This window comes from Capricornis sumatraensis, chromosome 1, assembly GCF_032405125.1.
Source record: "Capricornis sumatraensis isolate serow.1 chromosome 1, serow.2, whole genome shotgun sequence".
Classification (NCBI taxonomy): Eukaryota; Metazoa; Chordata; class Mammalia; order Artiodactyla; family Bovidae; genus Capricornis; species Capricornis sumatraensis.
This window is the reverse complement of record NC_091069.1, coordinates 47,531,746-47,603,834: the sequence shown is the minus strand read 5'-3', so window position 1 is coordinate 47,603,834 and position 72,089 is coordinate 47,531,746.

The following is a 72,089-nucleotide window of genomic DNA, read 5'->3' as shown; positions in this document are numbered from 1 at the left end:
CAACAGTTAGAACTGAACATGGAAAAACAGACTGGTTCCAAATCAGGAAAGGAGTACTTCAAGGGTATATATTGTCACCCTGCTTATTTAACTTATATGCAGAGTACATCACGCGAAATGCTGGACTGGATGAAGCACAAGCTGAAATCAAGATTGCTGCAATAAATATCAATAACCTCAGATATGCAGATGACACCACCCTTACGGCAGAAAGCAAAAAACTAAAGAACCTCTTGATTAAAGTGAAAGAGGAGAGTGAAAAACTTGGCTTTAAACTCAACATTCAGAACACTAAGATCATGGCATCCAGTCCCATTACTTCATAGCAAATAGATGGGAAACAATGGAAACAATGAGAGAGTTTATTTTGGGGGGCTCCACAATCACTGCAGATGGTGACCATAGCCATGAAATTAAAAGACACTAGCTCCTTGGAAGAAAACATATGACCAGCCTGCTACTGCTACTGCTAAGTCACTTCAGTCGTGTCCAGCTCTGTGCGACCCCATAGACAGCAGCCCACCAGGCTCCCCAGTCTGTGGGATTCTCCAGGCAAGAACATTGGAATGGGTTGCCATTTCCTTCTCCAATGCATGAAAGTGAAAAGTGAAAGTGAAGTCGCTCAGTCGTATCCGACTCTTTGCGACCCCATGGACTGCAGCCTACCAGGTTCCTCCATCCATGGGATTTTCCAGGCAAGAGTACTGGAGTGGGGTGCCATTGCCTTCTCCTAGCCTAGAGAGTACTAAACAGCAGAGACATTACTTTGCAGCAAAGGTCCATCTAGTCAAAGCTATGGCTTTTCCAGTAGTCATGTATGGATGTGAGAGTTGGACTATAAAGAAAGCTGAGTGTCGATGAATTGATGTTTTTGAACTGTAGTGTTGGAGAAGACTCTTGAGAGTCCCTTAGACTGCAAGGAGAGCAAACCAGTCAATCCTAAAATAAATCAGTCCTGAATATCCATTGGAAGGACTGATGCTGAAGCTGAAACTGCAATATTTTGGCCACCTGATGCAAAGAACTGACTCATTGGAAAAGACCCTGATGCTGGGAAAGATTGAAGGCAGGAGGAGAAGGAAAGACAGACGATGAGATGGTTGGATGGGATTACTGACTCAATGGAGATGAGTTTGAGCAAGCTCCAGGAGTTGGTGATGGACAGGGAAGTCTGGTGTGCTGCAGTCCATGGGGTTGCAAACAGCTGGACATAACTGAGTGACTGAACTGAAATGATCAGTAACTTTCTCCTTCATAACAGATTTATGAGATGTTTGTGAAATCCAATGAAGTTTAATCAAAATGTTCAGTTATAATGAGTAAATATAGCATTTAGTTTCTAAAGCAAGTTCTGCCACAACCCATTTTATTATGTATGTGTGGTACTGTCATGGACCATATTGATGTCTAATGCACATGTTGCAGGGAGTTTGTAATCCTAGAAGACCCTTATTACTAGGATGGAAAACTCCTCACTGATGACTGTGTACCCTGACTACAATGAGGACAGAAGCAAGCAGGCATGTGCCACTGAACATAATGAATGACCCTCAGAGAAGGAATGCTCTGTCTCTGAAAAGGGACACATGGGTCAGCCTAGTGCAGAGAAAGATCTGATGTCCTTCAACACTAATTAAAACTATGGTTATTGATGTAAACCCTGCACATGGGCCAGTGTTTTCCAGGAAACTAGTTCTGCATGAGATGGGGGACTGCCGCAGATCCAGGCTTTTCAAAATGTGGATAGAATATTTTTAACCAGTCTATTTTTATTCAGATATTTATTTCACTTATAATTTTTAGCCAGCATAATTTCAAAATTTCTTTCTGTAGTACTTTTCAAATAAATGTGATTGATGCATCTGAAAGTTTTGAATGTCCTTAAGGATCACACTCCCTTTCTGAAGAACTAAATTTGCCATTTCCTATTATTGTCTTGTCTTAAATGGGAATAATCTCTCTTTACATTCTAATCTGGGCTCAGAGGCAGTAAATAAAGAACTTATGCCCATTTAATTTACTTTATGATTAATTGCATTATGAAAAAGATGTTCGCATCAGTTTTCTTCACCTAAAATCCCTTAGTATTTGACATGTTATTAGAGCTCTGTTATAGTAAGATTCCATATACTTTTTCTTTAGAAATGATATTTTCAAGAGTACAAAAACAATAGATAAGAGTGTAATAACTAACACTGTAAAAACAAAAAATATTGAAAATAAAAGGGAAAAAAATCACTATACTTATGAGTTACCAAAAAATTGATATAGTTAGGTCTATAAAAATTGAAGTATTAAAGCCAAATGTTTGGTGTCCCTTAGTAGGAGAACAAATTCCGTATTTAGCACAAATACATGTAACATATTTTTAATGACAAGTATCTCCTAAACCTTGCACTTCTTGTGGTCAACAAAAAGCTAATAAAACATATTTTTCTAATGAAAAAAAGTGCATGAAAATATTGGACAAAGTAATCAGTTATCTAAAAACAATTGCCTTAAACTGGATACTTCAAACTGTAAGCTACCTGATAGCACACATTTTGCATATTTTTAACATAAACAAGTCATGACAATATCAGATCTAATTTCCTTATAAATTTAAATCATTCAATTTTGAACTGCTAGCTTGAAAAACATGTGCTAATTTTTATCTTTACTATCTCTTGATCCTAGATACATATGAAGTTTTACTCAAAATGAAAGTGAAAGGCATTCTCAGTCATGTCCAACTCTTCACAACCCCATGGATTGTCCATGAAATTCTCCAGGCCAGAATACTGGAGTGGGTAGTCTCCCAACCCAGGGATCAAACCCAGGTCTCTTGCATTGCAGGCAGATTCTTTACCAGCTGAGCCACAAGGGAAGCCCAAGAATACTGGTGAGGGTAGCCTATCCCTTCTCCAGCGGATCTTCCAGACCCAGGACTCAAACCTGGGTCTCCTACATTGCACGTGGATTCTTTACCAGCTGAGCTATCAAGGAAGCAAACTCAAAATAGATATGGTACATTTTATATTTATATTTAAGATAATTTTGCCAAGTGCTTTTAAATCTTTGCTGATTTCAATTTTAGCTACCACAAGAGTATATAGCATTGATTTTTGGACATGGCAGGTATAACTCATTTTTTAAATCTCTTCTTACTGTTTAAAACACTAAGTGTTTTAAATTCTTCAAATATACATGAAAATTGGTAAACAAAACAAAGTGAAACTAGATGCTTTTAATCTCACCTAACTGTGGTAACCCATGCCTCAAGTATCAGGATGACATTTATGACACAATGGCAGTATTTTGAGGAGGAAATTATCATTGTGCTAATATATTTCATGGTACCCACAGTACCAGGGTGCATATATATCTGTGAAGGGAAGTAGCTTGTGTCACTTGTCACAAACTGCAAATTATTGTTGTTGTTCAGTCACTAGGTCCTATTCAACTCTTTGTGACACCATGGATGGCAGCATGCCAGGCTTCCCTGTCCTTCGCTGACTCCCGGGGTTTGCCCAAATTCATGTCCATTGAGTCAGTGATGCTATATAACTATTTCATCTTCAATCGCTCCCTTCTCCTCCTGTCCTTAATTTTTCCCAGCATCAGAGTCTTTTCCAATGAGTTGGCTATTCCCATCAGGTGTCCAAAGGATTAGAGATTCAGCTTCAGCACCAGTCCTTCCAGTGAATATTCAGGGTTGATTTCCTTTCAGATTGGTTTGATCTCCTTGCTGTCCAAAGGACTCTCAAGAGTTTTCTCTAGCACCACAACTTGAAAGCATTAATTCTTTGGTGCTCAGCCTTCTTTATGATTCAGCTCTCACATCCACACATAACAACTGGAAAACCATAGCTTTGACTAGACGGACCTTTGTTGGCAATGTAATGTCTCTGCTTTTTAACACATTGTCTAGGTTTGTCATACCTTTTCTTCCAAGGAACAAGTGTCTTTTAATTTCATGGCTGCAGCCACCATCATCAATGATTTTAAAGCCCAAGAAAATAAAATCTGTCACTGTTTCCACTTTTTTCCCATCTATTTGTGATGAAGTTATGGGACTGGATGCCACAATCTTAGTTTTTGGAAGGTTGAGTTTTAAGTCAGCTTTTTCATTCTCCTCTTTCACTTTCATCAAGAGGCTCTTTAGTTCCATTTCCCTTTCTGTCACTACAGGGTATCATCCGTGTATCTGAGGTTGTTGATATTTCTCCCACAATATAAATCAGTATGCCTTAACTTCATGACAGAACTGAAGTCTCTGATGCCAAAACCAAGAAAGCATTGTCTCCTTAACCTACTTGTTGATAAAGTATCAATGGTAACATCCTCAATTTTCCCTCAGTAAATGTTAATTCACCTTGACATAGAACCAACTATTAAAGTAGTCCATTTATCTTTTCTTGATTTGATTGGACAAGGTTTTGTCTTATATTGCTTTGGCTAGTGTGAATCATGATCTGTGGGCATTCCCAGAAGATTTAAGCATAGGCCCTAAGCCATTAAATAATTTTTTCCAGGAAAAACAAAAGAGAAAATGAGTTAACTGAGAAAAATAATGAAGAAAGAGATGCATAAGCTGGGTTCTGTGTGCTTTCTTCAGTCGTGTCTGACTTTTTGTGACCCCATGGACTGTGACCCACTAAGCTTCTCTGTCCATGGGATTCACCAGGCAAGAATATTGGAGTGGGTTGCCATGCCATCCTCCAAGGGATCTTCCTGACCCAGGGATTGAACTTGCATCTCTTACGTCTCCTGCATTGGCAGGCAGGTCCTTTACCACTAGTAATGACCACTATGATTCCCCTGGGAAACCTACAAGCTGGGTCATGTCACACTAAAAGTTCTTGATGTTTATCTCAGTTACTACTGAGCTGGCTGGTCTCTGTCTTAGATATTTGAAAAGCTGCCAACACTAGCTTAGCTCCATTCCTAAACAAATAAAACCCAATAGAGACATATTTTATACTCAAAATGCTTATTTTAGCCATTGAATATGTTCAATAACTTGAAGTACATTCTCTATGGAGCTGCAAGATTCACTCAGGGCAAAGGAACATCAGTTAGTAGAGTATCAGTAGTAGACATATTTTATACTCAAAATGCTTATTTTAGCCATTGGCTATGTTCAGTAACTTGAAGTACATTCTCTATGGAGCTGCAAGATTCACTCCTGCCAAAGGAACATCAGTTAATGTTTATACTCATATGCATTTTATCTCTCTTCCTCCTTCTCCAACTCCTCTTTCTTCTTCCAATTTCTCTTCACTCTTCCTTCTCTTTTTCTTAAAATTCATCTTCTGAATCCTCAGGGATGTTTCCTCCTAAGTGTTTATGTCAATATATTCACAGAAAATTTATTGAGAAGCGAGAGTGTTTTTGGAAACATAACTCTAAAATCCTCCCCCAGGTTCTCAACATTGACATCCCCTGGAGAATGTACAGCCCAGATTAGGCTGAGAAGTTTACACCCAGCCTTTCTCCACCATCCCATGCAGTATACCATCTTCTAAAATAAATTAAGCTCGGCTAGTGCACAATATATTATGAACTACAACTTTGGTTCAGTTAAATCACAAACCCATTTAGAATATATCATTGAATAAAAGACAAGCTAACTCCATCAGTTCACTTTTACATATTTAACATGGCAGATAATCATGGCTAATGAGTCAGCAGTGGAAATACTGGTGCTAAAAGAGCTGGGATTTCCAGAGTCGATGTTTCATTCCTGGCTTGACACTCACAAGGGAAGTGATCATGTTTAGCTTAACTTCTCTGAATTTTAATTCCTTTGTCAGTAAAATGGGAATAACACTAATAAATTAGTGTTACAATAACTTCTGGGGTAATAAGTTACCCCATAGGTTGTTATGATGATTGCATGTGTGCTTGCATGCTAAATCGCTTCAGTCATGTCCAACTCTTTGCAATTCTATGGACTATAGCCACCAGGCTCCTCTGTCCATGGGGATTCACCAAGCAAGAATACCAGAATGGGTTGCCATGCCCTGCTCCAGGGGATCTTCCTGACCCAGGGATCAAGCCGACGTCTCTTATGTCTCCTGCATCAGTAGGTGGGTGCTTTACCACTAGGACCCCTTGGAAAGCCCTGTCATGATGATTAAATATCTATAAAACATTTACATGCAGCTTTGTTTAGCATGCATTTATTATCAGACTTAGTCCCTTTGTGTAATACGTAATGAAATAAAATGATAAAAGATAAACTAAACACAAATATTATATATTATAGTATACTGTGTAACATCCAAAATAATAACTATTATTATTTTACTCTAGAAATCTCTTTAATGCTTTTCACATTTTACAAATGATGACCAAAAAAAAGTCAAATAAATAACTCTCCTTCTGTCATAGCCTTAAGCCATCCAAATAATGACTGGAAGACTAATGACTTTTCACCAGCCTTGAGGAAAGGATATTGACCTTTGGAAAACCTGAAAAATTGAATGATGTCCACTTGTTAATAAAGTTGGATTTATACCAAGTGAATAATACATTCAATTATACTTATGTTTTGGTGAAATTCAATGTCTTTCCCTCTAACTAATTTCCCTAGTAATAAATCCATTACAAAGTACTGATACACATTAAAAACAGCTCTGACAAATAACTCATGTTCTTGGCCCTAAGCCACACTTCAAAATTCTGTGTTCTTTTCTACAGTCCTTGGATAGTAAGCATGGATTAACTTTAATATATCATGAACTGAAAGCTGTATTAAGCAATATTTTAGGTCATAGAAAAAAGTTACTCAAGTGAAAAAAATGTTTATATTCGTTGATGATTTTATGAATCTCTTTGTTTCTCTTACTTACACCACACACACATATATATTTGCACACTCCTGAATATGAATAAACAAAGGTCCCCCCTTCTTACCTTTTATAATAATCTGGTTATTTGCAATATTCCTAAAGTTATACATTTTATCATAGAAAGTCATGTTGAAGAACAATGAGGTAGGCATATATGATGAAGCCAGAGGGTGATTTAAAGAAAATATAATTGTGAACACACCATGTGGATCCAAAACATGAAATGAGTGGGAAAGGCTTCTCCACTTATTCCTAGAACAAATGCAAATTGAAGACTTCTGGATCAAAGCATCTGAGCCTTGTTGCTTACTTTTTCATTCTCATTTGTTAACTAGAGGCAACTATCTTAATTAAATTAGAAAATATTGTGCATTTTTCTCACACATCCAAAATGTGATACTTAAAAATAACTCATAGGGATAGAATGATAAAATAAAGCATATTATAAAGATTCTGGTAGCTACTTTTTCTGAAGGCAAGGTGATTAGTAGATTCAAAAGATATATAGAAAGTGAAAGAAAAAGATGAAAGTGAAAGTCACTAAGTGTCCAGCTCGTTGCGACCCCCTGGACTATACAGTCCATGGAATTCTCCAGGCCAGCATACTGGAGTGGGCAGTCTTTCCCTTCTCCAATGGATCTTCCTAACCCAAGGACGGAACCCAGGTCTCCTGCATTGCAGGCAGATTCTTTACCAGCTGAGCCACAAGGGAAGCCCAAGAATATTTGAGTGGGTAGCCTATCACTTCTCCAGTAGATCTTCCCAACCTAGGAGTTGAACTGGGGTCTCCTGCATTGCAGATGGATTCTTTACCAACTGAGCTATCTAAATCCTAATAAGAACCACCAATATGTGATATTAGACCTGTTTGGGAGGAAGAATACATGATAGGCATATCTCTGTGACTACTTAGTGTCATTGTTATTTTAAGTGTTACCTTAACTTCACTTTCACTTTTCACTTTCATGCATTGGAGAAGGAAATGGCAACCCACTCCAGTGTTCTTGCCTGGAGAATCCCAGGGATGGCGGAGCCTGGTGGGCTGCTGTCTATGGGGTCGCACAGAGTCAGACACGACTGAAACAACTTAGCAGCAGCAGCAACTTAACATTTCAGGATGTTTGGAATCATTGATGACCATTCTGGATTGCTAATAGCTGCTTTCTTTAAGCAAGCTTTGTCTCAAAGGAGAACCAATTCAGCTTCATTTAACAGTAAACAGCAACAATTCTTGAAAGGCCTTATGGTCATACGGTGCAGATAGTCATTTACTTGAAATATGCAATGCTCCATGGAGCTGTCAGCCAAGTTTACCGAGAGATTTCCTGGAAGCTTTGTGTATCTAGGGTTATGCTATCTGTGTAAGACAGTTTATCTTTTCTTTTACTTAAGATCATATCTGGCAAGGTTTGATTCTCATCACAAAGGAATAACTGTAGCTCTTCACTGAGGCATGTCAGTGAAGCCAGAAACTCAAGTTCATCTAAGCAGGTTTTGAGTCAGACACCTTTTATCCAAAACAGTAAAAGTTCAAGAGATCCAGCTTGAAATACAAAGAAAAGCTTGGTTAAATAAAAGCAACAGAGGGCTTATGTCTGCACACTGAGTACATTTGTGCTTGCACTTCATATAGTTCTGCACTGTCCCAGACCTAACTAATCAGTTTCCTCTTCCTTGCAGGAGTACCTACCTGTGCATTACTAGCATTTGTTTGTAGAGAGGATATGGAAGGTTTTTCCTTCCGTTACCCTTACCCATAAGAGTGCTTAGTATCAGCATTTAGTGAAAATCTTGTTTATTCATTTTGTGAGACCACTGTATGATCAGAGATCAGTCAGTCTTAGAGGTTATGGAGGGGAGTGATCTGCTCATTTTTCTCACTACTTGCATGCCTAGATTAAAGTAATGCTCTCAGGCTATGGCTAGGTGGCTAGATCTCTGAAAATATGCCTTGGGAATAATAAGCCCAGGAAAACAGAAGAGATACAGAGATAGAAATATGCTTTCTTTGATTGGAAACATTTATGTGCAAGGACAAAGTGGAAAATCAACATGGCACAAAAATATGAAAAATATCTTTTTCAATGCCATTTTAAAGTAACAATTTAGGCATGATTTTCCTTTCTATTTTGGAGTAAGGAACGGCAACCCACTCTAGTGTCCTTGCCTGGAAAATTCCATGGACAGAGGAGCCTGGCAGGCAATAGTCCATGGGGTTGCAAAGAATCAGACATGACTGAGCATCTGAGCAGCAGCAACATAACTTCCCCCAGAGCAAAGAATTAGAGAGAAGGAAAGGCAGAGAGAGAGAGAGAAGATGATCAAAAGGGAAGCTTCAGTCATTGATAATATTACCTGAAACATGACCTAACACTGTTTTTATATTCTATCAGTTACAGAAACCAATTTTGGTATAATGTGGAAGGGAGCAACACACTAGGTGAATATCAAAAGTTGAGTACACTTTGAACTATCTTGGAGATTAGCTGCAATATATTGCATTATTTTATTGATTCATATGATTAATGCAGCTTAAATTTAAGTAATTTTGATTAATTTACTCAATAAAGACTTTCTAACAGCAAATGATGAGCCACAAGGAACTCATAAGACAGTATTTGCAGAAGAGTAAAAGGAAATGAGAAAAGTTGCATTGAGTTCAGGATTCTTTGAGATTACTAGAGCTTGGGTGGCTAGGAAAGACATTGAGTAAGTGGCATCTAAACTGTGGAGGAGAGGTGTCAAATAAAAATATTGGTGAGGAAATAAAATCATGGCATATCATTCAAGTTTTCAGAATATTTAGAGGATAAAAGATTGAAGGTAAAAATGGGGAAAAGATGGATTTTTACATTAAATAAATATAGAAATCTTCAGACCACAATAGCAGAATGAAAAATAAACTCTAAGTAAGACCTCTTGGAATTGCAATCCAGTTCCTTAATTGCAAGGAATCCTTGTAATGTTGGCTTTCCATGTTATAAATTCCAGGTGCACTCAGAAAAAGAAACAAATAATGGGTAAATATCCTTGAACTCAAAAGACTGCAACTCTCTCCTGGAAAGAGCCAATGATGCAAATATCTTTCAAGGATTAAATGTCTGATTTTCTGTTTATCATCTTGATACCCTTCACTGAAGTTGTTCTTTCATTTTAGATGTTACTAAATCAACACCAGTAGGACCCCATTCAGTTCAGTTCAGTTCAGTTGCTCAGTCGTGTCTAACTCTTTGCGACCCCATGAATCGCAGCACACCAGGCCTCCCTGTCCATCACCAAATCCCGGAGTTCACTCAGACTCACGTCCACCCAGTCGGTGATGCCATCAAGCCATCTCATCCTCTGTCATCCCCTTCTCCTCCAGCCCCCAATCCCTCCCAGCAACAGAGTCTTTTTCAATGAGTCAGCTCATCACATGAGGTGGCCAAAGTACTGGAATTTCAGCTTTAGCATCATTCCTTCCAAAGAACAGCCAGGACTGATTTCCTTAGGATGGATTGGTTGGATCTCCTTGCAGTCCAAGGGACTCTCAAGAGTCTTCTCCAACACCACAGTTCAAAAGCATCAATTCTTAAGCACTCAGCTTTCTACACAGTTCAACTCTCACATCCATATATGACTACTGGAAAAAGCGTAGCCTTGATTAGATGGACCTTTGTTGCCAAAGGACCCCATTAATAGCTCTTAATCTTTCTAGGAATGACCTAACAGGACCCTTATGTCATCTCACATTTCTCTCTACATGCTACATTTTATTTGTCAGATGAGAGAAACCCATATAGAGCAAGCTTAAAGAACTGATTTTCATGAAGGGAATCTATCTTTCTTACCTCTCTTACAATGGAATCATCGTTTTATTTACATTTATTTACATTACATTACATCTTTTCTATTCTTTGCACAAGAAGAAATATACCATAGCAAGGAGGAGATGCACTAAGTGATACAGAAATCTAGAACAATAATCAGATCACTTCCATCTCCCAAATTTTTTCTCTGCTTTTTCTTCATTGTATGCCTTATAATTCCAATATGAAATATCTATACTTATTCCCTTATTAATTTGTAATTGTTAATGATTCTTAAAATATTTTGTGTGTCCAATGTCTAGTTTATCCCTGAGCAGTATTTATTAATGTATTTCTTTTTGGATTATGCCACTTTGAACTAAACAGCAACATAAGCAAGTTAGTTTTTCAACATGAGTATAAAGAATTCCATAAAAATAGTTTACTTGCTTATATAGAGAAAATAACAGTTATTTCAGTTCCCAGTTGAAGAATATTTTTACTCAACATGTACACACATATGTATACATGTACATGGCCTAGAACTTATATGTTTATATATGATCCATATATTTGTGTATATATGAATATATTTATACACACTTCTATATGTATACATGCACATATGTATGTATGTGTGTGCAATCACTACTTGTTTAGGTTACTGGATTCAAAGCTCTGTTACTAGCTTCAGATGAAATTTCTACTAGGCATAATGATATTTCAAACATATAATCTAGAAGTGACAATCTCATATTTTTCAGTGTAGAGGTTTAAAATGTCCATATCTTCATCTTTCTTAACTCTCACACACACACACACACAACATATGAGAATGCATATGCTTCCATTTTATTGATTATGTAGACATAAATATCATTAAATGTCACAAAAGGAGCATTAAGGGAATTATTAAAACTGTGGTAAACTTATTAGTGCAGAACAGTCCTGATATACTTCTATTGCTTACATGTAATTATTAATAACTTCAACCCAAATGATAGAGAAGGTTTGACATGAGTGGGGCTTTTAAAACAGAAAATAATACAAGATGAGAAGTGAATCCTGGTCTACCAAATGTGCACACGTTTCCTGTAAGAGGGGTTTGAAAGTCAGCTCTGGTGGGAATTATGTACACATGCTCCCTTGTCTCTGATGCAAGAATTAGTGGGCTATCTTTTTCATCTCCATATCATATCATATAAAATTATAGAAGGAGTGTTCATAGAATCTTTAAATCACCTTAGGACCAAAGAATACCATTTCACAGATGTCATCCAAAATATGACTTTCTATTCTGAGGCTCCAGAATTATAATACACTGAGTCAGAACTGCAGTTAATTATGTACACTTGTGGCCAAATTTTTTTTAAAGAAATCCTGCCAAGGGCTATTTATGATGGCATTGACAAAAATTTTGGATCCTTTTCAATCAGATTCCCTCATCAATCTGAAGAGTCATTTACTGTTATGGATTTTGAGGATCTCTAATTAGGAAGATAAGAAAAGACCAGCTGACACACTCTTGTTGCTCATTCAAGACATGTCCTGCACAACCAGGCCCAGAATGCCTCACAAGCTACCAGTTTCTGCTTGCTGATTCCTATTCCTTTCAGACACATCTGCAAGACATGCAGATAGAAATGTTTTTAAAGAATCAGCACAATGTTATGTATTGACCTGAAGAAGATGGATGTTAATGAGTTACATTGTGGTCAAAAAACAGTACAGTCAGCAGTATATCTTGCTGCCATGTTCCATTGTCTGGGAAACATGATATGTGAATCTGTGCTGATGGCTAGAGGAGTATAAAACTGAATCAAAATTATTAGCTTTCCCTCCAGGGAACTAGAAACAGAGAGTGACTCCAGTGTTGCTGATATAATCAAAGGTCGACAAAAAGGTATACAGGTAGCACAGATTATCTGGTGAGATCTGTGACTTAGATAAGAGCTCTCCATTCTATCTTACTGAAAGGTTTCTTCTGAAACATAAATTGACACATTGATAATCAGTTTTTGTTTTAAAGCTCTGAACTAGTTAATCCTACTCTATGCCCAAATTTATGACCATTTTTTTCCTTAAAGTAAGGGAATTTAAAACAGTACTTTCTATGTCTTTAGTGTTGCAGCATAGACAGAATCATGTCATTCTGATTCTACTTGAGGTTGTCCTGAAAATCCTTAACTTGGCTGCTGTTCCTGTTGCTTTATACAGACCCCAGGCCCTTTCCACATCCTGTCATTTTGCCCCTTTCTTCTTCCTTGTCCTCATGTTTCTTTATCTTTCACTCCCAGGTTTTCTAGATAAAGGATTCTGATTGTAACTTCCCCCTCTCTCTATGGTTAAACTACTGCCTATGAGCTCTAATGCTGTGGATTGATATTCTTTGATGTCAGACATTCCCGAGGCAGTGTCTATACAATCAATTAAGTCACTGCTTTACTTGCCATTGGACTTCCCTAGTGGCTCAGATGGTAAAGTGTCTGTCTACAATGTGGGAGGCCTGAGTTCGATCCCTGGGTCAGGAAGATCCCCTGGAGAAGGAAATGGCAATCCACTCCAGTACTATTGCCTGGAAAATCCCATGGACAGAGGAGCCTGGTAGGCTACAGTCCATGGGACTGCAAAGAGTCGGACATGACTGAGCGACTTCACTTTCACTCACTTTACTTGCCATTAGGCATTCCCTATCCTTGGCCTCTAATACTCTTTACTAGGTCCCTAGTGAACACCTTTCCTCACCTAACAAATTTCTATTAACACAGCTCCCTTCTTTCTAGTCTTACACCCTGCAGTGCCACATAAGGTGAGATATTCTCTCATTCCCTGCCCGAAGCCAGAACTCTAGGAAGATGCACTTAGAAACTTCAGTTCAGTAGCTCAATCATGTCCGACTCTTTGCAACCACTTGGACTTCAGCATACCAGCTTCCCTGTCCATCACCAACTCCCAGAGCTTGCTCAAACTCATGTCCATTGAGTCAGTGATGCCATCCAACCATCTCATCCTCTGTCATCCCTTTCTCTTCCTGCCCTCAATTTTTCCCAGCATCAGAGTCTTTTCCAGTGAGTCAATTCTTCACATCAGGTGGCCAAAATATTGGAGTTTCATCTTCAGCATCAGTCCTTCCAATGAATATTCAGGACTGATTTCCTTTAGGATGGACTGGTTTGATCTCCTTGCAGTTCAAGTGACTCTCCAGAGTCTTCTCCAACACCACAAATCAAAAGCATCAGTTCTTTAGCACTCAAGGCAGAGAGTGTAACAGGCGAAGTCTCATGTTAGTGTTTTAATTGGAATACTGCTGTGGCCATGGTGAAAATCACTTTTGGTGCCACTCAACATGCATCAGCATAGCAAATAACTCCTGATGTGAAAATAATATTAGAAGCCTTATTTTGTATAAATAAGGAAAAGATTTTTCATTGTTTCATTGAAGGTAAAAGAATAAAATGGGATGGAATCAGGAGTGTCTAAAATAAATTTAAACCTTCTCATCTAAGTTTTACTCCAAAAATGTGTTTTACTTCATCTCTATATTAAAAATGATACTTGAGATCAAGGATTAGATATTGGATTCATGAACTTATGCCATTAAGGATACTTTCTGCCTATGTGTGTTCCTTGTAAAGGCTCATTCCCACACAAAATGCACAGAAACTAATGAATATGGAAGCAGAACTGCAGCATTGCTATTTAAGGTTTCTGTGTGATTCAGCTGGAGTTTCTTTCTCTTTTTATTTACCTTAGGCTGCAAGTCAGAAAACAGAAAAAAAAAAAAAAGGTATTTAAGTAAATGGAGTTCATCAGGAAAGTTAATTTACTTTACTGTAAGAATATGAAAAATATGCCAAGATATCAAATTAAAAGACTAAATTATATTTCTCCCTCCATCCTATCTTCCTTCCTTCCTCTCTCTCTCTTACTTTCCAGGTGGAATTGGGGTTGTATATAAGGAGGAAAATTTTTCCTTTGTTTACTTTTAAAGCAAACACCTCAACTTACACATTTGCTTCCTAGGCTGATTCTCACTCCGTAAATTAATTCAGATATTCAGTGTTAAAAATAAGAAAATATTTTTTCACATTTTTAAATTGATTATAATTCAGTTTGATGTTCTTAACACATTGAGACATGCCAGTGATTTTTATTACAGGATCTTATCATTTTTCAGACTCTTAGAGTGGACATAGATAAATTAAACATGTTTTACATAAATAAAAGCTTTGAGGCAAATTGAGGGACTACTGAATTACTTGGAGTGATAAAAATCACACAAATACTATTTTCAAAATTAATTACTTTTCACTCATTCTGGGTTTTCTGAATTTTGCCTCTCCTTAATATTACTGTCATTTATTACTTGAGAGAAGCTTTTCACTTGGTTGATTTTCTATCATTTATTCAGTTAAGTCTGTGAGCAGACTCCCATTGGGAAAAGTACTTGCATGGATGATGGATGATAGAGTTTCCAAATGGACTATTAACATTCAATTGTCCAATATCAGACTTTCTGAGCTACCCATATGCAAATTTCAAGAATGGTGTATGCTTGTCCAAAATATATGCTTTCAGATATCTATAGAGAGAATGTATCTTGCATCATGAAAACATCCCATGAAGGAAGATACTTAAAAAGGAACTGACCACAAAGAAAATCATGAAAGTTTACCACACACTGTTATACTACAAAAACATTTTTAATGTACTTGCCATGGCACTAAGGTTTGTGATGTGGTTATTCTGTAGTATCTGATGAAGTAGTTCCCACTGAACTCAGCCATTTTAGTCATGGAATGCCTGTGCAAGTTCTTAAAAAATTTTCTATTGATTTGCAATAATGTATAAATTACAAAAATTTACAATCAAGTTTTAGTTGATTTCCAATATCGTGTTAGTTTCAGGTGTACTATAAAGTGAATCAGTTATATGTATATATATCCATTACTTTTTACATTATTTTCCCATATAGGTGATTACAGAGTACTGAGTAGAGTCCCCTATGTTCTATAATAGGTCATTATGGGTTACCTGTTTTACATATGATAGTCTGTACATGTCAACTCCAATCTTATATGTGGAACTAAAATCCCATAAGTCATGCAATGTGACCCCCCAGAAAAATTGAGATACAGATATAAAAAACAAACTTATGGTTACTATGGGGAAAGAGGGAAGGGAGGGATAAATTCTGCAAGTTCTTTTTATGAAACAGTGAATATCTCTAGCTTTTAATGTGAACCTTGTTAAATAAATATTTTTATATTTAGTTGTTTATAAAAATAAATATACTATGTGGTATATATATAAATATTTATATGCACAACATTTATAAATATTGTGCCTATCTCTACATTTCAAAACAAAGCAGCAATGTCAACTTACTAAGCAATTACTGATAATTATATTGCAAATATTTTACAAAATTGCACAATTATTAATAAATCAATCTTTGCAATATTTCAAATTTAAATAGGTTTATGCTATTTAAATTTAAAATAGATTTATGATAAATTCTTACATTTGAGAATTTCACATTGTAATGGGAACCCACCATAGGGTAGCTTACATCATTGCTGCCTTTTCGTCTTCCTGTGAAAGACAGTAATCTGAAATATCATCTCAATTATAGCAAATGATAGAAAAGTAATTAGCTAATATCAACTACCCATGGAAGCTGGAATAAAATCATCCTTTAAATTAAAGGAGAAATCTATATAATCATTATGAATCCATAAATGTACAGTAAAACTTTGGCTGTTTTCCTATGGAAATTTGTTTCCACAAGAACATTCTATCATCTTCTAAATTATTGTATATTTTTAAAATTTCCATGGCATGAAAATCTTATTTATTATTGAATAACTCTTGCTCATCTTGTAAAATCAAACTTTTCAGAATTTCCCAAAGCAAGCATCTTGGCTTTCAAATTTTTGCAGTGTGTGTTTTTTTAAATGTTAAGCATCAAAAGAAATATATATTTTCTTAACACTTTGTTTTTGCTTTAAATTGAGGGGGCACAACACCACACCATTTATTCCCTGAGAGAGATAATTTATTGTGCTATGTTCTTAATTAAGTGCAGTTCAGTTCCACTTTTAAAAATGTTTGTATTGATATTAATATGAAGAGCTAATGATAAGAATCATTACATAGAGCTTAGTTTTTAAAATTCAAACAGTTACTCTTATGTCAAAATTTAGGGTGATACAGCTGTTGGAAACATGAAATGAAATGAGTTGGTAATTTGCCTTTTCATATCATCTTTGCCCCCATTTCCAAAAAAAATAAAATAGTCTTTCACCTAGATATGAGGTTTGACATTAAAACTGTCCCTTGTGGTATTTATCTCTCGTCATTATCTTCCAAACAGTACACCTACACACATTAACCCGCACATAGACACATACAGCTCCTATGTTTGCTTTTCAAGGTTTGCTTCAAAATCATTCTGAACACTTGAGGTTCTGCACTGTAGAACTGTAGACTGCTGTTGAAAGCCACATTAAATTATTTTCTCAGACTGTCAGAGGATAAGATGTGTTGATGGAAAGAAAAATTTTTCCTCCATTGACACAAATACCATGCATCAGTGAAGTGAAAGCAATGTTTGGCTCTATCACAGATGCCGAAGACATTCTTTGAATGTACAGATTTTGTTTTTGGAACAAGATAAATATTGACCTCTACACGAAATATATATATCAATTTTCTGGCACTGTCAAGTCAATTATCAATGAACTTGTGTCTAAGAAAGTAAGTTTATGAAAGAGAGATGATTCAATCTGGTGCTGAAAATGAAACATCGGAAGCACAAAATTATATCATTGACCCAGAAAATTAGTGAAGTATTTGAAAAGCTTATGTATCTCAATTTTTTTATTTCTTTAAAAACTATTCATTTTGATATTCTATTTCATAATTTTGAATTAATATTGAGGGATAGCTCTGCTTTTAAGTAGTTTTGATAACTTTCTTTCTGAAACTTCTTCACTCTTTGATAAAGCACACCTTAGAAATTCTCACCACTATTCTTCATCTCAGTTCCTGCTTAAATCCTAAGCTTAATTTAACTATAATGCCATTTCTGTTAACTTGCTCTCCATGTGATAATACAGCCATGTAGATGATGCATTTTGCTGATGGTTGAATATTTATATTTCCTCACACATATTTCAGCTCTCTTGCAACTACCCAGGACCAACAGGTTATGAAATACCTTGAATCTCTGAGTCAAATTTAGAGGTATGCCCAACGAGTAACTAAAGTTCCATGAGTAAAGAGTAGGCATTTATTTGTTAAGTCATTGAGATTTGGGGGATTATACATAAATGTAGATCGCCCTTACTTATGTGAGTCTTAGACCCTAGATAACCTAGATAACTTATAGAAGATATTCTATTCTATTCTATTCAAGTAGAATATCTTCATACTTCAGTTCCAGTCTTGATCTGAAGAGTAGGAAAGAAGCATGGAAAAGAGGAGTAACTTACCCAGAGCAGTGATATTTAAAATTCTAAGAGCTCTCAAGTCAAGCTTCATTCAGAAATTCTGCTAGAAAAGCAGATTTCTATCATTGGTTGCCTCTTTATACACACTCGTATATATAAAACATTTGACCAATAGGATCTGCTGCATAGCAAAGGGAACCAAACTCAATATTTTGCAATAACCTAAATGGGAAAAGAATCTGAAAAGATCCTGATTTATTTTCTATACACCTAAAACTAGCACAACGTTGTAAATCAACTATATTCAATAAAAAATAACATAGAACAGAAAAGTAATTAAAAATTTTAAAATTTTCCTAAACATTGTTGTCCCTTGAGTGTATTTAAAAAGTAGGCTCCAAGGGGGCAAGGACTATCTCCTCTTTGCTCTATCTACAGTATCTACTCCAATACTTGGAATAAAGGATGCAAAGTAAACATTGCTTACACAAATTATTAATTTACTTGATAGCTCTGCCTATGAGTAAAGTTCCTAGGACAATGGTTGGGTTGAGTTTTGCTCTTAGTTGCTCTTGGCTCAAAATATTTAAAAAAAGAGATTTGCTCTTCAAACAGGTAAATAGATAAAATTTAAAATTATACTAATCTTTGTTAACTAAAGAAGGCTGAGCACTGAAGAATTGATGCTTTTGAACTGTGGTGTTGGAGAAGACTCCTGAGAGTCCTTTCGACTGCAAAGAGATCAAACCAGTCAATCCTAAAGGAAACCAATCCTGAGTATTCACTGAAAGGACTGATGGTGAAGCTCCAATGCTTTGGTCACCTGATGCAAAAAGACGATTCATTGGAAAAGACCCTAATTCCAGGAAAGACTGAAAGCAGGAGGAGAAGGGGACGCCAGAGGATGAGATGGTTGGATGGCATCAGTGACTCATTGGACTTGAATTTGAGAAAACTCTAGGAGATGGTGAAGGACAGGGAAGTCTGGCGTGCTGCATTCCATGGGGCTGCAAAGAGTCAGACATGACTGAACGATTGAAAAACAGCAATTTTTTTTTTTTGCATTAATTGAACTTTTACTGAGTGTCAAACACTGAGCTAAGGGTACATTACATAGAATAATCATGTACCCATTTTGCTCAGAAAATCTTACATTATGCATCTTACTCCACAGTGCTTATTAGTATGCCCCTTCTTCAAAACTTATGAGAGAGAAATGAGAACAAAAATTTATATGGTGTACCTAGGCTTACAGATTTTCTCATTTGATTTTCAAAGCATTTCTATACCATTATTATCTCCATTTGAGAGGTGAGAAAACCAAGATCTAAAGAAAAAAAAAAAGTAACATTTCTAACACTCATATAATGATAAGTCAGGAAGCATAGCTCCCTCATACATGCTTTTAACCAGTTAGCCTTACCACCTTTCACTTTTCAGGACTATGTCTATTGTGTTCAGTGATGAACATCCACTGTGATTGATTCAGTTTTGTTAGATTAAAAAACTATACTTTTGTCAAAAGCTGAAGAGTCTCAGAAATAAATGTGTGTAATGATGTCTCAGCAATGTTGCATGCTCTATCCATCACTGAAAGATTTTGATCCTTAATAATGAGAAAGCAGGACTGAAAGAAATTATGTGTCTCTGCCAACTCATAAACAACTGCAAATCATAAAAATGGAGTTAGTCAGTGACTTACCAGCTGCACTGATATTATTAATGTCTATATGATTTTCCTTCAAGAAGAAAGTAGATACTCTCCATGGTTTGAGGCTATAGTTTTTTCAGTATATTTCATCAATATTAGTGCTTAATGTTCCTAGACCAAACTATAATTTAATAATGTTTGCAAATAAGGCTAACACTTTATTTTCCAAGGATAGTTTATCAGATTTTTTTCTAACCAAAGTGACATAAAATGGACCTTCCTCCCAGTAACAGCGTTTCTACAAAACCTTCCCAATTTCTAGTAATGACAGCCCAAGATAGAAGGTCTGGCCTTATATATATAAACGAGGTCAGTGTGATGAGGAACATTTCCTGAAGACAGCAAATTTACCTCCTAGTTGCGATCTCTACATTATTGAATTTAGAACATAGGAAGTAGTAATTTAGTTGTGAAAAATTCTACATTTTAGCAATAATAAATGCTCCGGGTACAATGCAGAAATTTTGAACCTCATAGTGCTAGAGTTTTGCAGATGGAAATTATCTTCCATAGTGCTAGAATCACATCTATCTGAACAGTGTGCAGTCAGACCAAATTAACTTTTGAATTCTAAGGCAGAAATAAGCTCTAGAGCCTAGAACATATCTGGACTCCATAATTGTTTTAGAATGTTTGAATAAATTAAACCTCTTATAAGATTTTTTTCATTTTTATTTTTTAACACCAAAACAATTTTGTATTGGGATATAACCCATTAATAATGTTGAGGTAATTTCAGATGAACAGTGAAGGGACTCAGCCATACATATACACGTATCCATTCTCCCCTAAACTCCCCTCTTATCCAGCCTGGCACATAACATTGAACAGAGTTCCATGTGCTATGCAATAGGTCTTTTTTGGTTATCGGTTTTAAATGTAGTAGTGTATACATGACTTTCCCAAAGTCCTTAACTATTCCTTCCCCTCAGCAACTGTAATTTCAGTTCCTAAGTCTGTGGGTCTCATTCTGCTAAGCAGGTAAGTTCATTTGTATCATTTCTTTTTTGATTCCACATATAAGGAATGTTACATGATATTCCTGCTTCTTTGTCTGATTTACTTCACTCACTATGACAATCTCTAGTTCCATCCATGTTGCTGCTGATGGCATTATTTCATTCTTTTTAATGGCTGAGTAAGCTGGGAGAGATTGGGGGCAGGAGGAGAAGGGGATGACCCAGGATGAGATGGCTGGATGGTATCACGGACTCGATGGACATGAGTCTGAGTGAACTCTGGGAGATGGTGATGGACAGGGAGGCCTGGCATGTTTCGATTCATGGGGTTGCAAAGAGTCAGACAAGACTGAGTAACTGAACTGAACTGAGCTGAATATTCCAGTGTGTGTGTGTGTGTGTGTGTGTGTGTGTGTGTGTGTGTGTACTACATTCTCTTTATCCATTCCTCTGTTGATGGACATTTAGGTTGCTTCCATATCTTGGATACTGTAAACAATGCTCTAATGAATGTTTTGGTGCATGCATCTTTGGGGGCCATGTTTTTCTCTGGCTATATGCTCAGGAGTGGATTTCAGGTTCGTATGCTAGCTCTACTTTTAGGTTTTTAAGAAATCTCCATACTCTTCTCCATAATGGCTGTACCAATTTACATTCCCACCAATGGGGCAGAAGGGTTCCCTTCGCTCCACACCCTCTCCAGCATTTGTTTTCTGTGGATTTTTTGATGATAGCAATTCTGACCAGTGTGAAGTAATATCTCATTGTGGCTTTGATTTGCATTTCTCAAAGCAATGCCAAAGAATGCTCAAACTACCACACAATTGCACTCATCTCACATGCTAGTAAAGTAATGCTCAAAATTCTCCAAGCCAGGCTTCAGCAATATGTGAACCGTGAACTCCCTGATGTTCAACCTGGTTTTAGAAAAGGCAGAGGAACCAGAGATCAAATTGCCAACATCCGCTGGATCATGGAAAAAGCAAGAGATTTCCAGAAAAACATCTATTTCTGCTTTATTGATTATGCCAAAGCCTTTGACTGTGTGGATCACAATAAACTGTGGAAAATTCTGAAAGAGATGGGAATACCAGACCACCTGACCTGTCTTGAGAAATCGGTATGCATGTCAGGAAGCAAAAGTTAGAACTGGACATGCAAAAACAGACTGGTTCCAAATAGGAAAAGGAGTACGTCAAGGCTGTATATTGTCAGCCTGCTTATTTAACTTCTATGCAGAGTACATCATGAGAAACGCTGGACTGGAAGAAACACAAGCTGGAATCAAGATTGCCGGGAGAAATATCAATAACCTCAGATATGCAGATGACACCACCCTTATGAAAGAAAGTGAAGAGGAACTAAAAAGCCTCTTGATGAAAGTGAAAGAAGAGAGTGAAAAAGTTGTCTTAAAGCTCAACATTCAGAAAACAAAGATCATCATATCCAGTCCCATCACTTCATGGGAAATAGATGGGGAAACAGGGGAAACCGTGTCACACTTTATTTTTGGGGGGTCCAAAATCACTGCAGATGGTGACTGCAGCCATGAAATTAAAAGACGCTTACTCCTTGGAAGAAAAGTTATGACCAACCTAGATAGCATATGCAAAAGCAGAGACATTACTTTGCCGACTAAGGTCCGTCTAGTCAAGGCTATGGTTTTTCCTGTGGTCATGTATGGATGTGAGATTTGGACTGTGAAGCAGAGCACCGAAGAATTGATGCTTTTGAACTGTGGTGTTGGAGAAAACTCTTGAGAGTCCCTTGGACTGCAAGGAGATCCAACCAGTCCATTCTGAAGGAGATCAGCCCTGGGATTTCTTTGGAAGGAATGATGCTACAGCTGAAACTCCAGTACTTTGGCCACCTCACGCAAAAAGTTGACTCATTGGAAAAGACTTTGATGTTGGGTGGGATTGGGGGCAGGAGGAGAAGGGGACGACAGAGGATGAGATGGCAGGATGGCATCACTGACTCGATGGACGTGAATCTGAGTGAACTCTGGGAGTTGGTGATGGACAGGGAGGCCTGGTGTGCTGCAGTTCATGGGGTCACAAAGAGTCGGACATGACTGAGCGACTGAACTGAACTGATGTTCAACATCTTTTCATATGTCTATTGGCCAGTGCTATTTCCTCTTTGGAGAAATGTCTATTCAGATCTTCTGCCCATTTTTGAGAGAGTTTTTTGTTTTGATGCTCTTAAGCATTATAAACTGTGTGTAAATTTTAGATACTTATCCCTTATCAGTCACATCATTTCCAAATATTTTCTCCCAATCTGTGGATTGTCTTTTCATTTTGTTTATGGTTTCCTTTGTGAAAAAGCTTTTGAGTTTAAGTAGGTCATATTTCTTTATTTTTGCTTTTATTTTCATTATTCTGGGAGACAGATTGAAAATGATGTTGTTGTGATATATGTTAAAGAGTGTTTTGTGCACGGTTTCCTCTAAGAGTTTCATAGTGTCTGGTCTTCACATTTAGATCTTTAAATCATTTTTAATTTTTTTTTTTTTTTACATGTGGCTATATAGTTTTCTCAGAAACTTTTGTTGAAGAGACTGTCTTTTCAACATTGTATAGTCTTGCCTCCTTTGTCATAGATGAATTGGCCATAGATGCCTGGGCTTGTTTCTGGGTTTTCCAAACTGTTCCATTGATCTATACTTTTATTTTTGCGCTAGCACTGTACTGTTTTGATGACTATAGTTTTGTAGTATAGTCTGAATTCAAGAAGACTGATTCCTTAGTTCCTGACTTTCTTTTCCAGTATTGCTTTGGCTATTCATAGTCTTTCATGTCTCCATAAAAATTTTGAGATTTTTTGTTCTAGTTCTGTGAAAAATGCCATTGGTAATTTGACAGGGATTACATTGAATCTGTATAGTCATTTTAACAATATAGATCCTTCCAAAACATAAATATGGCATGTCTTTCCACCTTTTAATGTCTTCTTTGATATCTTTCATCAACTTCCTATAGCTTTTGGAGTACAGGATTTTTTCTCCTTAGGTAGGTTTATTCTTAAGTATTTTATTCTTTTTTTGTTTGTTTGTTTGTTAAGCTTTTCTTTGTTATGTTTTAATTTTTTTAATATTTATTCATTTTTATTGATTGATGATAGATTTACAATATCAGTTTGATTTCTGTCATACATCAACATGAATTAACCATCGGTGTATATATGTCCCCTCCCTCTTGAATCTCCCTCCAACCTCCCTATTTTATTCTTCTTGATAATGGTAAATGGTATTGCTTGTTGAATTTCCCTTTCTGATCTTTCATTGTTAGTGTATAGAAATGCAACAAATTTCTGTGTATTAAGTTTGTAACCTATAACTTTACCAAATTGATTCGAGTTCTAACAGTTTTCTGGTAGCATGTTTAGGATCTTCTAAGTGTAGTAGCATGTCATCTGAAAACAATTTAACTTCTCTTCCAATCTGAGTTCCCATTATCCTTATTCTTCTCTGATTCCTGTATTGTAGCTAGGACTTCCAAAATTACATTGAATAAAAATGATGATAGTGGACATCCTTGTCTTGTTCCCTGTCTTAGAGGGAATGCTTTCAACTTTTCTCTCTTTATGTTTGTTAGTAATTGCCTTACATATTGATGTGTTCCCATATTGGGTGCATATACATTACTTAGCCAACAAAGGTCCATCTAGTCAAGGCTATGATTTTTCCAGTGGTCATGTATGGATGCTAGAATTGGACTGTGAAAAAAGCTGAGCACAAATGAATTGATGCTTTTGAACTGTGGTGTTGGAGAAGACTCTTGAGTCCCTTTTACTGTAAGAAGATCCTAAAGAAGATCAGTCCTGGGTATTCATTGGAAGGACTGATGCTGAAGCTGAGACTCCAATACTTTGGCCACCCGATGTGAAGAGCTGACCCATTGGAAAAGACCCTGATGCTAGGAAAGATTGAAGGCAGGAGGAGAAGGGGACGACAGAGGATGAGATGGCTGGATGGCATCATCAACTCAATGGACATGAGTTTAAGCAAACTCCAGGATTTGGTGATGGAAAAGGAGGCCTGTCATGCTGCAGTCCATGGGGTTGCAAAGAGTCAGACACAACTGAGCAACTGAACTGAACTGATATTTATAATTGTTATTTATTCTAGGATTGAACTATTGATCATTATGTAGTGTCCTTCTTTGTCTCTTATAACAGTCTTTGTTTCAAAGTCTATTTTTTTCTGATGTGAGTGTTGCTACTCCGGCTTTCTTATTATTTCCATCTGTGTAAAATACCTTGTCCCATCCCCTTACTTTCAGGTCTGAGGTGGGTCTCTTGTAGACAACATATATATGGGTCTTGTTTTTGCATCCACCCAGTCTATGTCTTTTGGTTGGTGCATTTAACCCATTTAGATTTAAGGTGATTATTGACATGTATAATCCTACTACTGTTTTGTTCATTGTTTGTGGTTTATTTTTTTAGATCTTTTCCTTCTTTTGTCCTTCTTGGCTAGAGAAGTTCCTTTGTATGTGTTGTAAAACTGGTTTGCCTGTGTGCATGATGAGTCACTTCAGTTCTGTGATTTAGTGGTGCTGAATTCTCTTAATTCTGCTTGTCTGTAAAGATTTTTATTTCTCCATCAGATCTGATTGAGTATCTTGCTTGGTAAGGTATTCTTGGTTTTAAGTTCTTCTTTTTCATTACTTGGAATATGCTTTCTATTATTTTTCTGTTGCCCATCATAACAAAATGGTTTTAAGTGAGTATTAGTTACATAATCACAATAGTAAATTATGTTTATCAGTTTTCACAATCAATAGCCAGATTAAAAATAAAAGATAATTACAACTGTAAGCCATAATGGGAACACAATTATCTAACAATATAAAATAATTACTTACAATTTTGGGGGTCAAGCAGAGTGATGTGGTAAGTGGAAGTGCCTACATGCACAATAGGTCTATGTCTTTTGCTTGGTACATTTGATCCTATTAATGATTTCTTAATTGTTTTGGGTTTATTTTCTGTTGGTCTTTCCCTTCTCTAGTGTTTCCTGCATAGAGAAGTTACTTTAGTATTTGTTGTAAAACTTGTTTGGTGGTGCTAATTTCTCTTAACTTTTGCCTGTCAAGAAATCTTTTAATTTCTCCATCAAATCTGAATGAGTCTTGCTGGGTACATTTTTCTTGGTAGTAGGTTCTTCTTTTCCATCACTTTAAATATATCATACCACTCTTTCCTGGCTTGTAGAGTTTCTCTCGAGAAATAAGCTGTTAGCCTAATGGGAGTTCCCTTGTATGTTGTCACTTACCCCTTGTTTTTAGTATTTTATCTTTGTCTTTAATTTTTTCAGTTTGATTACTATGTATCTCCATGTGTTCCTCCTTGGGTTTATCCTGCCTGGGACTCTTTGTGCTTCCTGGACTTGGTTGACAATTTCCTTTCCCATATAGGAAAGTTTTTAGCTGTTATCCCTTCAGATATTTTTTCAGGTCCTTTCTCTCTCTTCTCCTTCTGGGATCCCTATAATGCAAATGTCGGTGCATTTAACTTTGTTTCAGAGTGGTCTTAGGCTATCTCATTCTTTTTTTCTATACTCTCTTCTATGACGATTTCATTTCCACCATTTTCTCCTCCAGGTCATTTATCCATTCTCTCTCAGTTATTCTGCTGTTGATTCCTTCTAATGTATTATTCATCTCTGTTTGTTACTTAGTTCTTTTATATCTTTGGTAGATATTTTTTGCATCTTCTCCAGTGTTTTCCTGAGATCCTGGATCATCTTCATTATCATTATTCTGAATTTTTTCTCTGGTAATTTGCCTATCTCCACTTCATTTAGTTGACTTTCTGGGATTTTATCTGGTCCCTTCATTTAATTTTTTTTTCTGGGATTATATCTGGAACATAGTTCAGTTCAGTTCAGTTCAGTCACTCAGGTGTGTCCAACTATTTGCGACCCCAGGGACGGCAGCACACCAGGCCTCCCTGTCCATCACCAACTCCCAGACCCTACCGAAACTCATGTCCATTGAGTCGGTGATGCCATCTAACTATCTCATCCTGTCATGCCCTTCTCTTTCTGACTTCAATCTTTCCCAATATCAGGGTCTTTTCAAGTGAGTCAGTTCTTCCAATCAGATGGCCAATGTATTGGAGTTTCAGCTTCAGCATCAGTCCTTCCAAAGAATATTCAGGACTGATTTCCTTTAGGATGGATGGGTTAGATCTCCTTGCAGTCCAAAGGACTCTCTAGAGTCTTCTTCAACACCACAGTTCAAAAGCATCAATTCTTTGGTGCTCAGCTTTCTTTATAGCCCAACTTTCACATCCATACATGATACTGGAAAAACCATAGCTTTGAATAGATGGGCCTTTGTTGGCAATGTCTCTGCTTTTTAATATGCTGTCTAGGTTGGTCATAACTTTTCTTCAAAGGAGCAAGAGTCTTTTAATTTTATGGCTGCAGTCACCATCTGCAGCAATTTTGAAACCCCAAAAAATAAAGTCAACCACTGTTTCCACATCAATTTGCCATGAAGTGATGAAAACAGATTCCATGATCTTAGTTTTCCAAATGTTGAGTTTTACGCCAACTTTTTCACTCTCCTCTTTCACTTTCATCAAGAGGTTCTTTAGTTCTTCCTTGCTTCCTGCCTTAGGGTGGTGTCATCTATCTATCTGAGGTTATTGATATTTCTCCCAGAAATCTTGATTCCAGTTTGTTCTTCATCCAGCCCAGCATTTCTCATGATGTACTCTTCATATGAGTTAAATAATTAGGGTGACAATATACAGCCTTGACGTACTCCTTTTCCAATCTGGAACCAGTCTGTTCTAACTGTTGCTTCCTGACCTACAGATATCTCAAGAAACAGGTCAGGTGGTCTGGTATTCCCATTTCTTTCAGAATTTTCCACAGTTTATTGTGACCCACACAGTCAATAGCTTTGGCATAGTGAATAAAGCAGAAGTAGATGTTCTTCTGGAACTCTCTTGCTTTCTCGATGATCCAACGGATGTTGGCAATTTGATCTCTGATTCCTCTGCCTTTTCTAAATCCAGCTTGAACATCTGGAAGTTTTCAGTTCATGGATTATTGAAGACTATCTTGGAGAATTTTGAGCATTACTTTGCTAGCATGTGAGATGAGTGCAATTGTGCAGTAGTTTGAGCATTCTTTGGCATTGCCTTTTTTTGGAATTGGAATGAAAACTGACCTTTTCCAATCCTGTGGCCATTGCTGAGTTTTACAAATTTGCTGGAATATTGAGTGCAGCACTGTCACAGCAGCATCTTTTAGGATTTGAAATACCTCAACTGGAATTCCATCACCTCCACTAGCTTTGTTCACAGTGATGCTTCCTAAGGCCCACTTGACTACTTGTCTGGCTCTTGGTGAGTAATCACAATATCATGATTATCTGGGTCATGAAGTCTTTTTTGTATAGTTCTTCTGTGTATTCCTGCCACCTCTTCTTAATATCTTCTGCTTCTGTTAGGTCCATTATGTCCTTTATTGTATCCATCTTTGCATGAAATGTTCCCTTGGTATCTCTAATTTTCTTGAAGTGATCTCTAGTCTTTTCCATTCTATTGTCTTCCTCTATTTCTTTGTATAGATCACTGAGGAAGGCTTTCTTATCTCTCCTTGCTAATGTCTGGAACATAACTTTCTACTTTTTCACCCTGATTAACTTTCTGTAATGTGGCTTTTGTTTTAGCCACTGTGAGACTGTAGTTTTTCTTTCTTCTTCTGTCTGTTTCTAATGGAGGAGGCTAAGAGGCTTATGTAAACTTCCAAATGAGGATTGAAAGTGAAAGTGAAGTCGCTCAGTCATGTCCGACTCTTTGAGACCCCATGGACTGTAGCCTACCAGGCTCCTCTGTCCATGAGATTCTCCAGGCAAGAATACTGGAGTGGGTTGCTATTTCCTTCTCCAGGGATTCTTCCTGACTCAAGGATCGAACCCGGGTCTCCGGCATTGGAGTCAGATGCTTTAACCTCTAAATGAGGATTGGTTGTGGAAAAATATGGCTCTCTTCTGGTGGGCAGGGCCTTGCTCAGTAAAGCTTTAATTCAGTTGTGTGCTGATGGGTGTGGTTGTGCTCTCTCATTTGCAGTTGTCTGGCCTGAGATAACTCAGGCCTGGGGTCTACAGGCTCTGAAAAGTGAAAGTGAAGTCCCTCAGTTGTGCCTGACTCTTTGTGACCCCATGGACTGTAGCTCACCAGGCTTCTCTTCCATGGGATTTTCCAGGCAAGATTTTCCAGGCAAGAATACTGAAGTGGGTTGCCATTTCCTCCTCTGGGGGATATTCCCGACCCACAGATCCAACCCAGGTCTCCTGCATTGCAGGCAGACATTTTATCCTCTGAGCCACCAGGGAAGACTTGTAGGGTTAATGGTGAACTCCAAGATGGCTTATGCTAAAGGGGATCTTTCCAGATTGTTTTTGTCAGTGTCCCTGCCCCTATGGTGAGCCCCTGCCCCTGTGGTGAGTCTCAACTGCCCCACACCTCCACAGGAGACCCTCCAACACTAACAGGTAGTTTTGCTTCAGTTTCCTATGGGGTCACTGCTCCTTTCCTCTGGGTCTTGGTGCACACAAAATTTTGTTTGTGCTCTTCAAGACTGGAGTCTCTGTTTCCCTCAGTCCTATGGAAGTCATGCAATCAAATCCTGCTGGCCTTCAAAGTCAGATTCTCTGGAAATTCCTTCTTCTGCTGGACTCCAAGACTGAGAAGACTGATGTGGGGCTCAGATCCTTCACGAGTGGGAACACTTCTTTTATATTATTGTTCTCCAATTTGTGGTTCACCCACCTGGTGGGAATGAGATTTGAGTTTGGCATGATTGTGCTCCTCTACCACCTTGCTGAAGCTTCTTTATCTTTTGATGTGGTTCCTTTATTTTATTTATTTATTTATTTATTTTTTTTGAGTTTCAGCATCCTCCTGTGGATGGTTGTTCAATAGCTAGTTGCAATTGTGATGCTGTTTGCAGGGGGAGATGTGTGTACATCATACATACCCTGTCTGTTTAAACACAGTAGTGATTTCTGACCATTGTACTTTAAAATCAGTACAATATTTTGTGTAACACTGCAAAGCTGCAGATTTACCAATTGGAAAAGTTATATAAAAGGGAAAATCTCTTTTATTTGCCACTATGACTTTTCAATATAATGTCTATGCCTAGATTTATATTCATATATGGACTAATTTTAAGGAAAAATTATAAGATATCACATATTTTTGGTACTTTGGAATCCATTTATAATCTCAATTGAAACTGGTAGCCTAATTTCTTTCTTGGTCATGCAATAAAAAATTATTGCAAGTTCTATTTGCAAGGAAAACTTAAATAAATAGAAAGAAACAGTAGCAATCATCAAATATAGCATTTACTAAAAGTCAGTATCTATATGCTTACATTGAAGACCTCTGGATAAGTTATTATATCTTGAGGTTAGTTAAAATATACACAGTTCCCTTATAAACAGCCTTCGATTTCCCTGATTATCCTATTCTTCTCCGTTTTTCTCCTCCTGCCTCACACATTGTTATACTTAATCATGCGAGAGTAAAGGTCATAGTCCATTGCAGAAAAACTCTCTTAACACTTCCTTCACTCACAAGCTAATAAAAACAGTTAGTTCATGGTCTTAGATGCCGTCTTCAAGTTCTGTGTGTTCACAGTTTCAAAAACTGAGGCTATATTTATACCCAAAGATAACACTTATTTTTGATAATATTTCTTCTGAGTATAAAAGCAAATGGTAATTGTAGAATTAATTTTAAGATACAGTCAGGCACAAAAATGCAATTTGAAATTCCACTGACAAAAATAATTTTTAATATTTTGAAAGATATGCCTCTAGTAATATTTCAATAAAATTTTATAAAGTAGTATAGACTTCATTTGAAAATAATATAACTTTGATACATATTCAGGCCTTTAGACAGATGTCTCTATATAAAAACATGATTAAAAATGGTATAACATTTTAATATTTTCCAAGTTCCTTTTATTGAATGTCAAAAATATTTCTGATTTTAATATTAGGAAAATAAAAACTTATTATAGGCAAACATTTGCACATATCCATGACAAAATTATTGGGATAAAACTAATAAATAAAAAATTTCTGGTGCAAATGATGTAAACCTTAAACATTTTTTTAATATATAATAGCAATTTATGTTTGTATCAGTTTAAAGCTCCATCCTTATTGGATTCAATGTTATTCTCCATAGGCAATGCAGGAGGTATTAATAGTTCAGCAAAACTAGGTTGGTAAATTTGGATTTGACTGAAGATTCTATTTTTATTTGATTTGGTTATTTTATTGGTTTTAACATGATAGTTTAGCAGAGTATAAATTCTAAGTTGCCACTATTTTTTCCTAGTATTTTAAGAGTTGATACAGTTGTGGTTTCTTTATAAGTGCTTAGATGTTTCCCACTGATCAATTTTACCCATTGTTTTGGTGCTCAGGAGATTTACTCCAGTTTGATTAGATGTGGAGTTTGCTTTCTTTATGTCATCTCTTTTGTGTGTGTATCTGATGCCTGCATCTAATTATTCCTATCTTTATTCAGTTATGAAAATGTGAAGTCATATCACTTTGCATTTATCTCTCCCTCATGTTCTCTGTCCTCTGTTTCTTGAACAATTAGACTTATTCTATTTTAATCTCTTTAGTGACTTCTGCTGCACTGTGGATAATTTCTTAACATCCATATTACTGTTTATTGATCCTATCTTCAGTTCTTTAAAACATACATTTTGCTTTATATTTTAGTTATTTTTAAACTCAAAAAGTTGAAATTTTTCAGATTTCCCTGACTTCCTGTGAGCTCACCTGTTTTGAGTCACCTTTGCTCTCTTTAACGGTTTTACACGTTTGTTTACATCCTCTTATGTGATGTTCTGCTTATCTGAAAGGAAAATGGCCATTTGAATCCTTCACTCACCTCCTAATTGGACTGGGTTTAACTCATCTATCTCATTCTCAGCTGCCATCGTCAAACTGGCTTCACCATGCTTTCCAGTGAGGACTTCTTGCGCTCTTTTCAGTTTTGTTTGATACGGTACTTCCTTCTGTGTAAATGCTGATAAATCTGGTTCTTAAGCTCTTAGCAGTTTTTCACCACCTGATTATATTTTGAGGTTTGTAGGAATATGTTAACATTTAGCTTTGTTTTACATATTGTGTGTGGGTTTGAGGTTTTGCTATCCTTGCCCACATGTTTTAAGGGAGTACTCATGAAATTAAAATCTACCACACCACTGCCTTCAAATTCCTACAGTTTATTTTTCCAGAAGGAACTAATTAAGGATTTTGGTAGGACAGTGGTAGATCTGATTTACATTATTAAAAGATCATTCTGACTGTCATGTGGAGAAAGTATTGAAGGACAGAAGTGGAAGCAGGAATGATTGCAAGAAGGCTTTCATATCAGTTCAAATGAGTGAAGATATTGACCTGGACCAGGGAGGCAGGGGTGATTTGGGTGATACAAATAATTTTGTGTTGATATTGTTAAATTTGAGATCCTTATTAGATATTCAAGTGAAATTGTCAAATAAGCAGTAAATCCTTGAGTCTGGAATTCCAGTGACAGTTAATACACAGAGGTCTATCTAATTATCTTCACTCTTTGTCTTACTTATCTTTATTTTTACCTAAATTTCAGAATTGCTCTAATTAATTAATAATTGAGTTTCCTGCAATTTGCAATCTGCTATTTACTGTCTCCACTGTATTTTTAAATTGAGTAACATTTCCACTTGAATCAGTTTCCCTCACCAAGTGTATCATCTTGTCCTAACCGCCTATTCTGTTACATATTATGCTCTTATGAATTATGTTGAAGGACAATTACAGATACCAAAAAGTTTAAATCTTTCACACTGTAAGTTCATTTCTAAGTGGATATTAATATAGAACTCAAAGACTGTCCCCCTTTCTTTTTAAACTGCTGAATCCAATTCACATGCCCAGTGAGAAAAATGATTTCTTATTCTAATAGATGTATGGCTATTTTTTACACTATCAAGAATTCTTTTACAGATTGCATTGAGTTGTTTATATCTTCCATGACATGCGAGATAGAAAAAGTTTAGATTCAATTTGCCAGTTTAAATCTTCAGTTGTCTGTGCCACCTTTTTACAACGTGTGCTAGCCTTGGAGGACAAAATGATTCTTTAATTTCAGTGATTTAACTCAATTTATTATTAACTAGTACTTTGGCCACCTCATGTGAAGAGTTGACTCTTTGGAAAAGACTCTGATGCTGGGAGGGGTTGGGGGCAGGAGGAGAAGGGGACAACAGAGGATGAGATGGCTGGATGGCATCACTGACTCAATGGATGTGAGTCTGAGTGAATTCCAAGGGTTGGTGATGGACAGGGAGCCCTGGCATGCTGCAATTCATGGGATCACAGAGAGTCGGACATGACTGAGCAACTGAACTGAACTGAACTGATTATTAACTATTATTAATATCATTTTTGTGATATCTTAACTTTCCAGACGTCATGATATCCATCATTAGCAACAGCTTATGTCAGTGGACTTCATCTTTCATGTTCAGCCTGTTGCACCCCTCAAATGAAATCTGTGGTGAATGAAACTTTCAATGTCTTATCTGTGTAAACTCTTGCACCAGGTCTAATATTTGGAATTAATCTAGGGAGTAAACTTTGTTCAATGCATATAGCACCATAATTTACTCATGGATATACTGTCAACCACGTTGCTATTTTTTTTCAATAAAGAGCTAAATAGTAACTTTATAGTACAAAAGCAGCCATAAGCAATGTTGCTGCTATTCAGTAGTCTCTAACTTTTGTGACCTCATGGAGTGCAGCATGCCAGGCTCCTGTGTCTTCCACTATCTCCCAGAGTTTGCTCAAATGTATGTGCATTGAGTCAGTGATTTATCTAACCATCTCATCTGCTGCCACCGACTTCCGTTTTTTGCCTTCACTCTTTCCCAGCATGAGGGTCTTTTTCAATAAGTCCACCCTTCACATAAGGTAGCCAAAGTATTAGAGCTTCAGCATCAGTCCTTTCAATTGAAGTGACTTAACACAACACAGCACAGCATTATGTAATATTATGGGAATTCCACTGGAAGACATTCCTTCTGCATTCAGAGTTTCTTGATTAAGCCCAATAACTCCAGAATTTCACATTATTTTTAGCTCTTCTTCCACTCTTTTTCCTGAATCCAAAATATTACCCCCAAATTTCGATTTAGAGCTAACATTATTTGCCAACACCATTGCCAAGTATTACCTTTCTTTGTTCACTTAAATAATAATTTGAAATTATAGAAGGTATAAATATGTACTAAAATCCCCATCTTAGAATATGTTTTACTTAGAATATGTTTCAGAAAAACATTGCATACTTCAAACAAAGGAAATCTGTTTACCCTGATATTGGAAGTTTGAAAGATCAGAAAAGAACTCTGAAGTAACATAGAAATTCATAAGTGCCAAAAGCAGCACTCACCTCTATAGCTGGTGAAAAAAAAATCAAAATATATGGAGTCAACCAAATCTAGGAGCAGCAACAATTATACCAAAGAAGTTCTCTCACTGTTGTTAAAGTTCTAGGGCCCAAAACAGATTTCCCAACCTGGGGATCTGCGAAGGGATTGAGAACCACCAGGGATTTGACTTTGAAGACCAGTGGGATTTGATTACAGAACTACCACAGGATTGGGGAAACAGACTCTTGGAGGGCACAAACAAAACCTTGCGTGCAACAGGACCCAGGAGAAAGGACCAGTGACCCCACAAGAGACTGAGCCAGATATCCCTGTGAGTGTCCAGTGGTCTCCAGTGGAGGCATGGGTTGACAGTGCCCTGCTGTGGGGTCAGGGGAACTGAGCACAACAGTCTTGGCAAGTCCTTGTGAAGGAGGTTGCCATTACTACCATTACCTCTACTATAGTTTGGCCTCAGGCCAGACTACAGAGAGGTACCACAGCTCCATGAATCAACAGAAAATTGGATTAAAGATTTACAGAGCATGACCCCGCCCATCAGAGCAAGACCCAGATTCCTCTATAGCCAGTCTCTCCCATTGGGAAGCTTCCGCAAGCCTCCTATCCTTACCCATCAGAGGGAAGAAAGGAAAAAACAATTTAAAAAAACTAACCAAACTGATCACTTGGATCATAGCATTGTCTAACTCAATGAAACTATGAGCTATGCCATTGTAGGGCCAACCAAGACAGATGGGTCTTGTTGGAGAGTTCTGACAAAATGTGGCCCACTGGAGAATGGCAAACCACTTCACTATTCTTGTCTTGAGAAGCTCATGAACAATATTATAAGGCAAAAAATATGACACTGAAAGATGAACTCCCCAGGTCAGTACGTAACCAGTATGCTATTGGGGCAGACTAGAGAAATAGCTCCAGAAAGAATGAAGAGGCTGAGCCAAAGCCAAAAAAGAAGTCCAGTTGTGGATGTGACTGGTGATAGAAGTAGAGTCTGATGCTATAAAGAACAATATTGATAGGAACCCAGAATGTTAGATCCATGAATCAAGGTAAATGGAAGTAGTAAAACAAGATGGCAAGAGTGAACATCAACATTTTAGGAATCAGTGAATTAAAATGGACCAGAATGGGTGAATTTAATTCAGATGATCATTATATATACTACTGTGGGAAAGAATCCCTAAGATGAAATAGAGTAGCCCTAATGGTCAAAAAAAGATGCTGAAATGCAGTATTTGGGTACAATCTCAAAAACAATAGAATGATCTCTGTTTTATTCCAAAATAAGCCATGCAATATCACAGTAATCCAAGTCTATGCCACAATCATTAATGCCAAAGAAGCTGAAGTTGAATGGCTCCATGAAGACCTACAAGACCCTGTAGAGTGAACACCAAAAACAGATGTCCTATTTATCATAGGGAACTGGAATGCAAAATAGGAAGTCAAGAGATACCTGGGGTAACAAGTAAGTTTGGCCTTGGAGTACAAATGAAGCAGGGCAAGGGCTGACAGAGTTTTGCCAAGAGAATGCACTGGTCATAGCAAATATCCTCTTCCAACAACACAAGAGACAACCCTACACATAGACATCACTAGATGATCAATACCAAAATCAGATTGATTGTATTCTTTGCAGTGAGAAAGAGAAGCTCTATACAGTCAGCAAAAACAAGGCCTGAAGCTGACTGTGGCTCAGATCAAAAACTCCTTATTGCAAATTCAGACTTAAATTGAAGAAAGTATGGAAAACCACTAGATCATTCATGTGGGACCTAAACAATCCCTTATGATTATACAATGTAGGTGGCAAATTGATTCAAGGCATTAGATCTGATAGATAGTGTACCTGAAGAATTATGGCTGAAGGTTTGTAACATTGTACAAGAGGCAGTGATCAAAACCATCCCCAAGAAGAAAAACTGCAAAAAGGCAAAATGCATGTTGAAGAAGGTGTTACAAATAGCTGAGAAAAGAAGAGAAGCAAAAGGCAAAGGAAAAAAGGAAAAAAAATATATCCATCTGAATGCAGAGTTCCAAGAATAGCAATGAGAGATAAGAAAGTATTTCTAAGTGATCAATGCAAAGAAATAGATGAAAACAATAGAATGGGAAAGACTAGAGATCTCTTCAAGAAAATTAGAGATTTTCTAATTATGGAAAGATGGACACAAAAAAGAGCAGAAGTGGTATGACCCTAACAGAACCAGAAGACATTAAGAAGAGGTGGCAAGAATATACAGAAGAACTATACAAAAAGATCTTCATGATCCAGATAACCACGATGGTGTGATCACTCACCTAGAGCCAGACATCCTGGAATACAAAGTCAAGTGGGCCTTAGGAAGCATCACTATGAAATAAGCTAATGGAGGTGATGGAATTCTGGTTGAGTTATTTCAATCCTAAAAGATGAGCAAATTTGGAAACTCAGCAGTGGCCACAGAACTAGCAAAGGTCAGCTTTTATTGCAGTCCCTAAGTAAGGCAATGCCAAAGAATGCACAGACTACTGCACAATTGCACTCATCTCACACTCTAGCAAAGTAATGCTCAAAGTTCTCCAAGCTAGTCTTCAATAATCCATGAACTGAGAACTTCCAGATGTTCAAGTTGGATTTAGAAAAGGCAGAGGAATCAGAGATCAAATTGCCAACATCTTTTATATCATTGAAAAAGCCAGAGAGTTCCAGAAAACATCTACTTCTACTTTATTGACTCCACCAAAGCTTTTGACTATGTGGATCCAACAAACTGGAAAAATTTTAAAGTGGTGGAAATTCCAGACCACCTTACCTGTCTTCTATGAAATCTGTATGCATGTCAAGAAGCAACAGTTAAAACTGGACATAGAACAACAGACTGGTTCCAAATCAAGGAAGGAGTTCATCAGGGCTGTATAGTATCACCCTACTTATTCAATTTATATGCAGAGTACATCATGCAAAATGCCGGGCTGGATGAAGCACAAGCTGGAATCAACATTGCTAGGAGAAATATCAATAACCTCAGATAAGCAGATGACATCACCCTTATGGCAGATAGAAGAGGAACTAAAGAACCTCTGAAAAAGCTGGCTTAAAACTCAACATTCAAAGAATGAAGATAATGCCATCCAGTCAAATTCAGTTCAGTTCAGTCAGTCGTGTCTGACTCTTTGGGACCCCATGGACTGCAGCACACCAGGCTTCCCTGTCCATCACCAAATCCTGGAGCCTGGTCAAACTCGTGTCCATCAAGTCGGTGATGCCTGATCCAATTACTTCATGGCAAATAGATGGGAAGAATGGAAATAGTAAGAGACTTTATTTTCTTGGGCTCCAAAATCACTGCAGATGGTGAGTGCAGCCTTGAAATTAAAAGACTCTTGCTCCTTGGAAGAAAAACTATGACAAAACTTGACAGCATATTAAAAACGTGAGTCATTGCTTTGCGACAAAGGTCCATTTGTTCAAAACTATGTTTGTTTGTTTTTTTCCAGTAATCGTGTATGGATGTGAGTGAGTGATAGTAGTTCAGTCATGCCTGCCTCTTTGCAACCCCATGGACTGAAGCCTGTCAGGCTCCTCTGTCCATGGATTTCTCCAAGCAAGATTACTGGAGTGGGTTGCCATTTCCTTCTTCAATGGATGTCAGAGCTGGACCATAAACAAAGCTGAGTGCTGAAAAATTGATGCTTTTGAATTGCGGTTTTGGAGAAGACTCTTAAGAATGCCTTGGACAGCAAGAATATCAAACCAGTCAATCCTAAAGGAAATCAGTCCTGAATATTCAGTGGAAGGACTGATGTTGAAGCTGAAACTCCAATACTTTGGTCACCTGATGCAAAGAACTAACTTGGAAAGGACCCTGATGCTGGGAAAGATTAAAGGCAGAAGAAGAAGGGGACCTTAAAGAATCAGATGGTTGGATGGCATCACCAACTCAATGGAGATGAGTTTGAGCAAGCCCTGGGAGTTGTTGATGTACAGGGAAGCCTGGTGTGCTACAGTCCATGTGGTCACAAACAATTGGATATGACTGAGTGACTGAACTGAACTGAACTGAAGGAGTAGCATGATGGATGTCCACTCAGTTCAGTTGCTCAGTCGTGTCCAACTCTTTGAGACCCCATGAACCGCAGCACGCCAGGCCCCCCTGTCCATCACCAACTCCCAGAGTCCACCCAAACACATGGCCATTGACTCAGTGATGCCATCCAACCATCTCATCCTCTGGATGTCCACTAGAGCAGAGATTTATTTGGAGTAGCAGGGCAGGCATGGGGAGCAACACTGAACAGATGCTTGGACTTCCTAGGAAAGGCCTTACTGGTACTTAGACCACATAACCAGTGCAAGGCTGCCTGCAGTGCTTAGTATACTAAATGCCACGAAGACATGGCAAACCTGGGTTTTAAGGGCTGAAAGAAGCTTCAGCCTGGAGTCAGTGGTCATCTGCCACTGGAACAGTATATTAATATATAGTAATTACTAGAAAACAGGAAAGAAATCCATTTATATGGACTATAATCTCTACTTCATTCTTGCAATTAGCATCATTTAATAGAATGCCAACAGACTTAGGAAATGTTGGAAGTATATTTTGCAGAATCACATAAAAAAGAGGTTCTAAAGGAGGCTTTTGGCTGCAAGACAATAGCAAATGACCAGAACAAACTAGATTTTAGGTATCTTTGCCTCAATATTTTTGAAGGCTAATTATGTTGTTTGGGCATAGTACTGTCATATTTAGAAATATTGTTTATTAGAATATATACTAAAAAGAAAAAACTTCACTATTAGTCTAATGATATTGCTTAGTTTTTATAGTTTTTGTCTAATTTTACCTTCCCTATTTTGTGTACAGAATACATTTTTAGATAAGCCAGGTTTCTTATAAAAAGAATTTCTGATATGAAGAATGGGCACTTAAGGATAAGTATATGCATATATATATGTATACATATACACATACACATTGTAATATATGCATATGCACATTAGCATAGGTATTTTAAGATATTGTTACTTATATTGTGTGTTATATCTTGCTGTATATCTTATATATTATATCTATATTATATAATTATTATAGATTAATATTATTACTATATGTATAGTGTGTGTGCTGCTTAAAAAGCAAATACTTTATTTACCTATTGTCAAGATTGTTTTACTCATTTATTTATTTAAATATTTTTAATTGTCTTCAGTGCTTATAGCACTCTACTAAAACCTAAGGGAATCCAGAATATTATTTTTAAACATGAAATGAAATAAAATTTCTGAATGGTAACATTGGCCAAAAGAATCAGAGCCACTTTTACTAAAAGCATAAAACAATTCCAAAACTTGCATATATTTTAGTATAGCACCTAGCATAGCAATATTTTAAACAACTACCATAATATTATGCTTTTAATAAAGTAAAAAAAAAAAAAAAAAAAACTCCATGGTATCTTATAGTAAATCCATAGTCTCTTTTTCTCGATTACCTCAATGTTGTTTTTTTTTTTTTTCTCCCTAACATTTCATTTATTTTAAACTAAACCAAACATAGCTGCCCATTGCATTTGAATATTATATCTCTTAAGGAGTTTTAAGAGACTCTGCTTTTGAAATTTTATGATACTTATCATTGGAGAAGCCAGACTATGTGTCCTATAGAATGTTCCACATGCTGAATTTGCTTGAATGCTTCTCTGTGGTGAGGTTTAACTTGACCTTCATTCTGTGCTTTTTCTTGTAAACTACATTAAAACTAGAAGGTATAATTCAACTCAACAACAACTCAACAAGAACACTTCATGTGTGATATTGTGCATTTTCTACTGCATTATGTTAACTTTTACAATGTTAGTAAATGGAAATGTAGAGTGTGAAGTTTAGTTTTTAAAAAGCATGTCAGGATATTGTGAGTGTCATCTGATGAAGTGCTTTATGATATAAAATAAATTCTTAACCTAAGTTAGTGTAAATTCTTGAAAAAGTGATGGATACTTGGTCTTTTATCACAGTCAACATTATTAATGCAAATGTGTCAAAGAGTGCACTGAGGGTGATAAAGAGGTTAATGTGTAAATGATACAGAAATGACAGAAAATTCATTGCATGTTAGTCAAAGGAACAAGAGAACACTAGAGGATAAAAAAAAAAATCAATGAGTAGCTTAAGGAAAGAGAAGAATAATTTGAGGAAAAGAATGAAGTCTGTTTATAGACCAATTAAGTTATAGTCTTCAGAAAGTTGTACATCTTTATTTTTGTACTGCACATTCATAAAAAATGTAAATGACTGTGAATAATATATTACTAGTTTATTTAAAATTATGTTCATATGAAATTTAAATTTAAATAAATTTCATTATACTAAAATACTTGGAATATTAATCAGATGCTTAGCTTTCACATAATCATATTATTCAATACAAACAACTATTTCTTCAAATTCTTGACATAAGCAGACATTTACACATTGGTCTGATTGTTCTCCCTATTGATTAACATTCATTATAAATTATTTCTGATACATAGAAAGAATAGAGAAAAGCATCATGTGCATAAAATACATTCATAAAACACTGTAATTTCTATTGGAATCTCCTTGCCAACATTTTCAACTGCATCCAGTTTTCTTTCTCTGAAGGTAATCATATAAAATATATATATATGCATATATGCATATATTTGTAGAATATTTATTTCCTTAAACCATTTGTAATATTGATGCACATAATTGCTATACATGAACATAAACTTGAAATAAGCATTATTCTCCAACTTTTATGCATAATTGTATATTTGTACAGTTCATTCATTTTGGCATATCTGTATGTAATTCATTCATTTTCACTGCTATATAATACATACACATGAAAAGTTCATGGTTTATTTTTCCTTATCTATAGAGGGACAAAATTGTATATAAATACTCTGTTATCAGAAAAAATAGACTTCCTTGGTGGCTCAATTGTACGGTAGTCTGAGCATTCTTAGGCATTGCCTTTCTTTGGGATTAGAATGAAAACTGACATTTTCCAGTCTTGTGGCCACTGTTGAGGTTTTCAAATCTGCTGGCATATTGAGTGCGGCACTTTCACAGCATCGTCTTTTAGAGGAAAACAACAGAATCGGAAAGACTAGAGATCTCTTTAAGAAAATTAGAGATACCAAGGGAACATTTCATGCAAAGATGGGCTCGATAAAGGACAGAAACAGTATGGACCTAAAAGAAGTAGAAGATATTAAGAAGAGGTGGCAAGAATACACAGAAGAATTGTACAAAAAAGATCTTCACAACCCAGATAATCATGATGATGTGATCACTAATCTAGAGCCAGACATCTTGGATTGTGAAGTCAAGTGGGCCTTAGAAAGCATCACTATGAACAAACCTAGTGGAGGTGATGGAATTCAAGTTGAGCTGTTTCAAATCCTGAAAGATGATGCAGTGAAAGTGCTCCACTCAATATGCCAGCAAATTTGGAAAATCCAGCCATGGCCACAGAACTGGAAAAGGTCAGTTTTCATTCCAATTCCAAAGAAAGGCAATGCCAAAGAATGCTCAAACTACCACACAATTGCACTCATCTCACATGCTAGGAAAGTCATGCTCAAAATTCTCCAAGCCAGGCTTCAGCAATACGTGAACTGTGAACTCCCTGGTGTCCAAGCTGGTTTTAGAAAAGGCAGAGGAACCAGAGATCAAATTGCCAACATCTGCTGAATCATGGAAAAAGCAAGGGAGTTCCAGAGAAACATCTATTTCTGCTTTATTGACTATGCCAAAGCCTTTGACTGTGTGGATCACAATAAATTGTGGAAAATTCTGAAAGAGATGAGAATACCAGACCATCTAACCTGCCTCTTGAGAAATCTGTATGCAGGTCAGGAAGCAACAGTTAGAACTGGACATGGAACAACAGACTGGTTCCAAATAGGAAAAGGAGTACGTCAAGGCTGTATATTGTCACCCTGCTTATTTAACTTCTATGCAGAGTACCTCATGAGAAACGCTGGACTGGAAGAAACACAAGCTGGAATCAAGATTGCTGGGAGAAATATCAATAACCTCAGATATACAGATGACCCCACCCTTATGGCAGAAAGTGAAGAGGAACTAAAAAGCCTCTTGATGAAAGTCAAAGAGGAGAGCGAAAAAGTTGGCTTAAAAGCTCAACATTCAGAAAACAAAGATCATGGCATCTGGTCCCATTTCTTCATGGGAAATAGATTGGGAAACAGTGGAAATAGTGTCAGACTTTATTTTGGGAGGCTCCAAAATCACTGCAGATGGTGACTGCAGCCATGAAATTAAAAGACGCTTACTCCTTGGAAGAAAAGTTATGACTAACCTAGATAGTATATTCAAAGGCAGAGACATTACTTTGCCAACTAAGGTCCATCTAGTCAAGGCTATGATTTTTCCAGTGGTCATGTATGGATATGAGAGTTGGACTGTGAAGAAGGCTAAGAGCCGAATAATTGATGCTTTTGAGCTGTGGTGTTGGAGAAGACTCTTGAGAGTCCCTTGGACTGCAAGGAGATCCAACCAGTCCATTCTGAAGGAGATCAACCCTGGGATTTCTTTGGAAGGAATGATGCCAAAGCTGAAACTCCAGTACTTTGGCCACCTCATGCAAAGAGTTGACTCATTGGAAAGGACTCTGATGGTGGGAGGGATTGGGGGCAGGAGGAGAAGGGGACGACCAAGGATGAGATGGCTGGATGGCATCACAGACTCGATGGACGTGAGTCTGAGTGAACTCCGGGAGATAGTGATGGACAGGGAGGCCTGGCATGCTGCGATTCATGGGGTCGCAAAGAGTCGGACACGACTGAGTGACTGAACTGAACTGAACCGAGCTGAGAATTCCATCATCTCCACTAGCTTTCTTCATATTGACGCTTCCTAAGGCCTACTTGACTTCACATTAGGGATATCTGGTTCTAGGTGAGTGATCACACCATCGTGATTATCTGGGTCATGAAGATCATTTTTCTATAGTTCTGTGCATTCTTGCCACCTCTTCTTAATATCTTCGGCTTCTGTTAGGTCCATACCATTTCTGTCCTTTATTGTGCCTATCTTTGCATGAAATATTTCCTTGGTATCTCTAAATTTCTTGAAGAGATCTCTAGTCTTTCCCATTGTATTGTTTTCCTCTATTTCTTTGCACTGATCAACTGAGAAAGGCTTTCTTATCTCTCCTTTCTATTCTTTGGAACTCTGCATTCAAATGGGTATATCTCTCCTTTTCTCCTTTGCCTTTCACTTCTCTTCCTTTCACAGCTATTTGTAAGCCCTCCTCAGACAACCACTTTGCCTTTTTGCATTTCTTTTTCTTGGGGATGGTCTTGATCCCTGCCTCCTATACAATGTCATGAACCATAGTTCTTCAGACACTCTGTCTATCAGATCTAATCCATTGCATTTATCTCTCATTTCCACTGTATAATTGTAAGGGATTTTATTTAGGTCATACCTGAATGGAATGTTCAAACTACCACACAATGGCACCCATCTCACACAATAGCGAAATAATGCTCAAAATTCTCCAAGCCAGACTTTAACAGTACATGAACTGTGAACTTTCAGATGTTCAAGTTGGATTTAGAACCAGAGATCAAATTGCCAACATCCATTGGATCTTTGAAAAAGCAAGAGAGTTCCAGAAGAACATCTACTTCTGCTTTGTTCACTATGCAAAAGCCTTTGACTGTGTGGATCACAATAAACTGTGGAAAATTCTGAAAGAGATGGGAATACCAGCCCATCTGACTTGCCTCTTCAGAATCCTGTATGCACGTGAGGAAGCAACAGTTAGAACTTGACTGTTACCAAATCAGAAATGGAGTACGTCAAGGCTGTATATTGTCACTCTGCTTATTTAACTTATATGCAGAACACATCATGAGAAATGCTGGATTTGTTGAAACACAAGCTTGAATCAAGATTGCTGAGAGAAATATCAATAACCTCAGATGCAGATGACACCACACATATGTCAGAGTGTGAAGAAGAACTAAAGAGCCTATCGATGAAAGTGAAAGAGGAGAGTTAAAAAGTTGGCTTAAAACTGAGCATTCAGAAAACTAAGATCATGGCATCTAGTCCCATCATTTCATGGGAAATAGATGGGGAAACAGTGGAAACAGTGACTGACTTTATTTTGGGGGGCTCCAAAATCACTGCAGATGGTCACTGCAGCCATGAAATTAAAAGATGCTTGCTCCTTGGAAGAAAAGTTATGACCAACCTAGGCAGTATATTTAAAATCAGAAGCATTACTTTGCAGACAAAAGTCCACGTAGTTAAAGCTATGGCTTTTCCAGTAGTCTTGTATGGATGTGAGAGTAAGACTATAAGGAAAGGTGAGCACCAAAGAATTGATGTTTTTGAACTGTGATGTTGAAGATTCTTTAGAGTCCTTTGGACTGCAAGGGGGTCCAACTGTCAATCATAAAGGAAATCAGTTCTGAATATTTCTCTGGAAGGACTGATGTTGAAGCTGGAACTCCAATACTTTGGCCACGTGAAATGAAGGGCTGACTCATTGGAAAAGACCATAATGCTGGGAAAGACTGAAGGCAGAAGGAGAGAGGGACAGCAGAGGGTGAGACGGTTAGATGGCATAATCAACTCAATGGCATGCTGCAGTCCATGGGGTTGAAAAGAGCTGGACACAACTGAGGGACTGAACTGAACTGAACTGGTGGCTCAGATGGTAAAGTGTCTGCCTGCAATGCAGTTTCATGCCTGGGTCAGGAAGATCCCCTGGAGAAGTAAATGACAACCCACTCCAGTACTCTTGCCTGGAAAATTCCAGAGACAGAGGAGCCTGTTAGGCTACAGTCCATGGGATCGCAAAGAGTTGGACATGACTGAGCGACTTCACTATGAGAAATACTGCTATTCTGAATATTCTTAGCCATGCCCCTCTGCTTTCAAATACTGTATAATTCTACATTTTGTGTTCCTTTTAAGTTCTATAATAAAATAAATATAGAAATATTGTTGGCATATAATTTTTCTATTTTGAATGAGGCCTAAAATTACTATTTTTAACTGAAGAATTTAATCCGATTACACTAAATAGATAATATATATTTGGAATTATTTCTGTCAATATAAATTTTTTCCTTACTCTGATTTCCTAAGCTGTATTTTACATTTAAAAATTCTTCCTCCTTTTAGATTAATAGCTTATCTAATTTTTCCCAGTGATAGAAATTATATGATCTATTTTCTATTGTTAATCAGTTCAGTTCAGTCACTCAGTCGTGTCTGACTCTTTACGACCCCGTGAATCGCAGGACACCAGGCCTCCCAGTCCGTCACCATCTCCTGGAGTTTACTCAAACTCATGTCCATCAAGTCAGTGATGCCATCCAGCCATCTCATCCTCTATCGTCCCCTATTCCTCGTGCCCCCAATCCCTCCCAGCATCAATGTCTTTTCCAATGAGTCAAATATTTGCATGAAGTGGCCAAAGTACTGGAGTTTCAGCTTTAGCATCAATCATTCCAAAGAACACCCAGGGCTGATCTCCTTGAGAACGGACTGGTTGGATCTCCTTGCAGTCCAAGGAACTCTCAAGAGTCTTCTCCAACACCACAGTTCAAAAGCATCAATTCTTCAGCACTCAGCCTTCTTTACAGTCCAACTCTCACATCCATACATGACCACTGGAAAAACCATAGGCTTGACTAGATGGACCAGAGGCAAAGTAATGTCTTTGCTTTTGAATATGCTATGTAGGTTGGTCATAACTTTCCTTCCAAGGAGTAAGTGTCTTTTAATTTCAATAGTTAATCTCAAACATGCAAGCATTCATATTTGATTTGATAATACCTATATCTAGTATTAGCAGAGATCAAATTAGTCAATCCTAAAAGAAATCAACACTGAGAATTCATTGGATATTGAGGATTGAATAGCTGTGCCATTCAAGTCTTAAAAGTCAATGTTGTTAAAGGGCTGCATTCAGTATGTCAGCAAGTTTAGAAAACTCAGCAGTGGCCACAGGAGTGGAAAAGGTCAGTTTTCATTCCAATCCAAAGAAAGGCAATGCCAGAAAATGTTGAAACTAATGCACAGTTGCACTCCTGTCATATGTGAGCAAAGTAATGATCAAATTCTCCTAGCTAGCCTTCAATAGTATGTGAACTGAGAACTTCCAATGTTCAAGATGTTCAAGTTGGATTTAGAAAAGGCAGAAGAACCAGATATCAAATTGCTAACATCCGTTGGATCATAAAAAGATAAGAGAACTCCAGAAAAGCATCTACTTTTGCTTCATTGACTGTGCTAAAGCCTTGACTATGTGGACCACAAAAAACTGTGAAAAATTCTTAAAGAGATGGAAATATCAGACCACCTTACCTGTCTCCTGAGAAACCTGCATGTAGGTCAAGAAGCAACTGCTAGAACCAGACATGGAACAATAGACTGGTTCCTTACTGGGAAAGGATTACATCAGTGCTATATTGTCACCCTTCTTGTTTAACTTCTATGCAGAGTACATCATGCCAAGTACGGGCTGGATGAAGCACAAGGTGGAATCAGGATTGCAGGGAGAAATATCAATAATCTCAAATACGCAGATGATACCTCCTTTATGGCAGAAAGAGAAGAGGAACTAAAGAGCCTCTTGATGAATATGAAAGAGGAGAGTGAAAAAGCTGGCTTGAAATCAACATTCAGAAAACTAACATCATGGCATCCAGTCCAATCACTTCATAGCAAATAGATGGGGAAACGATGGAAACAGTGAGAGGCTTTATTTTTCTTGGGCTCCAAAATCACTGCAGATGGTGTCTGTGGCCATGAAATTAAAAGATGCTTGCTCCTTGGAAGAAAATCTATCACAAAGCTAAACCGCATATTAAAAAGCAGAGTCATTACTTTTCCAACAAAGGTTCATATAGTCAAAGCTGTGGTTTTTCCAATAATCATGTATGGATGTAACAGATGCACCATAAAGAAGGCTGAGCACCTAAGAATTGATGCATTTGAGCTGTGGTGTTGGAGAAAACTCTTCAAAGTCCTTTGTACTGCAAGGAAATCAAACCAGTCAATCCTAAAGGAAATCAACACTGAATATTCATTGGAAGAACTAATGCTGAAGCTCTGATACTTTGGCCACCTGATGGGAAGAGCCTACTCATTAGAATAGACCTTCTTGCTTGGAGAGATTGGAGGCAGGAGTAGAAGGGGATGACAGAGGATGAGATGATTGGATGGCATCCTCAATTCAATGTACATGAGTTTGAGGAAGCTCTGGGAGATGGTGAAGGACAGGGAATCCTGGCGTGCTGTAGTTCATGGGGTCACAAAGAGTGGGACAAGACCTAGTGACTGAACACACAGATATTTATTATCAGTGTGTTCAGTCGCTCAGTCATGTCCAACTCTTAGCAATCCCAGGGACTATGAGGACCCACCAGGACAACCCAGGCTTCTCTGTCCATGAAATTATCCCAGCAAGAATACTGGAGTGGGTTGCCATTTCCTCCTCCAGGGGATCATCTTGACCCAGGGATCAAACTGTCATCTCCTGTGCCTGTTGCTTTGTCAGGTGAATTCTTTACCACTGAGCTACCTGGGAAGTCCTCTATTGTCTCTACCCCCACTCTAAAGTTAATTCAGAAAATATATAGTATTTTAGCTTTTATAAATCCCTTCCATTGTATAGCACTTCAATTTTGTCTTTTTTCCAATATTTTCATTATAAACATTTGTATTATTATCAAATAATAATATTTGTATACTCTATTTTGTTTATATTCTCTCATGTTATTCAATATTTTTGCTCATTAGTCTTATGCCTTGATATTTTCTTATATGATTTTTCTTCTTCATAGAGAACACTCTTTTATAATTCTTTTACTGAAAATCTTTTATTGGTATTTTTTTTTTTACTTGAATAGATCATTTCTCCTCATAATATAGAGAGGGTTGCCATGCCCTTCTCCAGGTGATCTTCCCAACCCAGGGATCAAAACCGTGTCTCTAGTCTCCTGCATTGGCAGGTGAGTTCTTTACCACTAGTGTGACTGGGAAGCCTGGTGTCACCTCCATATGACATCAACTAGCTGAACATTAGACTACCCTTGTCCTCCAACACAGGGAGTATTTGTAGATATTTATTTTCAGGAGACAGTTCACAGGCAGCTAGATTCAGGATGTGTTTTGCCTCACAGTATGGTCCAAAGGCTCTATAGATGGTATGTGCTGCTTCTTTCTCTGTCCTGGAGCCAGGTGGCTATAACCATCATCCCCACAGCCTGAAGGATCTTCTGAGGCTTCTTCTCCCAAGCCCTTCTACCACTAAATGATTCAATAAATAATATCAAATGGTACTAACATCATGTCTCTCATTTGTCCCTCTTGTCTTCACCTCAGGGCTTCCAGTGGCTTCTGAGGCATAAGACTCTGTGGGATCTATTTGATATCTATACATCTGCAACTGGAAAGTATATGGACTTAACTCCTTAGGTCATAAACTTTGGCAAATAGAAGAAATCCAGTGATCAAGATCAATTCTCCTCTCTTCCTCCTCCTGTTTGAAGCAAGACCAATCATTTCACTTGTCATGAAGTTGTAGCTTCCTCAGCAATCCACTTGGTTATATTTCTTGTTGCTTTTTCCCTGCTTCACTTCCCTTTTTCTCTTCAGCTTCCCTGGTATCACGCTTCCCAATGAAGTGTATGTGTATGATGTTATGCCTCAAGAAGAAAATGGGAAATGAAATATATTGATGTTGTTATATTTCTATTATTTTATTTCTGCACATATTTACTAACAGTCATTAAATTAAATGATTATGTTTTCTTTTGTAAATATTTTTTCACAGTTGCTCATTCTCTTTTTTAAATTTTTAATTGGCTTTTTCTTTCTTTTTTAATATAAATTTATTTATTTTAGTTGAACGTTAATTATTTTACAATATTGTATTGGTTTTGCCATACTTGGGACATAGCCACTTAACAATGTTGTGATAATTTCAGGTGAACAGCAAAGAGAATCAGCCATACATAAAAATATATCCACTCTCCCCTGAGCTTCACTTCAATCCAGGCTGCCATATAACATTGAGCAGGCTTCCATGTGCTACACAGTAGGTCACTATGGGCTATCCATTTTAAATATAGCAGTGAGTACATGTTCATCTCAAACTTCCAAACTCCCTTTCCTGTATCCTCCCAGGCTTGATCTCTAAGTCTGTCTCTGTTTTGTAAGTAAGTTCATTTATATCATTTCTTTTTTTTTTTTTTTAATTATACTGATAATTTTTATTTTTTATTATTTTTTTTTATTTTACTTCATTTTACTTTACAATACCGTATTGGTTTTGTCATATATCAACATAAATCCACCACAGGTGTACATGAGTTCCCAATCCTGAACCCCCTTCCCACCTCCCTCCCCATACCACCTCTCTTCATGGATCAGAAGAATCAATATAGTGATAATGAGTATACTACCCAAAGCAATCTACAGATTCAATGCAATCCCTATCAAGCAACCAGTGGTATTTTTCACAGAGCTAGAACAAATAATTTCACAATTTGTATCATTTCTTTTTAGATTCCACAGATAAGGGATGTCATATGACATTTCTCCTTCTCTATCTAACTTATTTCACTCAGTATGATTGTCTCTAGGTTCAGCATGTTGCTGCTAATGACATTATTTCATTCTTTTTAATGGCTGAGTAATATTCCATTGTATATATGTACCACTTTTTTATTCATTTTTCAGTTGATGAACATTTAGATTGCTTCCTTGTCTCAGCTATTGTAAACAGTGCTACAGTGAGCATTGGGGTGCATGTATCCTTTTGGATCATGTTTTTCTCTGGCTATATACCCAGACGTGGGATTGTAGGGTCAAGTGGTGGCTCTATTTTTAGTTTTTTAAAGAATCCCTATATTGTTCTCCATACTGGCTGCACCAATTTACATTCCCACAGTGCAGGAGAGTTCCCTTATCTCCGCACCTTCTCCAGCATTTATTGTTGGTTAATTTTTTCCATGATAGTCAGTCTGGCTGGTGTGAGAAGACATCTCATTGTGGTTTTGATCTGCATTTCTCTAAGAGCAATGGTAAACATCTTTTCATGTACCTCTTGGCCATCTGTATGTTTTCTTTGAAGAGATGTCTATTTAGGTCCTCTGCCCATTTTTCAATTGCCCACTTGCCTTTCTATTGTTCTCAATTCTGTCAATATTTTTATTTTTTTAATTTTTATTTTTACTTTATTTTCTTTACAACACTGTATTGGTTTTGCCATACATTGACATGAGTCAGCCACGGGTGTACATTAGTTCCCAATCTTGAACCCCCCTCCCACCTCCCACCCCATATCATCTCTCTGGATCATCCCCATGCACCAGTCCCAAGCATCCTGTATCCTGTATCAAACATAGACTGGCTATTCATTTCTTACATGATAATATATATGTTTCAATGCCATTCTCCCAAATCATCCCACCCTCTCCTTCTCCCACAGAGTCCAAAAGTCCATTCTATACATCTGTGTCTCTTTTGCTGTCTCGCATACAGGGTCATCATTACCATCTTTCTAAATTCCACATATATGTGTTAGTATACTGTATTGGTGTTTTTCTTTCTGGCTTACTTCACTCTGTATAATAGGCTCCAGTTTCATCCACCTTTTTAGAATGGATTCAAATGTATTCTTTTTAATGGCTGAGTAATACTCCATTGTGTATATGTACCACAGCTTTCTTATCCATTCATCTGCTGATGGACATCTAGGTTGTTTCCACATCCTGGCTATTATAAACGGTGCTGTGATGAACATTGGGGTACACGTGTCTCTTTCAATTCTGGTTTCCTTGGTGTGTATGCCCAGCAGTGGGATTGCTAGGTCATAAGGCAGTTCTATTTGCAATTTTTTAAGGAATCTCCACATTGTTCTCCATAGTGGCTGTACTAGTTTGCATTCCCACCAACAGTGTAAGAGGGTTCCCTTTTCTCCACATCCTCTCCAGCATTTATTGCTTGCAGATTTTTGGATCACAGCCATTCTGACTGGTGTGAAATGGTACCTCGTGGTTTTGATTAGCATTTCTCTGATAATGAGTGATGTTGAGCATCTTTTCATGTGTTTCTTAGCCATCCGTATGTCTTCTTTGGAGACATGTCTATTTAGTTCTTTGGCCCATTTTTTGTTAGGGTCATTAATTTTTCTGGAGTTGAGCTGCATAAGTTGCTTATATATTTTTGGATTAGTTGTTTGTCAGTTGCTTCATTTGCTATTATTTTCTCCCATTCTGAAGGCTGTCTTTTCACCTTGCTTATAGTTTCCTTTGTTGTGCAGAAGCTTTTAATTTTAATTAGATCCTGTTTGTTTATTTTTGCTTTTATTTCCAGTATTCTGGGAGGTGGATCATAGAGGATCCTGCTGTGATCTATGTCGGAGAGTGTTTTGCCTATGTTCTCCTCTAGGAGTTTTATAGCTTCTGGTCTTACGTTTAGATCTTTAATCCATTTTGAGTTTATTTTTGTGTGTGGTGTTAGAAAGTGATCTAGTTTCATTCTTTTACAAGTGGTTGACCAGTTTTCCCAGCACCACTAGTTAAAGAGATTGTCTTTACTCCATTGTGTATTCTTGCCTCCTTTGTCAAAGATAAGGTGTCCATAGGTGTGTGGATTTATCTCTGGGCTATTTTGTTCCATTGATCTATATTTCTGTCTTTGTGCCAGTACCATATGTCTTGATAACTGTAGCTTTGTAGTAGAGCCCAAAGAGGACACTAATAGATGGAGAAATATACCATGTTCATGGATCAGAAAAATCAATATAGTGAAAATGAGTATACTATAGATTCAATGCAATCTACAGATTCAATGCAATCTACAGATTCAATGCAATCCCTATCAAGCTACCAGCAGTATTTTTCACAGAGCTAGAACAAATAATTTCACAATTTGTATGGAAATACAAAAACCTCGAATAGCCAAAACAATCTTGAGAAAGAAGAATGGATCTGTCAATATTTTTAAACATAGTTTTATATTCTTCATCCAGCTATTTTATTATATTTACAGTGTACTGTTGGTGTTTGTGTTCTTTTATAAATGTTCCTTATGGTTCTCACCCATGTGATTTGTGTGTTCATGTACTTAGTAATTTTAAATGGTGAGCTCTGGTTTCCCAGGATTTAGTTTGTGAGACTTCTATGAAGACTGGTTAAGGATCTGCACATCAGAAGAATACTGAGGCTTAATTCAGTCAGGAAATTTTATTGAACTTATTGATTAGCAATTTGTTCTGGACCAATTGTAAAATCAGAGTCCTAAATACCGAGAGCAAGCTGTGACTGTGAATTTTTATGGAAGAGGTTTTTTTTTTCCCATCAGAACTTAGGCCAAGATAGGCTAATTATCTTGTGGTTTTCTCACCATTGCCAGCAGGAACAATTTTTCTAGTTCACCAATTCACTTAGAAGGGAAGGCTTTGAGAGTTCAGCTTCACTGTGTGTGTGTGTGTTTGTGTGTGTGTTTGTGTGTGTGTGTGTGTGCGCGCACACATGTGCACGCCTACCTTCTTGATGCTATTTAACCTAATGTCTTGTTTTCTGTCTCCAGAGCCACTATAAAAACCCAAACTGCCAGAAAACAAACCTTTTGCTTAATAAGCTCAGCAGCAATGCACTGGTTGCTTTAGTTTTAGTATTAACTTGCCATTTTTACTTCTAACTCCCTTTTGTTTTGAGCCTCTGGTAATCTATAATACTATACTGTAGCTTCACCTTCAATGGTTTATAAAATAATGTAGTTTAACATTTTACTTAGAACACCTAGGTATGTTTGTAGGTTGTTTTTTTAGGTTATTTAGATAACATTGCTGCTAGAGAGAATAGTCAGTTCTCTGACATTTAATTGTGGTATTAATTCACTGTGCTAGGGCTAAACACTTTGCACCAAGGTTATTGTTGTTTTTAATTATGATGTGTGACCTCTAATATTAACTTCTAAAAAACAAGCATGAGTAAATGATTTAAAAATTAGAAGAAATGAAACATTTAAGAGGAAACAGAATATATTAGTAAAAAGCATGATTAGAGACAGACCACTTGAGCTTGAGTTCTAGTTGCTTCACTTTTGTAATGTTAGAAGTAGGCCAGCTGCCATTCTCCTTGAGTCATTTTTCTCATCTAAAAAATGGACACATGAATAACTTTTTCTATGGATGGCTGTGATGATTAAATGAATATGTATAGAAAAACTGTGTAGAGAAACTCCTTGATTATTAAAATGTTCTATGAATACTTTCTACTATTATTATTTTTTCCTATCCATCTTCAGTGCAATTCTCAATTACTTAAATAGTAAGATCTGTCACAGGACATTGTAACCTAAATTTAACTCACATGTTTTGTCCCCTTTTCAAAAATTGGCTTATATTATAGGGTAATGACAATAGCATAAAATATTTTCTTCCTTTTGGCTCTTTATTATCTATATAAGTTTTATGAGGATAAGAATATTCATGCAAATAAATGCTCAGAAGATTTAGGAACTAAGAACATTTAGAAACCATTTTAATTTCATATATTTTACATTGGTTAAAAAGTTTGTGGTAACAAGCCATTTTTAAACAAGCAGAAAATCATTATATGACATACAAAGTGCTGAAAATAAACAAAGAAAATATGATAATGATTTGAAATAAAAATCATTTGATTGTTCTTTTTAGTTGAGAGTATTTTTCTTGGTAAAAACTAAAGGAATTATGTCAGAAAGAAAACTGTGTATCTTACAGTGTTTGCTTGAAAGCAATAAATGGCACACCAGCAGTTAGTTTTCCACAGAATACAAAAGCAGATTACAATTCTTTCTTAATACATAATTCCACATTAAAAAGAGAATAAAGAATTATATAAATCTTTAATAACTTCTAGTTGAAGTTAATTTCTTTCACTGAGGTAAGACTCAAAAGCCACCTAAAATTTACAATATGCTTTCAGGACAGTGGTGCTTTTACTTTCAACTCTTCAATGGTTCTTGAGCTATTGCTAGTATATAATACTTCTAGGTAAACAAATATCCTAAATTAAAAAGCTGACTATAAAATTATGTTCAGGTATCAATGAAAATATTTTATGTGATTTATTAACTATATATACATATATCAAAAATAATCAATGTGATATTAAAGAAAAGATAGTCCATAAACTATTTCTTCATAAGCTTAAATATATCAAAAATTCTTAAATTTAGCTGTTTAACATAGATATGGGGAAAAAATTCTTTTCCAGTAATAGAAAGATTTGCTTTTGAAATTATACTGCTAATCATATTAGCTTTAGTTGATATATAGGCATTCATTGTTACAATACAGGAATTGTAAAATCTTACTTATAGAAGAGATAACTTTGACTGTTACAATAGATATTTTTGAATTAAATTTTATTGTGTATGTGTGAGCATATGAGTGTGTATAAAATTATATCACCACTATAAGGTATTAACTGGTGAAGAAAATGGCAACCCACTCCAGTATTCTTGCCTAGAAAATCCATGGACAGAAGAGTCTGGCAGGCTACAGTCCATGGGATCACAACTGAGTGCACACACACACACACACACAAACACACACAAACACAAAGTATTAAACTCTAGCCCATATTAATGTTACACTGTCTTTTCTGTAGCTTGTAATTAAAAAAACATATAACTGAAATTTTATAAATATATGTATATCTATAATAAAAATTTGGGGCATCTAATATGTGTTTTTAACTAAGATAAGCTTCTATATATGGTATTGAAATTATTTCTCATGAAAATCATATGTAGTAAGTGATATTATCATAGCTGTTTATGATTAAACCAGCTGAGGCTTGGAGAGGTTTTCTAACTTGAAATCATATCTAGTAATTTACATAGTTCTTCATGAGAATGTAAAACTATTTGAAGACAGGCAAAAGACAAAGTAAATTTTCATTTAAGTAATGCTCACTGGAAGTTTTATCTTGTGTTTTTATATCATTGATGAGAAATTAATCATATTTTTATTTAAATAGTTGTTTCCAGTTAAAAACTCCAAAATTCTAGTGCTGTGAAAGAAAGAAGGGAGAATAGCTACTGGAATTTAGTCAACCTCAATAGCAGAGTAAGAATATTAAAAAGAATATTATAGTTATTGTTCTTTACTAAATATTCATTAAGAAGTAGTGAGAACTACTTATATTGCTGGACTATCTAATATTTGCTAGGATGAATTTGGCATGTTATCTGGCTCTATCATGTTTGTTTTGGCTATCATACTGGCTTTCATTGTTGAAATAAATGGTTGGTGAAACATATGGTAGATGTTTTATTTGCTACAACTTTTTCTGTGTGAGCAAACTCTTTAGTATCTCTTAGCATTTAGAATTTTAACTTCATGTACTCACTCCTACATATTCCTAGCATGACATTATTTGCCCCATAGGGTGGCTAATTGGGAGCCTGGGGAGGTGAGCCACATTCTTAGCACATTTTGTTGTTTTTTGGTGCATGATGCAATCTCTGCCATGCTGACTTTCATTCTATGAAAAAGTAAAGGACTTTGGAATTTCTGATTATCTCACAAATAAAATTACGAACAAGTCTGGACATATTTACCAAAATCACAGCTGTACAAATATAGTATTTTTATATCAGACAGGTAACAATCAGATAGATATATTGGCATAGTTTCAAAAGTTATACAGAGTGATGTAAGCCAGAAAGAAAAACACCAATACAGTATACTAACGCATATATATGGAATTTAGAAAGATAGTAATGATAACTTTGTATGCGAGACAGCAAAAGAGACACAGAGGTATAGAACAATCTTTTGGACTCTGTGGGAGAGGGAGAGGGTGGGATGGTTTGGGAGAATGGCATTGAAACATGTATAATATCGTATATGAAATGAATCACCAGTCCAGGTTCGATGCATGATACTGGATGTTTGGGGCTGGTGAACTGAGATGACCCAGAGGGATGGTACCGGGAGGGAGGAGGGAGGGAGATTCAGGATAGGGAACACGTGTATACCTGTGGCGGATTCATGTTGATGTATGGCAAAAACCAATACAATATTGTAAAGTAATTAACCTCCAATTAAAATAAATGCATTTCTATTTTAAAAAATTAATAAAACAGTAATTTTCAATATATCAACATATTACTGTCTTTTCCCCCCTTCTTGAGGCTGTATAAAGGCTTGGAATTATCCCAAATATATGAGTCATAACAAGCTGATCTTCTAGAATAGAAACCATAAATTAAAATCACAAAATATTGCTGGTATTGTATATAGTATTTGTTACAAGGTATTTGCATTTTTGCTTTAAGAGCAAATGGGCAACGTATTATAAGTAGTAATGAAGTTCTTATAAGAAAAAAAACAAGTATGTTAAAAATCGAGAAAGCTTTTTCTGTGACATTAATGTCAAAACCAAAGAGGTGGGTTTTTATTTTATATTTCTCTCTTTGTATTGATTTTTTGAAATAGATGAGAAATACAAATAGTACATGATATGGATTCACATATGATTTATCTGTACAACTTCTCAATGTCAGCCAACAGCAATTGTCTGAACTGATCTAGATCTGTTGTACTATATGTGAATGATGCCCTTTTGAATAATCCCTTTTAAAATAAACTGTCTTTAAATAGACTTGTTAAGTTGTTTTCAACTGAGAAAACTGTAATAAATCACTATATATGTTAATTTTAAAAATATATACCTTTAAATTTAACAACAATTTTTATGATAAAACTCATTTGCAAAAGGAAATAAGATAGTAAAGTCTTTGAGTTTGGGTGGTGGGATCTTCCAGCATGTGGGCCAGTATTAGTCACATTTTGTGTGTTTGATAAATAAAATTGTAGTAAAAACTGAATCAACTAAGCATCAGGAAAAACAAAAATAAGCTGTACCTCAAGATCAAAATCTAAAGGGCACATCAATATTCCTGGAATTTTATACAAAGCATATAAATAATTACAAATTAGAACAGAAAGTCAGTGAGAAAAGGCGTGCAAGAAAAAAGATATTCATCTGGAATTTACTTAGCTTCCTGAGATATAGCAAGACAATTAAGCAATGAAAAAAACTGCAGACCACCTAGGTACTCATGAGAGTTGATACCAACAGTTGCAGTACTATCTTAAACTTGCTGCACTTATGTTTTCCTTTTTGTTCAACTTAATTGTTATCAGAGTAAATGGAGAGAAAAATGGTTCTTGATAAAGGAATAAATTGAGGCAAATTTTTGTGTGCACAAATCTAGCATAGAGCTAGTAATAAGAAAGCACTCAACGTCTGTTTTCTCAAAGGCTATTTTTGCAAATAAAGCAGCCATTCATGAATAACTTGAACAATGAGTTATCTCAAAATCATACAACTTAAAACCAGCAAAAATGGATGACATTTGTGTGACTTTTATCCATTTTTTTCTACTAATGCACCATTTTAGGATAATTTAGGGGCACATTCAATGACAATAATCATGCTTCATATAAATATAGCAAAAAGAATAAATATTATTCACCCAAGAAACACATGAAGAGATTCATGCTTATTTGATATAAACACACAAAAACACTACATTGAATCCTTCTCATTATCATGACACTTGTTACTATAATATCTGTTTTTGTTTTGTTTTGTTTTTTAATGCATTGACTGTTTGATATGCTGGGGGCTAAAACTGCTGTCCTATTTTTCAACTTGTGAATTCCATTAAAGGAATCATTTGGTGAAACATTCTTATAAAGTATTCAGCTCAGTCACTCAGTCAGTTGTGTCCAACTCTTTGAGACCCCATGGACTGAAGCATTCCAGTCTTCCCTGTCCATCACCAAATCCTGGAGCTTGCTTAAACTCACGTCCATCAGGTCGGTGATGCCATTCACCCACCTGACTCTCTGTTGTCTCCTTCTCCTCCTGCCTTCAATCTTTCCCAGCATCGGGGTCTTTTCCAATGAGTCAGTTCACATCAGGTGGCCAAAGTATTGAAGTTTCAGCTTCAGCAACTTTTTAAAAAGTATTTAAAATATGCAAATATGTTGCAGCCTGTGTACAATATGTTTTGCTACAAATTAGAGTAGTTAATTTCTCAAGTTAAACCCAAGCACTGAAGAAATTTTCTATTTTCCAGGACACTATGAGTTCTACTAAGTTTTGTAACTCATGACAAGCCGTTCATGTTAGATGTGCTTCTAATGAAAGTTTTCCAAGCTGTAGCATCTTTCTCTTCTAAGAATGGCTCTGAAAGAATGAAAATGCCTTTCATTCATTTCTGCTTTATGTAAATATCAGAACCCTCACTGATCAACATAGGGCTAGGAAAAAAATCTGAAATAAATGGGAACAGTTCTTGGAAAGGAATCATCAGGCTTTAGACTGACCCTATAGGAAATCAACTTAACTGCTCATCACACTATTTAAAACAAAGTAAAAAATTTGTTTCAATTTAGATTTCTTTTATCACATTTTAATCCAATTGTATATAAGAGAAAATAATAGGCAGCTTATGACAAGTTTATAAAGAGATCTTAAGTATTGCCAGCATAGCTATTAAGTATTGCCACTCATATCAGGAGTACCTAGATTGTGTACAAAGCATAATTTAAATTGTTTTGTGAGCTAAAAACTAAATACAACCACAAACTCAATTTAGTCTGAAAAAAATTAAAACATTTTAACTGCTGATTTCCTCACTAAGACTAACAGAGTATCCAGGTTATTTTTTATGAAGTCTAACTTTTACAAGTAAAGAAAATGATAATCAAATAATCCACTTCTTGAGACAGTATTCTGTCAAAACTCAATCTCTGGACAAGGTTTGGAAGGATATGCTATCTATATTTTATGTTAGTCTTTTCAGCTTCAGATTTATCATATATTGGAGGGGGAATCTCATCTACTTACTCTGTGGGAAAACCTCACTGATGATCATGCATTAAAATAAAATAAATGTTAAGTTTGATACAAGAATGTCGATGTGGTTTACATGACCCAGAAATAGTTTCTGGCTTGAATTGATAATGAGTTAGCAGTCTGGAGGGCTGCCCTGGTGGCTCAGATGATAAAGAATTTGCCTGCAATGCAGGAGACCCTGGTTCAATCCCAGGGTAGGGAAGATCCCTGGAGAAGGGAATGGCTACTTATTCCAGTATTCTTCCTTGGAGAATTCCATGGACAGAGGAGCCTGGCAGGATAGAGTCTGTAATCATTTGAAAGAGTTACTAGCACTTTTATTTCACTACCAGTCTGGATATTCTGTCACCCACATTTCCACTGAAATATTTACTAAAATATACCAAACAGTAAAACATCATTATGTTCCGGAAAAAAAAAAAAAAAAAAAAGGACAAGATTAAGTCAAACTTCTGCTGGTGTGTTTGGTTTTCCTTTAAACTATAACTTGAGGGAACTTATTTGGTTAACTCAAATGCTGGCACAACTCTGCAAGCCAACTAAGAATTATAGGAAAATCTAATCTCAGCTTTTCCATCTTAGTTTAGAAAGACCAGATCGTGGCGTTATGTATGAGAACAATATAAAGATAGCAAAGTTTAGATAATAAGATGATAGATTAAAATTAAAGGAGAAATAGATAAAGGTGAATTTGGGTCAATTAAAATATCCATTAAAACATTTAAAGTTGCACTGAAGATTATGAAACATAAAATAGACAATGCAATACTGAGTCATTCATATGAAGGTCAAAATTGTAATGGTTTCCAGAATGCAAGAAAAAAGGACAAATGTATACAAGATAAGATATTCATGAGAAAAAATATTGAATTAACTAAGAATGTATTTTTTATAAATACATATGGTAAAAACATGTAATTAATAAAATACCCTCAGTTGAAAAAAATATAGGAATAGGCAAATAAAGAGTTTACCACATTTCTAGAAAAAAACTTTGCTGAAATTTGCATACTTAACCATGGCTATTTTAAAAGTGTTATTACAAGCAAAAATATGTACAAATATACAGGCAGAAAAAGTCAAGTTATCAATACAGGAGGAAATATCAGATTTTCCCTTGTTATACAAAATTAGAATCAGTATTATATTTTCAAAAATAATACACATTCATTTCTTTATACCCTTCTTTTACAGTGTATTTGAAGATCAAAAAATTAAAATTAATAATGGATAATTTTGTGGTTAAAAACTCATTTCTTAAGATTCAATGCTAAAATAAATTTATAATGCTAATGATTTATGGAACTTAATATTGAGAACACTTTTACAGGAGGTACTATAACATAGAAATGAAACATTATAGCAAGAAAAGTGTCATCTAAATAAGCATGTTACAATACTATACAATTCCATATTCTATATGCATACTGTTTAACATACAGCAATATATTAATAAATTTATATTGTTGAAAAAATGTGCATCAACATGTGTACTAAGTGGTAAGAATCAGGTTATTTTCAATTTGTCCTCTATTTTGCTACATTTTTGCAAAAAGTAAGTCATATTTAATAATAAAATTAGAAAATAATATGAATAACTTTTAAGGTATAAGAAAATATTCATAATATAATATAAAATTGTATGAATATGCAAACTATAATATCAGTTCAGTTCAGTCACTCAGTTGTGTCTGACTCTTTGCAACCGCATGAATTGCAGCACCACAGGCCTCCCTGTCCATCACCAACTCTTGGAGTTCACCCAAACTCTTGTCCATCGAGTCAGTGAAGCCATCCAGCCATCTCATCCTCTATCGTCCCCTTCTCCTCCTGCCCCAAACCCTCCCAGCATCAGAGTCTTTTCTGGTAAGTCAACTCTTCCCATGAGGTGGCCAAAGTATTGGAGTTTCATCTTTAGCATCAGTCCTTCCAAAGAATACCCAGGACTGTTCTCCTTTAGAATGGACTGGTTGGATCTCCTTGCAGTCCAAGGGACTCTCAAGAGTCTTCTCCAGCACCACAGTTCAAAAGCATCAATTCTTCGGTGCTCAGCTTTCTTCACAGTCCAACTTTCACATCCATACAAGACCACTGGAAAAACCATAGCCTTGAGTAAATGGACCTTTGTTGGCAAAGTAATATCTCTGCTTTTGAATATGCTATCTAAGTTGGTCATAACTTTCCTTACAAGGAGTAAGTGTCTTTTAATTTCATGGCTGCAATCACCATCTGCAGTGATTTTGGAGCCCCCCAAAATAAAGTCTGACACTGTTTCCCCATCTATTTCCCATGTAGTGATGGGACCCGATGTCATGATCTTCATTTTCCAAATGTTGAGCTTTAAGCCAACTTTTTCACTCTCTTCTTTCACTTTCATCAAGAGGTTTTTTAGTTCCTCTTCATTTTCTGCCATAAGGGTGGTGTCATCTGCATATCTGAGGTTATTGATATTTCTCCTGGCAATCTTGTGCTTCTGCCAGTCCAGTGTTTCTCAGGATGTACTCTGCATATACTGGGGAAGAAAAAACACCTCTGTATCCATCAAAATTTCAATAGTGGTTGCCTCTATATGATATTAATGCTTCTCAAGTCATAACATGCACATAAACCACCTGGGGATTTTGTTTAAACACAAATTCTTATTTTGATACCTACGATGTAGACTGGTTTTCTGCATATCGAAAAATCTCTTATGGGAATACAATTGGAAAGTGAGGGTTAACAGGGCATGCTAAAGGATAATACTTCTGTTTCTTTATGCTTTTTTGCATTATCAAAAATGTCATAAGCAAATAATTTATACTTGTATTTAGATATTAAATTTATATATGCTTTATATTTGTGATGAATTTATTATATCAAAGATGGTAACATGATAAAATTTAAACCAGAATATTTTAGACCCATTTTCTTGTTCCTCCTCTAAAATCTTTAGTGCAAACTAGAAAAATTATTTATGCTCTAATAAAACGTAATCTTCCAAAGCCTTGTATTGCAATGAGAGAAACAAGCAGTTGGGGAACTGAGAAAATCATATAAATTTTGAGGATTGTGGAAAAGGGTTGGTAAGGTATTCTTGGGTGAACCATGTGGGATATTTGAATCTAAAAAATCATATGTTCCAAGTCTTTGGATTCATCTGCAATTAATTACTACACAATGTGGAGGAGTGGAGTACAGTAGAAAATTCACTCACAAATTTACAGTTAGCCTTTCTTTCCACCATTTCAGATGTGTGGATTCAAACAACCATGAAACAAATAGTACTAGAGTACATAATTCAGTTCAATCCCATGTTTGTTGAAGGACCATAGTACATAATTCAATTCAATCCCATGTTTGTACAAGGACCCACTGTATTTTGAAATCAGATATATATTATATGTTCAGGCCATCAATTTTATTCAGGGAAATAATGCCTCAGTTATAATGACAAACTTGTTGAATAGTTTATAACTTCCACGTGACTCATCTCGGTAAAGCGTCTGCCTACAATGCGGGAGACCTGGGTTCAATCCATGGGTCAGGAAGATCTCCTGGAGAAGGAAATGACAACCCACTCCAATATTCTTGCCTGGAAAATCCCATGGATCGAGGAGCCTGGTAGGCTACAGTTCATGGGGTCGCAAAGAGTTGGACACGACTGAGCAGCATCACTCTCACTCACTCACATCTGGATATTTAGTTAAAAATCACCTGTTTAGAAGAGATTAATCTATAAATTTTAAATACAGTTAGCGTTGTAAACAGCTGATTTGATTTTCTTCTATTTTTATGCTTTTGACAGGAGCTGTTAGTTCTCAAACTTATGTTTTTAAATTGACAGCATGGAAATACTGGTTTGAATCTTTAATATCATTCTTCCAACTCTGTTTTTGATATAGAAAACCATATATATGTATATATATATATATAAAAATAAAAATAACGTATATTTTCTATTAAGCAAAATCAAATAACAATTTTTGAGAGATTAGAGAGAGTAGAAAAGTTGCTGGAGAGTTCAGTGACACGAACTAAAATGAGAAAGTCCTACCAAATCAGAATCTCAAACATCTGTCAGTTTTCATATTCTGTACCACCAACCAACTTAAGGCTTCATTGGCTGTAGTATGGATGATACATAATCAAAGCTTAAACACTAGTCCCCTCAACTTTCCTCTCCAAATGGTAGATTGTGGAGCCTGTTTGAAGATTTTTCTTTATCAACAACAAATACTGTTGTTGTTAAGAGTCTATAGCACAGAATGGGAATATATATGTATGTATGTATGTATGTATATAGCCATGAATGAGAATGTATTCTTCGGTATATAGTTTTTATTTTTTAATATAAATTTATTTATTTTCATTGGAGGTTAATTACTTTACAATATTGTATTGTTTTTGCCATACATCAACATGAATCTGCCACAGATATACACGTGTTCCCCATCCTGAACCCCTCTCCCTCCTCCCTCCCCATACCATCCCTCTGGGTCTTCCCAGTGCACCAGCCCCAAGTATCCAGAATCATGCATCGAACCTGGACTGGCGATTCGTTTCATGTATGATATTATACATGTTTCAATGTCATTCTCCCAAATCATCACACCCTCTTCCTCTCCCACAGAGTCCAAAAGCCTGTTCTATACATCTGTGTCTCTTTTGCTGTCTCGCATACAGGGTTATCATTACCGTCTTTCTAAATTCCATATATATGTGTCAGTATACTGTATTGGTGTTTTTCTTTCTGGCTTACTTCCCTCTCTATAATAGGCTCCAGTTTAGTTTTTTAAAAAAAATAAAAATAATTAATCTTAAATTTGTTTTACCTGTTCATAGTTTTTATAATGGTTACAACTTGAGATTTTCCCTCATTTAACCCATTTATTTTTTAAAAAAAATATGGCTGACTGTAATATCAGTGTGTTTCATGGCATTTTATCTGTTCCTAGTCCCATTCCTTGTTCTTAAATTTTATAGTAGTCTTGATAAAAATAAAGTGACTTGTATTTCAGGAACTGGAAGGAGAAGAAAAAAAAGCAAATGCTCTTTCCAAGGTTCATTCACAAATAATTGCTATTATCTGAAAAGTTTGGCCGTTACCTAAAAGTACCTATTCAAAAGTTTGTATTTAATTGACCTGACTCTAGCTTGTGAAGGCTAAAACTTCTCCCATGGGGAGTATCAAAAAACATTTGCAGTCAATCGTTTTAAACTTTGCAGCTGCCTGGGACAATGGTATATAATTGGAGCAAATAAGAGTTTTGTGTTTTGTTTTTTTTTTTAATGTTTCTCCAAAAATAGAAGAAACAATTCTAAAAGTATGTGTGAAACAAAATTTCTTTCTGAATAGCCAAAGAAAATCTGAGAGAAAGAGAACAAAGCATCACACTTACAGATTTCAAACTATATTACAAATCCATAGTAAGAAGAAAGTGGTACTGGTGCAAAAATAGACATATTGACCAATGGAACAACATAGAAAACTCAGAATTAAATGCTGGTATACACATTCAACTAATATTTGACAAAGTAGCCAAGAGCACTCAATGCAGAAAGGGTAGTCTCTTTTCTGGGAATACTGGAAAGAAACTGGAACACTATCTTATACCACTCACTTAAACATCAGGCCTGAAACCACAAACCTCCTAGAAGAACACATAGGGAAGAATCTCATTGACACTGGTCTTAGAAAAGATTTGTTGAACATGATGCCAAAAGTACAAACAACAAAAACAAAAATCAATAAATGAGGTGATGCCAAACTCAAAAGTTTCTGCACAGCAAGATAAAGAAATTAACAAAAGGAAAAATGACAGAATGGTAGAACATTTTTACAAATGATCTATCAGACAGCGGATTAATATCAAAATTATAGAAACAACTCAGTCAACTTAACAAAAAAGTCCCATTAAAATGGGTGAAAGAACTAAACAGGCACTTTTGCCAAGAGGACATAAAAATGGCCAAGAAACACAGGAAAATATGCTCGACATCAGTAAGCATCAGGGAAACGCAAACCAAAGCCATTATGACAGACGCCTCACATCTGTTAGAATGAATATCATCAAGAGAGGAGACAACTGGTGCAGGTGAGGATGTGGTGGAAAGGGAACCTCTGTACATTGTTAATGAAAACGTAAAATTGGACTAACTGTAATGGAAACAATATAAAGGTTTTCCAAAAAGTTAAAAATAGACCTATCATATAATCCAGCAATTCCACTCTGGATATGTACCCAAAGAAAATGAAACCAGGATTTCGACTACGTTATATACACCCCCCATGTTTATTGCAACATTACTCATAATAGATATGGAAACAGTCCAAATGCACAGCTAATGAACAGATAAAATATGTGGTATAATATACAGTGCAATAATTATTGAGCCCAGAGAAAGAATATCTTTCTACTTGTGACAACATGAATCGACTATGAGTACTCTATGCTAAGCAAGATAAACTGGACAAAGAAAGACAAGTATTGTACAATATTAAATATACGAGGAACCTAAAAAGTAAACTCAATGCGTTATCAACTCACGAAAACAAATGGCAGACAGAATGTAGACAAAAAGAAACACTACTACACAGTTGGTGGAAATGTAAATTGGTGCAGCCACTATAAAGAACAAGAAGGAGGTACCTAAAAGAACTGAAATAAAGTTATTATAGTTGTAGTTCAGTCACTAAGTCATGTCTGACTGTTTGCAACCCCATGGACTGAAGTAAACTAGGCTTCCCTGTCCTTAATTATCTCCAGGACTTTTCTCAAATTCATGTCCCTTGAGTTGGTGATGCTATACAACCACTTAATCCTCTGTTTCCCCTTATCTTCATGGCCTCAATGTTTTCCAGCATCATGGTCTTTCCCAGTGAGTCTGTTCTTCACATCACGTGGCCAATATTGGAGCTTCAGCTTCAACATCAGTCCTTTCAATGAATATTCAGTGTTAATTTCTTTCAGGATTGATTGGTTTGATCCCCTTGTTGTCCAAGGGACTCTCAAGATTCTTCTCCAGCACCTTAGATTGAAAGCATCAAATCTTTGGTGCTCTTCCATCTTTATGGTCCAACTTTCACATCCATACTTGACAACTGGAAAAACTATAGTCCCTCTAAAACTATAGATGGACTTTGTCAGCAAAGTGAGGTCTCTGCTTTTTAATACACCATCTAGGCTTTTCAAGGCATTTCTTCCAAGGAGCAGTTCAGTTCAGGTGCTCAGTCATGTCTGACTCTTTGAGACCCCATGAACTGCAGCATGCCAGGCTTCCCTGTTCATCACAAACTCCCAGAGCTTACACAAACTCAGGTCCATCAAGTCAGTGATGTCATCCAACCATCTCATCCTCTTATGCCCACTTCTTCTCCTGCCTTCAATCTTTCCCAGCATCGGGGTCTTTTCCAATGAGTCACTTCACATCGGGTGGCCAAAGTATTGGAGCTTCACCTTCAGCATCAGTCCTTCCAATGAATATTCAGGACTGATTTCCTTTTGGATTAACTGGTCGGATCTCCTTGCAGTCCAAGGGATAACCAAGAGTCTTCTCCAACACCACAGTTCAAAAGCATCAATTCTTTGGCACTCAGCTTGCTTTATGGTTTACCTCTCACATCCATACAAGACTACTGGAAAAACCATAGTTTTGACTAGATGGACATTTGTCACCAAAGCAATGTCTCTGCTTTTTAATATGCTGCCTAGTTTGGTCATAGCTTTTCTTCCAAGAAGCAATCATCTTTTAATTTCATGACTGCAGTCACCATCTGCAGTGATTTTGGACCCCAAAATATAAAGTCTTTCACTGTTCCATTTTTTTCCCCATCTATTTGCCATGAAGTATTGGGACTGGAGGCCATGATCTTAGTTTTATGAATGTTGAATTTTAAGCCAGCTTTTTCACTCTCCTCTTTCACTTTCATCAAGAGGCTTTTTAATTACTCTTCACTTTCTGCCATAATGGTGGTGTCATCTGCATATCTGAGGTTATTGATATCTCTCCTGGCAATCTTGATTCCAACCTGTACTTCACCCAGCCTGGTATTTCACATGATGTACTCTACATATAACTTAAATAAGCAGAGTGACAATATACAGCCTTGACATACTCCTTTCTCTATTTGGAACCAGTCCATTGTTCCATGTCCATGTCTAACTGTTGCTTCTTGACCTGCATTTCTCAGGAGGCAGAATAAGGTTGTCTGGTATTCCCATCTCTTGAAGAATTTTCAGTTTGTTGTGATCTACACAGCCAAAGGTTTTAGTGTATTCAGTGAAGCAGAAGTCAGTGCTTCTCTGGAATTCTCTTTCTTTTTCTATGATCCAATGGATGTTAGCAATTTGATCTCTGGTTCCTCTACCTTTTCTAAATCCAGCTGGAACATCTGGAATTTCATGGTTCCCATACTGTTGAATCCTAGCTTGGAGAATTTTAACAAGCGTCTTTTTTTTTTTTTTTTTAACAAGCATCTTTTAATTTCATGGCTGCAGTCACGTCGAAAGTGATTTTGAAGCCCAAGAAAATAAGATCTGTAACTATTTCCACAGAGAAGGCAATGGCAATCCATTCCAGTACTCTTGCCTGGAAAGTCCCATGGGCTGAGGAGCCTGGTAGGCTGCAGTCCATGGGGTCGCTAAGAGTCAGACATGGCTGAAGCGACTTAGCAGCAGCAGCAGCAGCAGCAGATGGGGGAAAGATTGGAAATAGTTGCTGCTGCTGCTGCTGCTGCTTCTGCTAAGTTGCTTCAGTTGTGTCCGACTCTGTACGACCCCATAGAAGGCAGCCCATCAGGCTCCCCCGTCCCTGGGATTCTCTGGGCAAGAACACTGGAGTGGGTTGCCATTTCCTTCTCCAGTGCATGAAAATGAAAAGTGAAAGTGAAGTCTTTCAGTTGTGTCCAACTCTTAGCCACCCCATGGACTGTAGCCCACCAGGCTCCTCCATCCATGGGATTTTCCAGTCAAGAGTACTGGTTTCCTCATCTACTTCCCTTTAAATTATGGATGCCATGATCTTAGATTTTTTAATGTTACCTTTTAAGCCAGCCTTTTTGTTCACCTCTTTCACCTTCATCAAAAGTCTTTTTAGTCCCTCTTCACTTTCTAAAATTAGGGTGGTGTGAGTTTGTGACTCATCCAGCCTAGCATTTCACGTGATGTACTCTGCATGTAAGATAAATAACAAGATGACAGTATGCAGTATTGACATACTCTTTTCTGAAATTTGAAGCAGTCCGTTATTCCATGTCTGGTTCTAACTGTTGCTTCTTGACCTGCATACAAGTCTTTAGGAGGCAAGTAAGGTTTTCTGGTATTCCCATATCTTTAAGAATTTTACACAGTTTGATGTGATCCACACATCCAAAGGATTTAGTGTAGTCAATGAAGCAGAAGTAGATGTTTTTTTTGGAATTCTCTTACTATATGATCCAGCTGATGTTGGCATTTGATCTGGGTTTGTCTGCCTTTTCTATAGCTAGCTTATACATCTGAAAGTTCTTGGTTCATGTATTGTAGAATTTGGAGCATTATTTTGCTAGCATATGAAATGAGCAGAATTATGTGGTAGTTTGAAGAGTATTTGGCATTGCACTTCTTTGAAATTTTAATGAAAACACATTTTCTAGTCCTGTGGCCCTGCTAAGTTTTCCTAATTTGCTGGCATATTGAGTGCAGCACTTAAGCAGCAGCATCTTTTAGGATTTGAAATGGCTCAGCTGGAAATACATCACCTCCACTAACTTTGATCTTAGTAATGTTTCCTAAGGTCAACTTGACTTCACACTCCACAATATCTTGCTCTAAGTAAGTGACCACACTGTTGTGGTTATCCAGATCATTAAGATGTTTTTAATTATTTTGTACAGCTCTTTTGTGTGTTCTTGCCACCTTTTCTGAATTTCTTCTGCTTCTGTTTCATCCTTACCATTTCTATCCTTTATGCCCATTGCATAAAATGTTTCCTTGGTGTCTTTAATTTTCCTGAAGAAATTTCTAGTCTTTCCCATTCTATTGTTTTCCTCTATTTCTTCACATTGTTCACTTAAGAAGGTTTTCTTATCTCTCTTTGTTATTCTTTGACACTTTGCATTCGGATGTGTATATCTTTCCCTTTCTCCTTTGCCTTTCACTTCTCTTCTAAGCTATTTGTAGGGCCTCCTCTGACAACCATTTCGCCTTTTTGCATTTCTTTTTCTTGGGCATGGTTTTGATCAAGTGTGGTTTTAACAAGTGTTACTAGGATGTGGAGAAGTTGGACCCTTGATACATTGCTGTTGGCAATGCAAAATGGTGCAGCCACTGTGGAAAACAGTTGCCTTGTCCTCAAAAAGTTAAGTATATTTACCATAGGATTCAACAAATAGACTCTTAGGTACATACACTTCAGAACATTTGAAAATATATCCATCAAATCATATACAGATATGTTAATAGCAGTATTAATTCATAATAACCAAAAGTGGAAACAACCCAAAAGTCCAATCAAATAACGGAAAACACAATGCAGTAAGCTCATACATTGGAATATTATTCAGCATAAAAAGAAATGACATATAGGTGCATGCTATAAAATGCAGGACCATGGAAACGTCTATTAGTGAAAGAAGGCAGATACAAAATTTCACGTATTGTTTGATTTCACTTATATGTATGTTCAGAATAGGCAGATTCATGAAGATGGAAGGTAGATTAATGGTTCCCAAGGCCTGGGAGATGAGGGGAATGAGGAATGAATGCTAATAGGTTTGAGATTTCTTTTCAGAGTGATGAAAATGTCCTGAAATTGGATAGTGATGATTACATGACTGTGATTATACTGAAACCCACTGAATCATACACTTTAACATGGTGACATTATAGTATATGAATTATACTCAATTCAAAAAAATAAACAAGCAAAAAACTGAAGCATTGGGAACCAGAAGAAAATAGCCACCCAGTTTCTGGTTGGCAAATGTTCTTTTTTCCATTTTAGAGACAGGATTCTTTAAGAAGCAGGAAATTATATATATACTAAAAAATATGAAATGTGTACTCTTATTTCCACAACACATTTTATACAACTAACATCTGTATATCTAAACAAAAAACACAAATAAAAACCCCAACAAAAATGAAAGAAGACCTCTTTATATTTCTTGTCCTTATTTCATATTTAGCATGAATATATTTTTTAATCTTTTATTTTATTATTTATTTATTTATTTATTTTTACTTTACAATATTGTGTTGGTTTTGCCATACATCAACATGAATATATTTTTATTAATGAAGGTATACTAATTTGCAAGAACACTTCATACATATAGTCACTTATCTTGACTATACCCACACCAGTGTTCTTGCCTGGTGGGCTGCCCTCTATGGGGTCTCATAGAGTCGGACATGACTGAAGCGACTTAGCAGCAGCAGCAGCATCTTGACTATAGATTGACACTATGTATCCAAATATTTTACTTTATTTTATTTTATATATTTTAAACAAAGAAAATAAAAATCTATCAGTATTTTTTTCCTTTTTGATACACATAAAATTAGTGTATGTTTACTTTTCTACTTACATATTTCTTTTCATTTATTTTGACTATACTAAGTAAGAGGTTTCTCTCTAAATTGAGGTTATCATTGGGCTCAGGGGTAATATATCTTATGATGAATTGGATTATGGCCTCCTCAATTTCTGTTTTCTTCCTTCTTCCTGAAATTCTTATTTCATGCATATGTGCCTTTGAAAGTCAACTATCATAGTTTTTCTCTTTATGGCTTTCTCATAATATTTATCTTGTAATTTCTCCTTGAGCTCTGGAGAAATTCATCTTTTCTAATTCATTGACCTGCAATATTCCATCTGATCTTTAAGAGATGCTTAAAATTTTAATTAGTTGCATCAAAATATGAACCATTATCTGAATTCTCCATTGCCTTCTTTGGGGCCCTTTGTATTAGATAGACCAATGATTCTAATCAGAAATTGTTGTTAGTTATTTAATGCCAGATTTTTTTTTTTTTACTTTATTTTGTTTTACAATACTGTATTGGTTTTGCCATACATTGACATGAGTCAGCCAAGGGTGTACATTAGTTCCCAATCCTGAACCCCTCTCCCACCTCCCACCCCATATCATCTATCTGGATCATCCCCGTGCACCAGCCCCAAGCATCTTGTATACTGTATTGAACATAGACTGGAGATTCATTTCTTACATGATAGCATATATGTTTCAATGTCATTCTCCCAAATCATCCCACCCTCTCCCTCTCCCACAGAGTCCAAAAGTCCATTCTATACATCTGTGTCTCTTTTTCTGTCTCGCATAGAGAGTTATCATTACCATCTTTCTAAATTCCATATATATGTGTTAGTATACTGTATTGGTGTTTTTCTTTCTGGCTTACTTCACTCTGTATAATAGGCTCCAGTTTCATCCACCTCATTAGAACTGATTCAAATGTATTCTTTTCAATGGCTGAGTAATACTCCATTGTGTATATGTACCACAGCTTTCTTATCCATTCATCTGCTGATGGACATCTAGGTTGTTTACATGTCCTGGCTACTATAAACAGTGCTGTGGTGAACATTGGGGTACATGTGTCTCTTTCAGTTCTGGTTTCCTCTGTTTCCTATGCCTAGCAGTGGGATTGCTGGGTCATAAGGCAGTTCTATTTGCAATTTTTTAAGGAATCTCCACATTGTTCTCCATACTGGCTGAACTAGTTTGCATTCCCACCAACAGTGTAAGAGGGTTCCCAGATTACTGCACCCAGCAAGGATCTCATTCAGATATGAAGAAGAAATCAAAAGCTTTACAGACAAGCAAAAGCTGAGAGAATTCAGCACCACCAAACCAGCTCTCCAACAAATGCTAAAGGATATTCTCTAGACAGGAAACACAAAAAGGGCATATAAACCC